This window comes from Neoarius graeffei, chromosome 10, assembly GCF_027579695.1.
Source record: "Neoarius graeffei isolate fNeoGra1 chromosome 10, fNeoGra1.pri, whole genome shotgun sequence".
NCBI lineage: Eukaryota > Metazoa > Chordata > Actinopteri > Siluriformes > Ariidae > Neoarius > Neoarius graeffei.
This window is the reverse complement of record NC_083578.1, coordinates 69,206,989-69,279,077: the sequence shown is the minus strand read 5'-3', so window position 1 is coordinate 69,279,077 and position 72,089 is coordinate 69,206,989. Positions and strand designations below refer to the sequence as shown.

The 72,089-nt window shown below is 42.6% G+C and overlaps 1 protein-coding gene across 3 annotated transcripts; it reads left to right on the top strand.

The window, feature by feature from the left end:
• The first annotated feature begins 41,257 nt into the window (after positions 1–41,257).
• On the top strand, positions 41,258–70,777 carry xpc (xeroderma pigmentosum, complementation group C). Of its 3 annotated transcripts, none has more exons than XM_060932182.1 (14): positions 41,258–41,615; positions 45,060–45,332; positions 45,434–45,545; positions 47,094–47,178; positions 47,305–47,462; positions 50,217–50,337; positions 50,437–50,526; positions 50,658–51,512; positions 52,786–52,946; positions 53,288–53,369; positions 55,877–56,008; positions 60,625–60,794; positions 67,488–67,575; positions 67,853–67,941. In XM_060932182.1, exons 1-13 carry the CDS (start codon positions 41,504–41,506, stop codon positions 67,528–67,530), a joined length of 2,394 nt encoding a protein of 797 aa, XP_060788165.1. In that variant the 5' UTR covers positions 41,258–41,503; the 3' UTR covers positions 67,531–67,575; positions 67,853–67,941. The 3 variants fall into 3 exon arrangements, with proteins under 3 accessions (XP_060788165.1, XP_060788164.1, XP_060788163.1); XM_060932180.1 differs by lacking the exon at positions 67,488–67,575 and adding an exon at positions 68,490–70,777 and having other exon boundaries at positions 41,261–41,615; positions 67,853–67,946; XM_060932181.1 differs by having other exon boundaries at positions 67,488–67,940.
• The last annotated feature ends 1,312 nt before the right edge of the window (positions 70,778–72,089 follow it).

Here is a 72,089-nt window from a genome sequence, read left to right as displayed (position 1 = left end):
CAATTAACAAGTGCCTCGTCAAAAGTTCTCATCTCATCTCATCTCATTATCTCTAGCCGCTTTATCCTGTTCTACAGGGTCGCAGGCAAGCTGGAGCCTATCCCAGCTGACTACGGGCGAAAGGCAGGGTACACCCTGGACAAGTCGCCAGGTCATCACAGGGCTGACACATAGACACAGACAACCATTCACACTCACATTCACACCTACGGTCAATTTAGAGTCACCAGTTAACCTAACCTGCATGTCTTTGGACTGTGGGGGAAACCGGAGCACCCGGAGGAAACCCACGCGGACACGGGGAGAACATGCAAACTCCACACAGACAGGCCCCCGTCAGCTACTGGGCTCAAACCCAGGACCTTCTTGCTGTGAAGCAACAGTGCTAACCACTACACCACCGTGCCGCCTGGCGTAATTTCTTGCCTTCTTAATGCATTTCAGATCAAACAGTAAATAGTAAATAATAAACATACAGTAAACAGCCCTATTCCACAACTGTAGTAATCCATATTATATCAATAACTGCTCAGCTAAATAAAGAGAAACGACATCCATCATTACTTTAAGACATGAAGTGCCTTTTAATTAATAAAAAAAAATAAGGGAAAAAAAACATTGAATTAGAAGGTGTGCAAAACACCTTTTGACTGTTCAAACTTTTGACTGGGTTTAGATAGATAGATAGATAGATAGATAGATAGATAGATAGATAGATAGATAGATAGATAGATAGATAGATAGATAGACAGACACTCACTGGCCACCTTACTAGGAACTTGTTCTTGATTCTAACACTACGTTCAGACTGCAACCTGAAACGACCCATATTCGATTTGTTGTGAAATCCGATTTTTTTGTTAGGCCGTTCACATTACCAATTATATGAGACTTGTATGCGATCTCCAATATGAACGGAAAACGACCCAAAAGTGTCCCGCATGCGCAAATTGACACGTAATAAGCACATCTACGTAATACGTAAACAACAAAAAAAGCGCACTCTTCATGTTTAATGATTTCTTTTTTTTTGTTTGTTTGTTTGTTTGTTTGTTTGTTTAATTATCTGGTTAGTGTTAAAGTGTGAGGTCTCGTGTGTGTTTTTGTTTCTGAACTGAAATGAAAACGTGTAGCCTGGTAACGAGGGTTGACTCCTAAATGTCTCTCTAATTTCTATATAAGTGCACTACATGTTACTAGGAAGTAATGGATTTTTAAACTCTATATAGTGCACTCGGGGCGGCACGGTGGTGTAGTGGTTAGCGCTGTCGCCTCACAGCAAGAAGGTCCTGGGTTCGAGCCCCGGGGCCGGCGAGGGCCTTTCTGTGCGGAGTTTGCATGTTCTCCCCGTGTCCGCGTGGGTTTCCTCCGGGTGCTCCGGTTTCCCCCACAGTCCAAAGACATGCAGGTTAGGTTAACTGGTGACTCTAAATTGACCGTAGGTGTGAATGTGAGTGTGAATGGTTGTCTGTGTCTATGTGTCAGCCCTGTGATGACCTGGCGACTTGTCCAGGGTGTACCCCGCCTTTCGCCCATAGTCAGCTGGGATAGGCTCCAGCTTGCCTGCGACCCTGTAGAAGGATAAAGCGGCTAGAGATAATGTGATGTGTGATAGTGCACTCGAGCTTCAGTAGGCAGTCGTTTGGGATACGGCCGCTGTATTACCAAACTCTTAATTCAGGCTTAATAATTTGCACATATTTATTTCGTCATATTAATAAACTTTTTCTACATTTTTATAAATATTTATTTAGATTGTTTATAGCCAGCTGAATTCTGCAACTTCTCTCAGCGCTGGCTCAAGGTGCAGAAACACCAGTGCAGTTTGCGATGGAGATGAGGCGAGACCTGGCGATGTGGGTTTTGTGGCAGCGGCGGAACTCACACAAGAATCTGATTAATGTGGGCAGCAGACTAATGAGACCGAAGGTGTCAAATTACTGGAAATTTCCAGAATAATCTTATAATCTTGTAATACAGGATGGTTTAAGTTATAAATCAGTTATAGAAACTGTTTTATTTAATCAGGCTAACAGATCAACATCCAGGTCCCTACCAAATCCACCATTAGCTTGATCAATTCTATAAAAGTCTATTTAAATTCTGAAAACTGTACAAATGTTGTTGTTTTCCACCAAAGAGGCGGGATTAGCCAACGCAGAATAGTGACGTTTGTCTCTTGTTGATGATGTGTAGGTCGCATGAATGCGACCTGTCCGGTCAGACTGCAGTCGCATGTGAAAATATCGGATATGCATCGGAATTAGGACCACATATCCAAGCGGCCTGGGTCGCATGTGAAAAAATCAGATCTGTGTCGTTCAGGTTGTCAATAACAAATTGGATACAGGTCGCATATGGGCAAAAAAATTGGATATGGGTCGTTTAAGGGTGCAGTCTGAACGTAGATTCCTGTTCTTGATTGGCAGGAGTGGAACCCAATGTGGTCTTCTGCTGTTGCATGCTGAGATGCTTTTCTGCTCACCGCGGTGGTAAAGAGTGATTATATGAGTTATTATATCCTTCCTGGCATCTCAAACCAATCTGGCTATTTTCCTCTGACCTCTCTTATCAACAAGGCGTTTCCACCCACAGAACTGTCGCTCATTCTGTGTTTTTTGTTTTTCGCACCATTCTGTGTAAACTCTAGAGACTGTTGTGTGTGAAAACCCCAGGAGATCAGCAGTTTCTGAAATACTCAAACCAGTCCATCTGGCTCAAACCCATGCCACAGTGAAAGTCACACTTTGAGATCACAATTTTCCCGTTCTGATGTTTGAAGTGAACATTAACTGAAGCTCTTGATTTGTATCCGCATGATTTGATGCATTGTGCTGCTGTCAAGGGATCGGCTCATTAAAGAACTGCATAAAACAGCAGGTGGATGGGTGTTCCTAATAAAGTGGCCGGTGTGTGTGTGCGCGTGTGTGTGAAAGAGAGAGAGATTTGTGTACACATGCATGTAAGCAGTTTGTTTTTCATACCGTTAATGCACATAATTAAAGTGAAAATCAACCCACTGAAGCTTTTCTCTATATGTGTCTAAAAAGAAGACTTGTTTTGATGGTGAAGAACAGAAACCGCGACCAGAAGAACTGAAAACAGAAAAGAGTGGGAAGAACTGGAGACAGACAGAATGTCACACCATTTGTCTGTGTATCTCTGAAGAGCTACAGTTGTTGCTACAGTTACTGTAATCATACTTCTTAGAGGGGTGTGTGTGTGTGTGTGTGTGTGTGTGTGTGTGTGTGTGTGTGTGTGTGTGTGTGTAAGGGGCTCGTTTCTCGGTCAGAACCCTTCTTCCACAAGCGGTAATGATCAAAGCACTGCTGGACCCCCTACCACACCACCTCTCATCTACAGCAAATCCATCTCGAGAAAATCCATCTCCAGCCAAATCATCCATCCATACACACACACACACACACACACACACAAACACAGCCCTGTGAGCTAAAATCAGTTAGTTTGATGTTGGTTTGTGGATCATTTTCCACATAATGTCACATGCACCCAAGGTCATCAGCGTGTGCCATTAGTGTTTTTAAGCTCAGAATGTTCACCGTCAGCTACATTTCACTCAGGCTTCAGTGCTGAATAAGAGTGTGTGCTCAGCAGGAGGTATACACATTACCCGGCCACACAAACACACAGAACCATATACCTTAATTATACAGGCACAGCACAAAGGTAAGCGTGCATCACATCCAGATCATTTATTCAGAGGTGTCCATACAGACAAATAGAAAGAAAAAAAGACATGTATTTGAGATCGAAAAAAAAGATTTTGTAGTTCATATTTTATGATTGATATCGAAATACCATTTTTGTTCGGTATTTTTGTATTGTAAATTGATCCTAAGGTGATTTTGGTGCATTTTAGGCCTGATCCAAGGTTAAAAATTCCCTGCTGCACTAAAAGTCATATAAAAAAAAGAACAGTGCAGCAGTTTGGGCTGTTGAGATTAAAAAAAAAAAAAATTTTTTTTTTTTTGAGTCTGTGCCTAAGTGTCGGGAAACAATGAAGTTGATTCCATGGCTTGCCTGCTGAAAAACATTTAAATTATAGTCCATTCAGAAAATATCATGTCTTCCATCACATAAAAGTAATTGGCTTCATGGTTTCAACCAGATTCCTGAAAGTTTCCATGATGCATTTTCTGGTTACTTTTAAAGCTAGACGGCCTTTCGATTACATAAAATTGGTGAAATTTAGTTCCTTCTGAAATTTGGTCATTGTTATATATGTTTATTTCTGTAATATCTCACAAAGTACTGTATCAGACCATTCTGTGGCTGGGATGTTATTTAGTTTGAGGGGATTCGCTAGCAAATATTGTGCATGAAATCGCTCGCTTTGCTCAGTCAAGTAGACAGAGGAAGTCCGTGTGCGCATACGCAGGTTTACCTTCAGCTTCTTCTTCTTTTGGGTTTTACGGCAGCTGGCATCCACAGTGTTGCATTACTGCCATCTACAGGTTTACCTTGACTGTGCACTGACAGTTACATCATTCTGTCGCTAAACGAACAGCTGATCACACCGAGGTGCTCTCTGATCGCTGATATTTATTAGTTTGGTCCTGCGTTTCCTTTCCTTCGCAATATAATGTCTTTTCTTCTCACTTTCCATTACTGTAGTCGGTCTTTCAAGTTTCATTTACACACTCACGTCCTCCATTCTTCTCTCCTGTTTCAAATTTGTATCCCACAATGCCTTGCACGAACAGGGAAAGCCCACCACATGATGCATGACGTAGTAAAATAATTGGGTGTCAGGGAAAATTCTTTTTATGACCTACATTTGAAAAAGCTGAAAGGCAGTTCTACCTTTAAATATCAACAGAACCAGGAGAAAATATAATTCGACAGGTTACTGAGTGACACAACAGAAATGTATTTGCCTTATCACCAATAGATCATGAGCTTCAATCCCAATGTTGTCACAGCAATTCCAGTTCAAGCAAGTAAAATTAGCTGAGCTTTCTTCGGGATGATGTACTCTTTCGCCGGTCAATCACAGCAACAATAGCTAATCGTGGCAGTCTACATGTAAAAGAGGATATCTGGCACGTTCCTTTGTGTGTGTTAGCCTGCGATGTTTATGGTGTCTCAGAGGCAACACATGTTAGCCTTCACCCTCCTTGGTTGGTGGCTGACCTACCAACCAAGGAGAACTGGTTGGTGGGTGAGAATTACTCAAGACTAAATTATAAAAATAAACAATAACAAATAAATAATTGAATTGGACCATCTGAAACAGGCCACTCACTCCTTCACTCACTTTTAGTAAGTGCTTTATCCTGGTTAGGGTAGCAGTGGATCTGGACCCTGGCCTAGGAACACTGGGCATGAGGTAGGAATACATCTTGGATGGGACACCAGTCCATGACAGGGCACCATGCACACACACACACACACACACACACACACACACACACACACACACACACAATCACACTTATCTACACCTAGGGACAATTTATCATCACCAATCCATATATATATTTTAGGGAAACTGGAAAACCCGGAGGAAACTCATGCTGGCACTGGGAAAACGTGCACAGAAACTCCACACAGACAGCAACCCGAGCTCAGGAAGGAAAAGACCACCAGAAACAAATGAATACCCACTACAAACCACTTGAAATGGTTTCTAATTGTCAGCTGAGGTAGGTGGATGTAAACACAGAATTTCTTAATTAAACAAACATGAACAAAACCATCACCTAGAGAACAAGAAGCATGAACAAATAAATATCTCATCTCATCTCATTATCTCTAGCCGCTTTATCCTTCTACAGGGTCGCAGGCAAGCTGGAGCCTATCCCAGCTGACTACGGGTGAAAGGCGGGGTACACCCTGGACAAGTCACCAGGTCATCACAGGGCTGACACATAGACACAGACAACCATTCACACTCACATTCACACCTACGGTCAATTTAGAGTCACCAGTTAACCTAACCTGCATGTCTTTGGACTGTGGGGGAAACCGGAGCACCCGGAGGAAACCCACGCGGACACGAGGAGAACATGCAAACTCCACACAGAAAGGCCCTTGCCGGCCACGGGGCTCGAACCCAGGACCTTCTTGCTGTGAGGCGACAGCGCTAACCACTACACCACCGTGCCGCCACAAATAAATATAAATAAAACAAAACATGGCATACATTCAGCAGAAGCTTGATAAGGAAACAAACACAAAAGGGAACTTAAACTGTGTGACCAAGAACATGAACCAAAGTCAAAGTCCCTCCCATGCCAGAATCTGGTCTTCCCAAGCAGATTCCTGTCCCAGTACTACCCAGCTCTTTAAGGCACAGCACCAGTCTCCGTTTCGATAGCCCTCGGCCTCTCGCCTATACAGCTAGAGTTAGAGTAGGGAGCCAGTCCTCTGGTAACCGCGAGAGTTTGACTCCCTACTCACCTCTGTATTGTAGCGTGACTTGCCAGATGGCAGTAGGTACTATTTTTATGATGATCTTTGGTATGACCCGACTGTGAGTAGAACTCATGATCTCCCAGTCAAGAGGCAGACACGCTAACCACTAGGCCAGTTCACGGTCAATAATGTAAACCAGGTGTGCATAATCATGAGTCCTGTGACAGGGAACATGACCAAGGTGCATGTTGGGCAGCGCCGGCGATTGCTATAGGCGACCTAGGCAATTGCCTAGAGTGCAAAGTGTGCCCAGGGGCGCCAAGGGCAACCAAAACCCCACCAAAAAGGAGGGATGGAGTTATTGAATGGAGATGTTACCAAGTGCATCAGTGGTGTACAGTGTTTTCAACCACTGTGCTGCCGAACTCTAGTACCGCGGAACACTAGTGTGCCGTGAGAGATCACCAAGTGTACCGAGGAAAATTATAGAATGACTGTATATTGTAAATATTGGCAACAGCGTTTTAGTTTCAGTCAACATTTTCTATTGGTGATTTGCCTTGAGATTTTTTCATTGAAAAAAGTGTGCCCTGGCTCATGAAAGGTTGAAAACCTTTTTTACAACACCTCTGATGCGGCTGGGGATGTAGAAATACGCGCTCCTTACTTCTGCTGTGATGATATTATCAAGGAATTTGCCATTAGGAAGACCAGACGAGTCCCATTGTAATGTTACTTCAATAACAAAGTACCCATAATAGCACTTTTGTTTGAAAATACAGCCCATTGATGTCCTAACAGGGTGCTTAAGTTTGCACAATTTAGAATTGTAGAATTTTTTATTCATTTAATTTGTTAATTCTTCAGAGATGACAACTTTTAATAGCAAAAAAGAAACTAAAAATAATTTCTTGTTTATTGTCCATGCACTACACTTTGAACAGGGTGCGGAAGAGTTTTTGCCGATTATATGGAGATATGTATTGAATTTGTGTGGTCATTTTACTTTGTGACACTTTATGTTAATAATGATAACAATGATAACAATAATGAAAAAGATAAAAATGACTTATTGCTTATTGTCCATGCACCGTACATTGTTTAATAGTAATAGAATAGAGTGATTAGATTAAAGTGTTATTTAGATGTTATTAGAGGGTTTTTCCTTGGGGGGGGCGGCGCCAAAACTCAATCTCGCCTAGGGCAGCCAAAGACCTAGAGCCGGCCCTGATGTTGGGGAATGTAGTCCAGAAAAGTAGTTCTGTGCCATATTCGGCACTGACCTGACAGATCCCCACCTTAACGCATGGTGATCCCAACACACGATACAGTCAACTGGAGGATGTGGACCACATAGCAAGGCTAGCTTCAGCTGACATGGACCGACAGGGCTCCCCAGAAGTGACACCCCCCAGCACAACCATACTTGCCAACCCCCTGAGAATGAAAAATGTTAGAACAGATTGTGCATGGCAGTCTTGCCCTTCTAGCAGGGTCCATGGGCATGTCCCCCTTCAAAGTCAAAGCCCTTCCTGCTCCATACATGGCACGTTTGGCGGTGCCGATCTCCATTTTGTAGCCCTCACCCCTATATTACACAGCTAGGGTTACAGTGGGGGGCTGGTCCTCTGGTAACCACAAGAGTTTGACTCCCCAGTCACATCTTTATTGCAGCATACCTTACCAGATGGCAGTAGACACCATTTTTATGATAGTCTTTGGTATGACCCGACCATGAGTAGAACTCACAATCTCCCGATCAAGAGGCGGATATGCTAACCACTAGGCCACTCGACAGTCCCTCCGACAGTCCCAAAATTTGGGGGGAAAAAAAACCATGTAAAATGGTGCATTCTCCTGTATTCCAAGTGCCATATTTGGAGAAAATTAATCAGGAAATCAGACCAATGTACTTCACAAAATGCATGCTTCTCACCTTGCCTTGATGATTTGATCCTATGACCAAGTTGCCTGGAACTCGTTGTCATCGCAAATCTTTTTTTTTCTTCAGTGTTTTCATTGTTCTTGATCACCAGAGTATGTTTGGTTTTTACAAATACTGGTTCGATTTCTTGTAACATGTAACCTCATTGCCGATTGGCTAGAACCATAACAAGAGCCAATGGAATGGTGCAACAGAGAGATACAAGTTAGATTCAACATCATCATTGCGCCGTTCCATTGGCTCTTGGCTTCACTTAATATGACTATTTGACGCTATATACTTGTATGCCCTGTGCCAAAAATAGCTGCAGCAAGATCAGAAGAGCAAATCCAGCAGTGTTTGCTGATTATTTTGTAATGCTGTAATTTTTAGAACTAAAATCATTAGGCAGTATTCACCTGTCAAAATCAGTAGACTGCTGCATGAATCAGTAGAGCTGGCAAGTATGCACAACCGGCAGGAGACACAACATTCTGCATGGTGCAGTGGGGAGAGCGATCATCTCCACATAGCTGGGGGGTGGGGGGTGGAGCTCCGATGCTAGATAAATTAACTTACTGGCTAAGTAGAGATAAACTTATATCTGAAGGAATGTAAAAAAATAATAATAAATCCATTAGTTAGTCATTAGTCACACACAAGTTAAAGCTCCAGTGTGCTGCCTAGCCTCATGTACAGCTATGAAAACAGGAGTCATCAGGAGATGACATACACCCCCCCCCCCCCCCCCCCCCGGCCCCCACATGAAACCCCATTCCAAATTTTCCTAAGTTGAATTGATTGCCATGGAAATACGGAAAAAATAAAAACCACAGGAATCCCAAAATGTCAAAAGGCACAACTCCTCCAATCACTTAATATGCTGTAACTGTCAGGTTTCATGAAAAACAATTCCTAATAGTTTTTGAGTTATGCTACGGAAACTAAAATGTTTACAGACAGACAGACAGACAAAATCGGACAGACGGACAGAGCGATAGCTATATCCCCCTGCATTATATGCCAGGGGGACAACAAATGGTGGTCACCATTAAAAGTGGTCTCTTAATTTTTTCCATAGCTGTATATGTATTTATATATTACTTGAGATTACCACTGATTTCCACTCACTATATCTTAAAACGTTACATCACTAATGGAATAAGGTGAATTTTTTCGGGTATAATCTAAATTCCTGACAAATCTAAACTTTAATTGATATGCCAGTGAAAATTAGCCATAATTACCCTAATTATCACTGTAATCTATCTGCTGCTCCATACACTTAGTATTTTTCTCTAGATAGTATTATCATGCTAGCTCAGATTTGAGAGATTAGCAATACAGCTGTTGTTAGCTAGCCTTAGCAAATGTCAGCTCCTTGGTAAAAGGCGTGCTAATTTATTTACTGAAATTACTGTGTGATTTCAGACTTTTTCTTTCGTAAAGCTTTCTTGTACTTTTACTTTCATACTTTCAGTAAACTTATAGTTTATAAAATGCATACTTTTCTACTTTAACATGAAGCTATACTTCAACTTCTACTGTTTATGTATTTCGATAAATAACTGCACTTTGACTTTAGTTTAGTTTAATAGAGTTCATCATAAATCCATACAAAGCTGATTGACAGGCGAAAATTACAGTACGGATAGTCCCAATTGACAATTTTCCCTTACGCAAATGCAAAAACGTAAAAATATTGTTGCTGATAAACTATGAAAATATATCAGCAAATTATGTATACAATGCTTAAACAATGATGAAAGAAAAAAACAGTTTCTAATGTCCTATTATTAAAGGACCCATGGCATGGTGGTTTGTTGATGCTTTAAACGGGCTCGTGGAGGTTTCCGGATGTTATATCCGCAGCCTTTCTCGAAATGAACCCTCGGCACGTAGATATAGCCTCCTGGGAGAAAGCCCCATTTCAGCGCTTTTCCCAGTGCGTCGTTTTGCTAATGAGAAGCAGGAGGCAGGGAAGGGTAGAGGGTGGGGGCGGGTCTTATCATTAATATTCATGACATGTAAACGTGTTACCTCTGATTGGCTAACAGCACTGTGACGCTACCTCCAGTGGGTCAGAACAAGCGGATGTGGGTGTCTTACTATGGCGAGAGAGAAGGAACAAACCACGAAGGGAAAAATACCGCGCGCTGACATCATTAAGGTGCGACGCGAGGAAATAAAATAAATTCAACAAATGTTTGGGTTTTTACTGAACAAACAAACAAATAAAATGAACGAGTGACTTAAAAAAAGAATGTGGGTGTCTTTGTAAAAACTGTCTTGATTGGCTATTATAACAGAGCATGCTGCATGCTTTTTGGTTTTGTAGCGCAGAGTACCTGGCTAACTGCAGGAAGTGGTTAGCTGCACAGCTAATGTAGCCATTGCAAGGCTAACGTGGCACCGATTTTAAAACACGGCAAAACGACCAGTTATACACTTACTTGTTCGGTGTTTGAGGCTGATGCGGCAGGGATGCTTGGCACAGACCCAGGCTTCAGTAACAGTTGATGTGCAAAACCTGCCCTGTACTGTCCCAAGTTGTGGAAACATTCATCAGGAAAATGCTTCCGACAAACATACACCGTCTTAGGTAGACTCGACGGCGTATTATTGAAGTAAATAAAATTAAGCCACTGCGTCTTCAGGGGCTCTCCCGTTGGCAGTAAAAACAGACTCCTTTCTGTGTTGTCACATCCATGTACAGCGCAACTTCCATGTTTCGCTCGCTTAGGTGATGCCATGTTGTTGTGTCCTCTATGGTCTCCTCACTACAACTGGGCGGGCAATCCATACGGTGGGTGGGAATCCAGAGGGGGGGGCGTGGGGATCATCTCCCTTGCTGACGTCGGCAAGGGAAGAGCTTCTCAACGCGCCGTTTTGACGCGCCATTCTCAAATATTGGGCATAGTTTGGTTTACACATTATGAAATTTCTAGCCACTGGGGTGACTTAAGAAGGTCAGAGGAACTCATTTTAACGTTAAAAAACCTCAGAAAGTGAAAATTTAATGCCATGGGACCTTTAATAAAATAGATAACTGATTATGGTGGCCGGTACGTCGGTAGCTTTTCAAAGTATAAAATATGAAGTCGACTCTTAAATACAGTTAGACTGGTTGCGTTCTTAATATTTGAAGAAAGGCTGTTCCATAGTTTAACAATTCTTGGGAAATAGGATTCCCGAAAGTAGTTCTATTTATGACTGGAAAGAGGACGGTAGTTAGCAGCATCAAAATTCCGGGTGGAATAGCAAGATGTAGCAGGAATTAGTAAGCTGAAAAATTTGCAATAATAGTGCTAGACCGAATCTTGTAAAACGGTATCAATCTCACGCCTGTGTTCTAACGGTAAAAGTTTCAGAGATTTAAGTCTTTCTGCGTAGCAGACATCAGAGGGAGGGTAATTTAGAATAAACTTAGTTGCACGTCTCTGAATGTTCTCTATTCGAGCTTTGTGGTTTACTGTGTATGGTGACCATAAATTACATGCATATTCAAGGCAGGGCCTCACTAAGGTAAAAGAATTTGAGTACTTTTACTACCGCTGTTGTAGTAACAGGATGTTAAGCTTTTGGTGAAGAAATGAACAGTAAGTTAACCTTTGTGGCACAGTCAATCTTTGACTGACTGACCCTTCACAATTTAATGCAGACCATCAGTATGGTTTCTAACATTCGTGTTAGCATTGAATATCCTCTGGAATGCTATTGCTAGCTTTATCAACTGAAGTGCTATCACATCCTTCATGTAAAACAGAATGTGTATTTTTAAAATACAAAACACAGTATTTTAGGGCGGCACGGTGGTGTAGACCCTTAATAAAATCTACCATGGTTTACTATGGTTTTATCATGGTTTTTATGTAGTAACCATGGATCTACTATGGTATTTCATGGTGATTCTAAGTACTATGAACCAACCATAGCATTACTGTGGTTTATCCAGATGGAAGCATGAAGTCATTTAAGTGGGTTTTTTACGTTTGTGGATACAATTAGGCTATTTATTATTGTTTCCTGTGTGAATTATTGTAGCCTACTTTTGAAACTTGAATAAGAAAACCATGGTTTAAAAAGCATGGTTTGGTTGAAAAAAAAAAAACATGGTTTATGGCAAAGATTATACCATCGTGAAACCATGGTTAAATCATGGTTAAACCATAGTCATGAACCATGGTTTTCATGGTTACCCAAAAAACCATGAAAACCATGCATAACTATAAACCATGGTAAAACCATGGTTAGTTTTCATAGTAAAACCATGGTTAATTTTCGTAAGGGGTGGTTAGCTCTGTCGCCTCACAGCAAGAAGGTCCTGGGTTCGAGCCCCATGGCCGGCGAGGGCCTTTCTGTGTGGAGTTTGCATGTTCTCCCCGTGTCTGCGTGGGTTTCCTCCGGGTGCTCCGGTTTCCCCCACAGTCCAAAGACATGCAGGTTAGGTTAACTGGTGACTCTAAATTGACCGTAGGTGTGAATGTGAGTGTGAATGGTTGTCTGTGTCTATGTGTCAGCCCTGTGATGACCTGGCGACTTGTCCAGGGTGTACCCCGCCTTTCGCCCGTAGTCAGCTGGGATAGGTTCCAGCTCGCCTGCGACCCTGTAGAAGGATAAAGCGGCTAGAGATAACGAGAACGAACGAACACAGTATTTTATATTAATAGCGTTTTAGTAACAGTTGTCGTGTTTTGTATGTGTAAGCGTATATTTCGAAGTATTTTTTGCTCATCCCTGGTTAATGATTATGTGAACTTCATATCTATGTCCCTGCCCCATGAAAGCTCTTCTAGGCCAAAGAAGGAGCAGCTAAGGCTGAGATTAGAAACTGTAATCTCTCAGTAAAATTCTTACGTGCAAATTTCACATGGCAACAGGTGAGACCAAAAAAAAAAAGTACCCATATTAGCGAACCTTTCAAGTAAATTAAGTGCTTTGTGGTGTTCAGCCATGCTGCAGGAATATATCTGTGTGTGTGTGTGTGTGTGTGAATTGAACGTTGGACAGCATGTCTTATTTAATCTTATTATGCAGTTATTTATGATGGTGTGCTTATTCTTTGTATGTGTGTTTGTATATATAATACTGGTGTGTATGCCTTTTCACCAGAAATGTTTCAGTTGCTGAATCAGTAACTCTGGAATGTGTTTGTCTAAGTGTGTGCATGTATTTCACTACCTGTGTGTGTGCGTGTGTGAGAAAGAGAGCAGCAGGGTGGCTGTACGCTTTTTGTTGTCTAAATCCTGGTTGATTCCACGTCTCTTTGTGGTCCTATGCTGAAGCGCCAGATAGAGAGCTGAGTGCAAAATTCTGCCACGGTGTCCCGCTTTAGACCAGATGACGTTCACGTTTTTCTCCTCACTCTTTTTGTTGTGGATGTTGGATCGGCACAGTGCTCATTCCTCCGCCTCGTTTTCCTCACACACACACACACACACACACACACACACACACACACACACACACACAGGTACATCAACTCGCAGTCATCAAAGAGGTGCTGAGTCTAAACCTACCTTCCATACCGTGTCTGACTCAGATCAGTCAGGGGGCTTCTTTTCTCTGTCTCGGACTATGTTTAGGGTTTGTAGTAACACTTTACTACTGTACAAGGTCCTCAGATAAGCAAACACATAGCTAATATGTTCATAATGATGAACTAATGAATTACATGCATGCATCAGGAAATAAGGATGCATTTACATTACCAGGCTCTGAGTCAAATATAAACAGCCACGATGATATAAAATTAGAGAAGTGTCATTAGCATTGTGTTAACATGCTCTGTCAAGTAATACTATGACTTGCAATATTAATACACATAATTTACACTCACTGGCCACTTTATTAGGAATACCCATCCACCTGTGGTTTTAAGCAGTTAATCAGTCGATCCCTCGACAGCAGCACAATGCATCAAATCATGCGGATACAAACCAAGAGCTTCAATTAATGTTCACTTCAAACATCAGAGCGGGAAAAATCGTGATCTCAAAGTGTGACTTTCACTGTGGAATGGGTGTTGGTTCCAGATAGACTAGAGTTGACACAGAATGGTGCGAAAAACAAAAAACACTGAGTGAGCGACAGTTCTGTGGGTGGAAACGTCTTGTTGATAAGAGAGATCAGAGGAAAATGGCCAGATTGGTTTGAGATGTCAGGAAGGATATAGTAACTCATAGCAACTCTTTACAACTGTGGTGAGCAGAAAAGCATCCCAGCATGCAACAGCAAAAGATCACATTGGGTTCTACTCCTGCCAACCAAGAACAAGAATCTTAGAATCAAGAACAAGTTACTATTAAAGTGGCCAGTGAGTGTATATTATTAATGGTCTTTTTGTATAGAATTTGGAATAACCCAAATATTAAGCTTTTCAAGTTGGGGCAATTTGCATTTATTTTTACTTTGAGACAACATAATCAAATACAAATCTGTGATGATCTCACATGAGCCACTGAAGCACATGCTAAAGACCATAGTAGCCTTTCTCAACCGGGGTGCCGCGGCACCCTGGGGTGCCGTCTGGCTTCGTTAGGGGTGCCATCAAAAAATTATATATTCTAACATTGAAATAAATAAAATGAATTAAAATTCCAAAAAACGATAGGTACACTAATGCAGATCATCGCCGCCTCATGCATCATCAAAATTTGTCTCATGGCCCCCTTTCCTATGTCACAACATCACTGCCAGGGTCAGCGTGTGGTCAGCGTGACTGCGTATATTTTATATGGGGGTGCCTTGAGAATTTGCATACTTCTGAAGGGTGCCGTGACTGAAAAACGCTGGACTATAGCATATCCTTATGAGAGTAGCTGTTAAAGCCAAACGCAGAGTTGTGTGTAGTGGCGATTTTAGAACACTGTACGTATATAAGCAAATGATTCATTACACAGATTCATGAAATATTTTAACAATACGTTTATTTCATTTGTGGTCAACATGTTGGTTCATGGGGCGGCATGGTGGTGTAGTGGTTAGCACGGTCGCCTCACAGCAAGAAGGTCCTGGGTTCAAGCCCAGCGGCCGACGAGGGCCTTTCTGTGTAGAGTTTGCATGTTCTCATTGATGGTACCCCACCTCTTGCCCATAGTCAGCTGGGATAGGCTCCAGCTTGCCTGTGACCCTGTAGAACAGGATAGGCTAATTGGTGGCTCTAAATTGACCGTAGGTGTGAATCTCATTTCATCTCATTATTTCTAGTCGCTTTATCCTGTTCTACAGGGTCGCAGGCAAGCTGGAGCCTATCCCAGCTGACTACGGGCGAAAGGCGGGGTACACCCTGGACAAGTCGCCAGGTCATCACAGGGCTGACACATAGACACAGACAACCATTCACACTCACATTCACACCTACGGTCAATTTAGAGTCACCAATTAGCCTAACCTGCATGTCTTTGGACTGTGGGGGAAACCGGAGCACCCGGAGGAAACCCACGCGGACACGGGGAGAACATGCAAACTCCGCACAGAAAGGCCCTCGCCGGCCACGGGGCTCAAACCTGGACCTTCTTGCTGTGAGGCGACAGTGCTAACCACTACACCACCGTGCCGCCCCTGTAGGTGTGAATGTGAGTGTGAATGGTTGTTTGTCTCTGTGTGTCAGCCCTGTGATGACCTGCCGACTTGTCCAGGGTGTACCCCACCTCTCGCCCATAGTCAGCTGGGATAGGCTCCAGCTTGCCTGTGACCCTGTAGAACAGGATAAGCGGCTACAGATAATGGATGGAAGGATGTTGGTTCATCCAGTAATGTTGCCACCACATGGACATTGGTTCTGACCAAGGATCCAGAGCTCAGGTACTGTTTATGTGGATTTTCACACGTTCTCGTTTCCTCCCACCTCCTAAAACCATGCTGGTTGGTGGACTGTCTACATTTAATTTCTCCTAGGTGTGAATAAGTACTGTATGTGAATATATATGAAGAAGAAGACGTGAAAAAGCCTTTATTTGTACACTCACATACACTCAAGCACACAGTGAAATTTAACCTCTGCATTTAACCCATCTGAAGCAGTGAACACACACAGGCACACACAAGTGAGCAATGAGCACACACACATACCCAGAGCAGTGGGCAGCTATGCTACAGCGCCCCGGGGAGCAGTTGGGGGTTAGGTGCTTTACTCAAGGGCACTTCAGCCCAACCTCAACCCAAGGCCGCCCCGTGTTAACCTAACTGCATGTCTTTGGACTGTGGGGGAAACCGGAGCACCCAGAGGAACCCCACGCAGACACGGGGAGAACATGCAAACTCCACACAGAAAGGCCCCGTCAGCCACTGGGCTCGAACCAAAAACCTTCTTGCTGTGAGACAACAGTTCTAACCACTACACCACCGTGCCGCCCACTATATGTGCATAGTGCCAAGCAGTGGACTGGCATCCCATCTAGGGTGTATTTCACCTTATGCCCAGTGTTCCTGGCATAGGCTCCAGGTATAACGCAACCCTGACCAGAAATTGGAAATGCAAGAAAAGACAAATACAAAATGGTCTGAACTTGACAAAACTTACAGTCTATAACAGTCTCCACACTCTTCGTAATTCAAAAGGGTGATTCAAAATAACGTCCTTACTTACTGATAACATATTTCACATATACTGTGGTCATTTGTGAATTTTTTTAGTACCATTTCTGAAGTTTACCTAACCTCCTTGTGATTTTTTTTTATCACCCTGTATAAATGATCTTTATTAATACTTCATATCAGTGTATTAATTACAGAATGTGTTCACAAGATGTTAATATTTCATTATTACCGTTATTAATGTCAGTTTATATCTGATTCAGAAGCTGTTACACTTCGTATACACTTCATTATTTCCTGATTACTGCACGCATTAGTTCATCCTTATGAAAGCATTATTTATTTCTGGTACTTATTGCAAAATATAGTTAAGGGTATGGTTAAATAAGGTTTGTTAAGGACTAGATTGAAATCATGATACATGGTAATGTTTTATCTGGATTTTTCCATTCAGCTTCCTTCTCTAACATCACCTTCTTCCATTTCTATTTGGGCCTTAAACCATTCCCTTGCTATTTTCTCAGTTCTTCCAACATGCCATGGTTTCATTCGAGGATCCGGTTACTTTGGCTATTTCAGACAGACGGTAAGGATGACACTTCCTGGTTTCACTCTCACTGCCATCTCACACCACTGAATATTAACATATTGTATATTACAAATTACATTACGAAGATATTGTAAAAGAAAGCACTACAATTCAAATCACAAATTTGATTAAGCTCACACACACATTACATCTGCTCTTGTGTTTTGATTTTGTTGAATATGAGCACAGTTTTAGTGTGCCAGACATTCATACATTATTGGAATTTTTTTTTTTTTTTTTTACTTTTTCCACTTTTTTTTTCACTTCAGCTCTGTGGAGAATTTCATTCAGTTCACTGTATGTCTAAGGATTAGGTGGGTCATGCAACATCCCAAATAAAGCTACATGGGATTGACTGAGATATTCTGACGTATGGAAGCACACAGGTATAATTTCATAACACACATCAGAGTGAACAGATCCGAGACATTGCTATATTCCATCCATCCATCCATTATCCGTAACCGCTTATCCTGTGCAGGGTTGCAGGCAAGCTGGAGCCTATCCCAGCTGACTACGGGCGAAAGGCGGGGTACACCCTGGACAAGTCGCCAAGTCATCACAGGGTTGACACATGGAGACAAACAACCATTCACACTCACATTCACACCTACGGTCAATTTAGAGTCACCAGTTAACCTAACCTGCATGTCTTTGGACTGTGGAGGAAACCGGAGCACCCGGAGGAAACCCACACACAGGGAGAACATGCAAACTCCGCACAGAAAGGCCCTCATCAGACACTGAGCTTGAACACAGAACTTTCTTGCTGTGAGGCAACAGTGCTAACCACTACACCACCGTGCCGCCCCATTGCTATATTTCACTCTTAAATTCTTACTACCTGGGCATATAATTTTAATTAGTGACCACAAATGATGTGACTGAGTGACTAGAAACACTAAAATATTAAATGCTAACAAAACTGATTGGCTGATCAAATCTTTACATTTGATCTTGGTCATAAAATGGCATGAGATTGATGATTTTTTTGTCATTCCAAATTAATCGCTAATAAAAGAATTACTGTAATATAATAAAGGCAGGCGGCACGGTGGTGTAGTGGTTAGCGCTGTCGCCTCACAGCAAGAAGGTCCGGGTTCGAGCCCCGTGGCCGGCGAGGGCCTTTCTGTGTGGAGTTTGCATGTTCTCCCCGTGTCCGCGTGGGTTTCCTCCGGGTGCTCCGGTTTCCCCCACAGTCCAAAGACATGCAGGTTAGGTTAACTGGTGACTCTAAATTGACCGTAGGTGTGAATGTGAGTGTGAATGGTTGCCTGTGTCTATGTGTCAGCCCTGTGATGACCTGGCGACTTGTCCAGGGTGTACCCCGCCTTTCGCCCGTAGTCAGCTGGGATAGACTCCAGCTTGCCTGCGACCCTGTAGAAGGATAAAGCGGCTAGAGATAATGAGATGAGATAATAAAGGCATACTTTTGCTTGGGGAAAAATGCTTTCAATTCTAAATGTCAATTATATTACCAATATAATGGATTAGCTGGGTTTATATTACAGTATATGCATTCATTATTAAAAGAATAATTGAATTTAAACTTCTTTTTTTTTCACTTAGCCCAAATGTACAGTCCTGTGCAAATAAGCCAAGGATTAGTTACAATGCTACAATGAGTTGCAAGGGTAACATAGCAAACAAGAAAGCAAAGTTTATAATATCTAAAATCTTTTAAATAAAGTAAATCCAAGCCCAAATCTTGCTATATTAAATTACATGGTTAAACTGTGCACTTTCATTCTTCAAGAAATAATTTTTAAAAAATTTCAGATAGGGCGGCACGGTGGTGTAGTGGTTAGTGCTGTCGCCTCACAGCAAGAAGGTCCGGGTTCGAGCCCTGTGGCCGACGAAGGCCTTTCTGTGCGGAGTTTGCATGTTCTCCCTGTGTCCACATGGGTTTCCTCCGGGTGCTCCGGTTTCCCCCACAGTCCAAAGACATGCAGGTTAGGTTAACTGGTGACTCTAAATTGAGCGTAGGTGTGAATGTGAGTGTGAATGGTTGTCTGTGTCTATGTGTCAGCCCTGTGATGACCTGGCGACTTGTCCAGGGTGTACCCCGCCTTTCACCCGTAGTCAGCTGGGATAGGCTCCAGCTTGCCTGCGACCCTGTAGAAGGATAAAGCGGCTAGAGATAATGAGATGCGAATGAGAAATTTCAGATATAATACAAACAATATGTACAAATTAAAGTGCAATGTAGAACTCTCTTTTAATCCATATAATGTCCAACTTTCAGGAAGTTCTGCCTTCAAACACTGGGCTGTCAAGATGACTGCAACCAATAACACTCCAGGCTTCAGCTTCATGGTGAAGTTTTGTCATGTTTATAGATTACACTAAGTCACATTGCTTCCTAAACCACGTCAGTGAGTCTGTGTGTCATCTCTGAAGAACTGCAGGACTATGGCAGATATTTATAGAAAAGATTTAGAGTGAGAGAGACTTTGATTACATATTGACTAACCCCCCTGCTGAAAAATCCAGCTTGGTCTTACTAACTAACAAACTGGTAGACCATCTTGGGCAGCTGGTAAATTGTATTCCAATTTTATTTTTATCTGACTAAATTGTTGAATTTTTTTTTTAGATTTTGTTCAGTAATTGCTTTACTGTTGTGTTATTTTCTTGAAAAATTGCCTTCAGTGTAGCGTAAGTGGATGGTGATGTCAGATGTTTGTTGGATTTTTGAATTTTCAGCAGAGACGTTGGCCAACATATGTTTCTTGACTGTAATTAAGGTTACTAAGAACTAGGGGTGTAAACGTCAGGCTTCCATAAGATATTTAAAGGTAGACTGCCTTTCAGATTTTTCAAGTGTAGGTCATAAAAAGAATTTTCCCTGACACCCAGTTATTTTTGTTTAGTGAACCGAAAGCTACTGAATTCAAATCACAGACTTCCAATTTTATGAGGTTCTTTTTTCTAACAGAACAATTAATGAATTTAGGGCCACGTGCCCCTAAATTCTTTGCTATTTTTTCCTGCTTCACCATGAACCAATTCAAGATACTATGTCATGCATTACATGGTGGGTTTTCCCTGTTTGCGCAAGGCATTGTGGGATACAAATTTGAAACAGGAGAGAAAAATGGAGGACGTGAGTGTGCGAATGAAACGTAAAAGACCGACTACAGTAACGGAAAGCAAGAAGAAAAGGCGTTATGTTGCGAAGGAAAGGAAACGCAGGCCCAAACTAATAAATATCGGCGGTCAGCGAGCACCTCAGTGTGATCAGCTGTTCATTTAGCGACAGAATGATGTAACTGTCAGTGCACAGTCAAGGTAAACCTGCGCATGTGCGCACAGCCTTCTTCTGTCTGCTTGACTGCTTGAAGCGAGCGATTTCATGCACATTATCTGCTCGTGAATCCCCTCAAATTAAATAACATCCCAGCCACAGAATGGCCTGATATTTTGTGAGATATTACACTTATACGTATATCACAATGACCAAATTTCAGAGGGAATTAAATTTCACTGATTTTATGAAATCGAAAGGTTGTCTAGCTTTAAATAATATTGGCTGGTGTTGAGTGGTATATCAGATATATTCCATTCAGCTAGCATGATATCGAACGAGTCAAAGACAATATCATGCTAGCTGAATGAAATATATCTGATATACCATGAAAAAAGCCAGTCATTATTATTATTATTATTATTATTATTATTATTATTATTATACATTCCTTTCGGGTGTTCAGTGCATCTTTCTCTTTCAAAATTCTCTCAAAATCTTCCGTATTTAATGAAGCAAACCTGGTGGCCATGTTTGTTTACAAATTGTCACAGTTACTCACTAGCGTGGAAGTTTTACATCTCCGACATGTGACGTCATGTTGTCTTGAAAACCACGCAATATCGTAAACACTATTCAATGCTCATTCTCCATTGGGTAGGGTGACGTAATACGCATAGGATAAACAATATGCTAACAATATTGCATGCAATCAAACCAAATGAATGGAACCCGCTAGAAGGGAATAGAATACATGTTTTTATTCCATTGAATTTCCATCATACCTGCTAACTCTCTTGCTCTGCCAGTCAATGTTCCCACATTTGGTGTTCCTACCCTCAATTCTATGCTCCTTCCCTTCCATCTTTCATGCTCTCTCCGAACATGCCTCCCCCTCTCTTTTTCCTTCTCCGTTTTGGCGCAACAGTAGCATACTTTCCACCAGCACCCTGTTGACCAACAGTACCGGAGGCTGCCGTTGTTAACCCGGGCCCCGACCGATCCAGTATGGTATTTTCAATCTGCTTGTTAGATTTGGCACAGTTTTACGCCGGATGCTCTTCTTGACGCAACCCTCTCCAATTTATCTGGGCTTGGAACCAGCACCAAGAGTACGCTTATGCACCCTCAGTGGCTGGATTTAAAATCAGAATGGGATGAGAGTGTAGTGAAGATGCAAGGAATAGACGTAAAGAAAGTTGGTGAATTCAAGTACCTGGGGTCAACTGTGCAGGAAAATGGGGGCTGCGATAGTGAGGTGAGAAAGAGAGTGCAGGCAGGGTGGAGCAGCTGGAGAAGGATTTCAGGAGTCATTTGTGATAGGAAAGTCCCAGCAAAAGTGAAAGGTAAGATGTATAAGACCAGCTGTGATGTATGGATTGGAGACCGTACCCTTAATGAAGAGGCAGGAGGCAAAGTTGGAGGTGGCGGAGTTGAGGATGTTAAGGTTTGCGATGGGAGGTTGGACAGGATAAGGAACGAGCACATCAGAGGGACAGCACATGTGGAGAGCTTGGGAATTAAGCTAAGAGAGATGAGACGGACATGGTACGGGCACATCCTGAGAAGAGATGCAGAGCATGTTGGAAGGAGAATGTTGAGGATGGAGCTGCCAGGCACACGAAAACGAGGAAGGCCAAAGAGGAGATACATGGATGTGGTGAGAGAGGACATGAAAGTGGCAGGTGTGGTAGAGAAGGATTCGGAAGACAGGGAGCAATGGAGACGAAAGATCAGCTGTGGCGACCCCTAATCGGGAGCAGCCAAAAAAAGAAGAAGATTCCACTGAAAAAGTGTCCTATATGTATAATAATATACGATATGATACAATACGATATTTCAGTTTCAATTCATCAGAAAACACTTCACTGAATCTACCGTGCTATGATTTAAGTTAATCATCTGGGATTTATATGTGACCATCTTTGTAGGCCTACTGTTAATTATTATGACTTACAGAAATAACATATTAACGGGGGTGTCGTGGCTCAGGTGGATAAGGCGCCATACCATAAATCCGGGGACCCAGGTTCGATTCCGGCCCGAGGTCATTTCCCGATCCCTCCCCGTCTCTCTCTCCCGCTCATTTCCTGTCTCTACACTGTCCTATCCAATAAAGGTGCAAAAAGCCCAAAAAAATATCTTTAAAGAAATAATATATTAAGTGGGCGGCACGGTGGTGTAGTGGTTAGCGCTGTCGCCTCACAGCAAGAAGGTCCTGGGTTCGAGCCCCAGGGCCGGCAAGGGCCTTTCTGTGCGGAGTTTGCATGTTCTCCCCGTGTCCGCGTGGGTTTCCTCCGGGTGCTCCGGTTTCCCCCACAGTCCAAAGACATGCAGGTTAGGTTAACTGGTGACTCTAAATTGACCGTAGGTGTGAATGTGAGTGTGAATGGTTGTCTGTGTCTATGTGTCAGCCCTGTGTTGGCCTGGCGACTTGTCCAGGGTGTACCCCGCCTTTCGCCCGTAGTCAGCTGGGATAGACTCCAGCTTGCCTGCGACCCTGTAGAAGGATAAAGCGGCTAGAGATAATGAGATGAGATGAGATGAATATATTAAGTATCAGAGTTACAGGTAAATCAACTGGCTAACCGTGGGTGGTAAAAGAGAGCAACTGAAGAAGCCTTTCGGATGAGAGGTGAAACGTCTTCAAGAATCTTCAAGCAAGTCCAGTTGCTCTCTTTTACCACCCAGTTTACTATGACCTGGATGACTGAGAATCTTCACAGACAACTGGCTAACCTATTTACACATCAGTTTCAAAAATATGAATTATTTTTACACACCAGATCTCTGTTTTTCTTTTTTGACACTCATCTTTTAATAATCAAATACATTCATCATAGATTTATAATTAATTATGATTATTCATTTCAATCATTGCTTTTAAATTGATTCACTGATTCAGTTCGTCCGGTCCTTTCACACTCCTAGTGGGAACTTGTACAAATTGGATTTTTCCTTGAAGTGTAATGCCCTTTAGTGTGCTTCTATTTGCTCTATAAGCTGGTTTTCATCCAGTGCTATGTGTGTGAGGTTAAATCGCCAGACATTTCCCTCAGCGTTCTGCAGTAGTTCCTTTTCATGGTCAGGAAGAGCAGGCGACATCATTTCCAATGCAATGAATGGTCAAGTCTGAGTTGCCAAGGGCCCCCAGAGACATCCTTAGTGTGTGTGTGTGTGTGTGTGTGTGTGTGTGTGTGTGTGTGTGTGTGTGTGAGAGAGAGAGAGAGAGATGCTGTTATATTTACATACACAAACACACTCCAACTCAGTCTTCCAGCCTCAGGGCAGCCCACTGGTCCTAACTGAGTCCTAATGATGCTCCTCACCTGAAGCAGACCTGAGTACAAAACTGAACAGCGGATATTTTTCTCCTCGTCAACAGGATGTGAAATTACTAAATGACTGACCCCTGTGATTATGCTGACAGAATCCTTGTGCAGACTCATTGAGAAAATTTTCTTTCTGTAAAACTGACTAATAAAGCCAACATGGCCTCCTCCACGATTCCCTTTATGAGTCCAAACAATTACTTTGAGCTGGCATGAGACCAGAACTACCAGACAGGAGGAGGCAGATAGAAGGGTGACATCATTTGACATTTGCTTCAAATGTCTGGAGAAAATAATTAAACCTCTCCATATGGACCTGCACCGCCTCTGCTTTTCCATACCGCCTTTCTTCAAAATGCTAATTATATCGATATTTAATCTATATAATTGCACAGTGAAAATGAACCCGTGAAAATACGTTCTTAGACCCTTCATGTGTTACGTTTCACACATTTGTCACATGTGAACATTTTGCTTGTGCTGCATGTGTTACATGTTTTTCGACAAATGATCAATTCTTTTCCACATGTTCATTTTACATGTTAGGTTTATTTGAATTCACCTTCACGTGTCTTTCATATGATCACTTATTACTAACATGTCAAATATAGATTATACTTTTCCATAAGGTTATTTAGGATTTAGAGTATTGAGTATATTTAGTGCGGCACCCATTTAGCGTTGTCCATCATCCACGCTAAAGTCGGAGATGATATTAGACGTATGAGAGCTTGAGCTGAACTTTTCAGCACCTAGCAACTCCGGGCACAGAGGGACACGGGGCGCAAGGAAACATTGTGGAATGTGCCAAGGAGGGGGAGGGGATCCATTCTGCCCTGCAGTGGGTTTTTTTCTTCTCAGTGGAGATATCTGTCTTTCTCTCAACCGCTCTAGCATATATTGGCTTCTTCATATTGATCTCCTATATTCACTCAGTTGCTACTTAATTAGGCACGTCTGTTTTATACCAACATTAATTGCCCCTTATATCACATAGACATAGCATATAGGTGCACTACTGTAGACCATCTGATGTTTTTGCACAATTTATCAGCCTGCCTTTGCCCTGTCTATCAAAGTAAAGGGACCGTCACTAACCAGATATTATTTGGAAATGCCATCTTGGCACCTGTGTGGATCTTTACATGTTTTCCTGGTGTTGATGTAGGTTTCCTCCAGGCTCTAAAACATGCTAGAAGGTAGACCAAAAGCTTGTCCCTAGTGTGTATGTGTGTGTGGTGCCCTGCAATAGACTGGCATCTCATCTTCCAGGGTGTATTTCTGCTTTGCACACAGTGTTCTCGAGATCCACCGTGACCGTGAACAGGATAAAGTGGATATGAAGATAGATGAATGAATGAATTCATCTTAGTGCATTTTTAAACACCTCAATGTCACTACTGGGTTGAAAATAGTCTACTAGCCAAGAATATCCGGCCAACAGTAATGTAGTCAGATTCAGATAATGATTTACACAGATTCCGCAAGGAATAAAATGTCTAAATGTACACAAGGACCTCGTAAAGACCCCGGCTTTATCATACTTGTGAGAGGGTTCAGAGTACGCTGGGTGCACTTTGTCACTTTCACAAGCTTCCAAGCTTGTACACTCTCTGCAGTTTTGTATTGGCGTTGACTAAAAATGCTCCAGTCACAGGCTTTGTCGTATAGAGTGTTCATTCGTGGAGTTTGCCAGCTGCTTTGTCAAACATGAGCGAGTAAAACCTCTATGTGATGTCTGATCACGCCACATTTATACCATATTGTCGATGCAGTTCAGTCGAACGTCGTCTCTGCATGAAGTCTGCTGAGGCCTTATGTGTTGAGTGTTAAAACAGAGCATACTTCTGCACCTGATACACTCATACGAGCACAGCACATACCGTATCAGGATTGCTGATTAAGAATGATCCACCCACCAGATCAGCTCAGGTCTATTTCCATTGATGGATGGGGTAGAAGGTGGCTGAAAAATTGTGCAGGTGGGTTAATTGTCTACCTACAATTATTCAGTTCATGGACAGATGTCCTGACATTTTTCTTTAGAATTCGCTGGTATAATTCAGAATTCATTGTTCCATCAATGATGGCAAGCCGTCCTGGCCCAGAGGCAGCAAAACAGGTCCAAACCATGATACTACCACCACCATGTTTCACAGATGGGATAAGGTTCTTATGCTGGAATGCAGTGTTTTCCTTTCTCCAAGCATAATGCTTCTCATTTAAAACAAAAAGTTCTATTTTGGTCTCATCCATCCACAAAACATTTTTCCAATAGCCTTCTGGCTTGTCCACATGATCTTTAGCAAACTGCAGACAAGCAGCAATGTTCTTTTTGGACAGCAGTGTCTTTTTCCTTGCAACCCTGCCATGCACACCATTGTTGTTCAGTGTTCTCCTGATGGTGGACTCATGAACATTAACATTAGCCAATGTAAGAGAGGCCTTCAGTTGCTTAGAAGTTACCCTGGGGTCCTTTGTGACCTCACCGACTATTACTGTTTAATACCTCGCCGACAGGATTACTGTTTAAGAATGATCCACCCACCAGATCATCTCAGGTCTATTTCCATTGATGGATGGGATAGAAAGAGGCTGAAAAATTGTGCAGATGGGTTAATTGTATACCTCCAAAGTGCACTTAATGTAGTAATGAACTTCTAAAAAAGTGGACAAGCAGCACAGTGGCGTAGTGGTTAGCACTGTCGCCTCACAGCAAAAAGGTCCTGGGTTTGAGCCTCATGGCCGACGGGAGGCCTTTCTGTGTGGAGTTTGTATGTTCTTCCCATGTCTGCATGGGTTTCCTACACAGTCCAAAGACATGTTGTTTGGCTACTCTAAATTACCCATAGGTGTGAATGGTTGAGAGGAGAAAACCTCTATAAATAATTCAGTAGAAGGCAACGGGAAACCACTTCTGTAATCCTTCCCTAGAAACAGGAAGAGCAGCCATGTCACTGTAGTGATATGCCAAATATATATTGAGAGAGAGAGAGAGAGAGAATAAAGTGCACTGAGTATCTACAAAATAGTGAGCTGAGTATGGAAAGGTGTAGCACGTGCTTTTCCTTCTGTGCACATGTGCACCAGATCATCTCAGGTCTATTTCCATTGATGGATGGGATAGAAAGTGGCTGAAAAATTGTGCAGGTGGGTTAATTGTATACCTCCAAAGTGCACTTAATGTAGTAATGAACTTCTAATAAAGTGGACAAGCAGCACGGTGGTGTCGTGATGCTTAGAAGTTAGAAGTTCATTACTACATTAAGTGCACTTTGGAGGTATACAATTAACCCACCTGCACAATTTTTCAGCCACTTTCTATCCCATCCATCAATGGAAATAGACCTGAGATGATCTGGTGGGTGGATCATTCTTGTCCTTTACCACTGTCGCCTCACAGCAAGAAGGTCTGGGTTCGAACCCAGCAGCCGACGAGAGCCTTTCTGTGTGGAGTTTGCATGTTCTCCCCGTGTCTGCGTGGGAGGTTTCCTCCGGGTGCTCCGGTTTCCCCCACAGTCCAAAGACAGGTTAATATGGGACGGCCTTGGGCTGAGGCGCCCTTGAGCGAGGCAACTAACTCCCATGGCTGCCCACTGCTCTGGGTATGTGTGCGTGCTCATTACTCACGTGAGGAATTTCACAAGTGTATGATGAATAAAAGTTGTGCTTTCTTTCACTGTGTGGACTTTTAAAGTGTGTGACAGGCTGCAAAAGCGCACTTTCAGAGTTAATAGGGGTGTTCACATGGCACATATTTGCATCGATGCTGCACCGATGTATTTTGTTGCGATATATCTTACATCGGTGTAAATTTTGTGGAGCGTTCACACGTCACAAACCTGCTTACTAGAGAGAAGCGTGTTAGCACCGGTGCAGCCCCACTTGCATTCACACGGCAGTTTTTGCGACCGTGCTATACGATAGTAATAATGCGGAAATGAAATATGCGCATGCGTGAAAATGTACTTCCTTTTCCCGCCTTGTTTGTGATTGATATATTGAAAAACCATGGTTTATACTTCTCCAGACAAACTTTCTACATTGTGGTCTATCAGACACCGTAAAAGGGTAAAAGAGAGAAAGGAAAGGTTGCGCAAGTACAAGAGAGCACAAAAACATCGCATTCTACAATTAATTCGGCAACAACTCGACGACTTCGTGTCGTTCATGGCCATGTGGACGGTTGTCGTGGCATCACCAAGCGCAGGGAAAACAACGTGGATGAAGACACGCAGTTCTGTTGTTGTTGATATTCACCATTTTGGAAGCGCAAAATACTAGGATGCAAATTATGCAATGCCCGTATGTAATCAACTCTCCTCATGCATAGCGAGTCTACCCCTGTAGCATTCAGACGTCCCATTTTTATCGGTGCTGCCCCGCAAACTAGCATTTACTCCAGAGTAAATTTCTTAAACCACCTCCCAAGCAGGGTTAGATTTGCACCGGTTTAAGCAGCTTTCAGGGGCTACACCGGTATAACTTCGTACCGTGTGAACACTCTACTGGGGCAGCCCCAGTGCTACACCCAGAGCATTTTTTAAGGATTTTCCACTAGGAGACCAACTGGTCTGGGCAATACAATCACAGGCTCCAGAGTCCATGCGGCTGCACCGCTGCGGCATATTCTGTGATGCAAAGTGGTTCACCAATCACCATACAGACAAACACACTACAGTGACTACACAGTTATCAAGAGCAATTACCAAGTACAAATGTTATGTCAAAGACACTCAAAGTTACACAGTAATGACATCGGATTCTGACATCAGCCATCTCAGTAACCAAATTTTAGTTTTGTTTTTCTTAACCAACATGATCTTGTGTGTACCGTATATCTTATAACATAGATCTTCGTTTTCCTTGTTAAATGTATACTTACATGGTACTTGGTTAATTAATTGCAACTGATTGAACCAAATGATAAGACATAACTTGGTTTAAAATTTGGTCTCCCAGTGAAGCTGGTTTGGCATTGACTAGTACCCCTTTTCCACCAAATCAGTTCCAGGGCTGGTTCGGGGTCAGTGCTGGTGCTGGTTCACAACTCGTTCAACTTGTGAGCCAGCTGAGAACCAGTTTGCTTTTCCATAGCTCGCGGTGCTAAGGGAAGCCATGTCATTACGTCGCTGTATACGTCAGTTACGTCGTTGTATACGTCAGTTACGTCGCTACGTTTGCATAAACCTTGGCGCGAATATCAAAGCAAAAACAACACGGAAGAAGCAGCAGCAACAACAACAACAACAACAATAATAATTAAAGCCGCAAGCGGCCTCGACGGGCCCTCGCGCCAGCGGCCAAGGGGGGCGGGGGCATGCGTCCCCGCGAAATACCTTCCACAGCTTCTTCGGCAAGAGACATTACTCCCACAATGGCGACAAAGCACAGAATCGGACACAGAGTACACGGTGCGCTGAGATGTTGTCATGGACAGAAAATTTTATGCCATGGCTTCCCAACCAAATTAATGTATTTACCTCATCAGTCACCAAGCTATAGCTACATAGGATTGTCTTCTGTTAGACATCCATTAGTCTGTATGTAACGCTACAACACTTGCTCCCGACTGCCTACCCATTCCCCACAAGTCATGTTTGTTGAAGGCAACCAAAACCGCATACTCCTGGTGCCTCATGATTGTAAACACCTCTCCTGCAACTGATACAGCGCAATGAGCGCCCCCAGTGGTGAAAGTTCACCAAATTTGGTATACATGTCAAGGGACCTATGAAGAGTTGTTGTGTCAAGTTTGATCAAGTTTGACCAATCAGAAGCCGAGATATAAAATGTTGCCTGAAAACAGCGCCCCCAGTGGCAAAAGTTTACAAAATTTGGGAGATATGTCAGGTGACCTGTTAAGAGTGTGCGTGTCAAGTTTGATCAAGATTGAGTAAGTAGAAGATGAGATACTGATTTTTGAAGAAAAAATGTTTTGGTTTTTCCCATGTCAGTAGGTGGCGCTATGCTGTACATGAGCGATTATGAGTTGGAAAAATAAGTGTCTACAACAGCAACGTACTATCACAAGGTAGTGGTGTGAAGGAAAAGCATTATGGAATTATTTACCAAAAACCCGTTTTGGAGCAATTGCGTCGGCCAAAAACAGCGCCCCCCATGGACGAAAATTCCCAAAATGGGGTATACATGACATGGGAGGTAGTAAGAGGGTGGCCGTGAAGTTTGACCAAATTTGAGGAAAGATTGGATTTTTTGCCCAAAAATAGCGCCCCCAGTGGCGAAATATCACAGAATTTGGGTAGCATGTCAGAAGCCCAATGAGTGATTTGTGTGTGAAGTATGAGCAGTTTTGAGCAATTAGAAGAATTGTTATGAATTTTTAAGCATGTAAAATTTTGCATTGAAAATTGATTGACGTATAACTTCTGAACGGCTTATCCCACGTGAAACGCATTTAGGAAGTTTTGTCAGCCATGTCTGTAGATGATGTCTATCAATTTTGGTGACATTCCTATGAACGGCCTAGGAGGAGTTGCGCCGTCTTCGTGGCCATGCATTTCGCACAAAAGTGAAATTACCTCACTTCCTGTTGGGCGTGGCTAATGCATTGGCATTACATTTTTGTCCGGCTTAGTGAGATACATATGCGTACCAAATGGCATGCAACTACTACAAACGACATGGCAACCAGGCACCGTTATGCGGGAGGCCAAAATCACAACGACTTAGGGGGCGCTAAAGAGGCCCTGAGGCCCGCCTGGACCTGGGCTTCTGGTTCTCAGTAGCGGTGGCAGTGTAAGAAAAAGGAGCCAAATTTCGTGCGTTGTCGACCATGGCAAGCGCCCCAAAAAGGGTCTTGTAAAGAGTTTGCTTGCCAAGTTTGACAAATCAGAAGCTGCAATATCATTTTTGCCATAACCAGCACCCCCAGGGGCAAAAGTGCACAAAATTTGGCGTATATGTCAGGTGAGCTATGAAGAGTTTGCGTATGAAGTTTGATGACAATTGAGTAAATAGAAGATGAGATATAGATTTTTGAAGAATAAATTTTTAGGTTTTTCCCATGTCAGTAGGTGGCGCTATGCTGAACATGAGCGATTATGAGTTGGAAAAATAAGTGTCTACAACAGCAACGTACTATCACAAGGTAGTGGTGTGAAGGGAAAGCATTATGGAATAATTTACCAAAAACCCGTTTTGGAGCAATTGCGTCGGCCAAAAACAGCGCCCCCCATGGACGAAAATACCCAAAATGTGGTATACATGACATGGGAGGTAGTAAGAGGGTGGCCGTGAAGTTTGACCAAATTTGAGGAAAGATTGGATTTTTTGCCCAAAAATAGCGCCCCCAGTGGCGAAATATCACAGAAATTGGGTGACATGTCAGAAGCCCAATGAGTGATGTGCGTGTGAAGTATGAGCAGTTTTGAGCAACTAGAAGATTTGTTATGAATTTTTAAGCATGTAAAATTTTGCATCGAAAATTGATTGACGTATAAATTCTGAACGGTTTATGCTACGTGAAACGTATTTAGTAACTTTTGTCAGCCATGTCTCTAGATGATGTCTATCAATTTTGGTGACATTCCTATGAACGGTCTAGGAGGAGTTGCGCTGTCTTCGTGGCCATGCATTTTGCACAAAAGTGAAATTACCTCACTTCCTGTTGGGCGTGGCTAATGCATTGGCATTACATTTTTGTCCGGCTTAGTGAGATACATATGCGTACCAAATGGCATGCCACTACTACAAACGACATGGCAACCAGGCACCTTAATGCGGGAGACCAAAATCACAACGACTTAGGGGGCGCTATAGAGGCCCTGAGCCCCGGCCAAGTTTGGGCTTTTGGTTCTGAGTAGCGGTGGCAATTCTCGGAACTGGTGCCAAATTTCGTGCGTTTTCGCCCATGGCAAGTGCCCCGAAAATGGCCCAACAGCGGAGAAAAATAAAGAAGACGGAAGAATAATAATAGTGAACTCTTACAAGAACAATAGGGCCTTCGCCCATAGGGCTCGGGCCCTAATTAAAGCCGCAAGCGGCCTCGACGGGCCCTCGCGCCAGCGGCCAAGGGGGGCGGGGGCATGCGTCCCCACGAAAAACCTTCCACAGCTTCTTCGGCAAGAGACATTACACCCACAATGGCGACAAAGCACAGAATTGGACACATGGCAACAATAGGGTCTCGCACTGTACGGTGCTCGGGGCCTAATAATAATGGTTCTCAGTAGCGGTGGCAGTCCAAGAAAAAGGGGCAAAATTTCGAGCGTAGTCGACCATGGCAAGCGCCCCAATAAGGGTCTTGTAAAGAGTTTGCTTGCCAAGTTTGACAAATCAGAAGCTGCAATATCATTTCTGCCATAACCAGCACCCCCAGGGGTGAAAGTGCACAAAATTTGGCGTATATGTCAGGTGAGCTATGAAGAGTTTGCGTATGATGTTTGATGACAATTGAGAAAATAGAAGATGAGATATAGATTTTAGAAGAATAAATTTTTTGTTTTTTCCCATGTCAGAAGGTGGCGCTATGCTGTACATGAGCGATTATGAGATGGGAAAATAAGTGTCTACAACAGCAACGTACTATCACAAGGTAGTGGTGTGAAGGAGAAGCATTATGGAGTTATTTACCAAAAACCCGTTTTGGAGAAATTGCGTCGGCCAAAAACAGCGCCCCCCATGGACGAAAATTCCCAAAATGTGGTATACATGACATGGGAGGTAGTAAGAGGGTGGCCGTGAAGATTGATCAAATTTGAGGAAAGACTGGAATTTTTGCCCAAAAATGGCGCCCCCAGTGGCGAAATATCACAGAAATTGGGTAACATGTCAGAACCCCAGTGAGTGATTTGCATGTGAAGTATGAGCAGTTTTGAGCAATTAGAAGATTTGTTATGAATTTTTAAGCATGTAAAATTTTGAAGTGAAAATTGATAGACGTATAACTTCTGAACGGTTTGTCCTACGTGAAACGTATTTAGTAACTTTAGTCAGCCATGTCTGTAGATGATGTGTATCAATTTTGGTGACATTCCCATGAACGGTCTAGGAGGAGTTGCGCTGTGTTCGTGGCCATGCATTTCGCACAAAAGTGAAATTACCTCACTTCCTGTTGGGCGTGGCTAATGCATTGGCATTACATTTTTGTCCGGCCTAGTGAGAAACATATGTGTACCAAATGGCATGCCACTACTACAAACTAAATGGCAACCAGGCACCTTAATGCGGGAGGCCAAAATCACAATGACTTAGGGGGCGCTAGAGAGGCCCTGAGCCCCGGCCAAGTGTGGGCTTTTGGTTCTGAGTCGCGGTGGCAATTCTCGGAACTGGTGCCAAACTTCGCCCGTTTTCGCCCATGGCAAGCGCCCCGAAAATGGCCCAACAGCGGAGAAAAATAAAGAAGAAGAAGAAGAAGAAGAAGCAGACGGAAGAAGAAGAAGAAGAATAGTGAACTCTTACAAGAACAATAGGGCCTTCGCCCAGTAGGGCTCGGGCCCTAATAATGGATGACTTCGTGTTTGTACAGCTGCTGCTTCTCGGCGCTTAAAAATGGTGATCTTTCGCGGTCTTAATATCAAAATAATTAGTTTTCTTTTGTTTCAGACATGTAAAAGCTTTTTAATGAACGTAATATATTTATTTTTTTCGCGGTCTTGTTATTGTTGTTGGTCTTAACAACTCCGCCCTGCTGACGTAAGCGGTTCTTTCCTCTGGCCCAGCAGAGAGTTGGTGCTAGCCTGGAACCGGTTTTTCTGGCCCCAGAGCCAGTTCTTTGTCAGTGGAAACAAAAAACCTGGTTCCAAACTAAGCACTGGCCCCGAACCAGCCCTGGAGCTTTGGTGGAAAAGGGGCATAGGAGACCAAATCTGGCCACTGGGAGACCATTTGGTCTCCCAGTAACTATGTTAAAAAATGCTCTGGCTACACCGGAGTAAAAGTAGCCGTGTGAACACCCAATAACACGTGCATGTCGGGACCGAGTCCAAAACGAGTGCTGTGCCACAATGTCGAGGAAAAGAACATACGCCATACGGTATATATGACACGACTTTTTGTACGGTGGCGGTTTACGCTTTTGGAACGCAGCCCAGTGCTTGCCTGCTATTGGCTGTGCAGAAGAGGGGCGGGGAGGGGGTTGAGCCTTTGCCTTTCCCTTGGTCTCCCTCCTCTCTGCCCCTTTTCTGTCTGCGCGAACGAGCGGCCCGGAGGCGCGCGCAGCTGCAGCTCCTGCACCCCGACTCCATCCGGCCGCTGCACCCTGCTCCTGACCCTGCTCGCACCCGGACAAGAGAAACACCCACCCGCGGTACTCACTCTGTCCTGCCCGGTTTCGGACGGACCCAAGGACACTGTGGACAGCAGGAATCCTGCTGCTTGGCTCAACTTTTAACTTTTCCAGTTACGCGCCGCATCTCATCCCGCGGGTCCGGACCCGGTGACTCATCCGTCACTTTCCGTCATCAGTCCATCACGGACTGCTCAGCTGCATGCGCCATGTCTCCTTTCCGCCGGTCACTGCTCTAACCGGGACCGGGACATCCCCTTTGATCATCCTGTCCTCGCGCTTTCACACTCAAACTCGAGTCGTTAAGCAGTCGAGGTTCAGAATGCGCGGTTTGATTGTTGTCCCGGTACCCGGTGTTCCGCAGCCGGTACTCAACCAGCCGTGGAGCCGTAGACGAGTCTAGACTGTCGCGCGCGCGCCTCTTGTTGGTGGGGTTTTTTTTATCCTGTTCAGGTAGCCTGATTCACCTGCATGACAAAATGGTATAAGATCTCATTCCATCAGGTGCAGCTTTCTTTTTGAAACAAATTGTCCAACCTTTTGCGCATGGACTGCGAGACGCACAATACCGGTTCATCACTGCCTGTTTGTTTGTTTATTTGTTTCCTTTGATCTCATGATTAGCCTATAATATTTGAGATATTTTAGAATTTTAAGTTTGCAGCTAACGGTAGACAGACAGACAGACGGACGGACAGACAGACAGACAACAGGTGCTCACTCACTCATTCACTCACGCACGCGCTGCATGTGAATGAATGAATGAATGAGCTCCATCATGTCTTTATTACAAGAATGTCGTTTACGGCTGCGCATTAGACGCAATTTATCATCAACCTCATGCACACTCGTTGTATATACCTATGCATTGATATTCGTGTCTTCATTTCGAAGAGTCATTTACAGTGAGTAGGACTTGGGGGGGGGGGATCAAGTAAGGATCCTGACGTCTAAAACAGCACTCCTATACTATCATGAATATGAGATCATGTATTCTATGATATATATTTGGACATCCTGTTCAGTGTTAGCATGCTTTTTCAGACATGGCCTGTTTGTGTGTGAGTTGTCTCGTTCTCTGTCCATGTGGAGGCCAAGGAGACATTGTAATACCAAAGTCCACCGCTAGGGGGTCCTGCGGAGTACAGGATTTCCAGGTGACTTATCATCTCGATAGAAGTCGAAGCAGTGTTGTGCCCAGGTTTGTAGGCATGGGACAAGAGAACATGAAGGGGTGGAACAACTAATAATCTTGCTATATGTATTAAACAGAACCTTTTCTTGTACCAGTGGTTAAGGTTTGGGGCTACTGATTGGAAGGTTGTGAGTTTAAATCCCAGCATCACCGTTGGCCGCAGTTGGTTGCCTGAACAAGACTTTTAACAAGCATCACTTTCTTTAGTTGTGAGACTTGTAAGTCTCTTTGGATAAAAGTATTAGCTGTGTATGAGTGAGCTCTCAAATGTAAAGATTTATTATTTAAAAAATATGTACAGTTCGTTGAAATAATTTTAAAGATGCAGCATGTCCATGTTTTCAGGTGAAAGACAAATATTAAAAGTACATAACATGTACTCTTGAGAATCATCATCATCATCACCATCATCAGCCCAGCGACAGGGGAAAATATGGTTTAGGATAATTTTTTTCATAGTGTGTTGGTGCAACGAATGGCAACATACTGACTACTGTATTGGCTCCATAATATAGCTATAGTTCGTAATACGTGTCTAACGTGATTTGTGTAGGAGGTTTGACGTCACTGTTGGGGTGGTAACTGGCAACTGGTGTGGCAAAGCCTATTTCAGGGGTGACAGTGGGGCGCCACCATGTGCCACCAGTGTGACCACAAGGATAAAGCCACTGCAGGGGAATGAATGCTTTCAAGTCCTTTATTTATGTCTCATGCCTTCTTATGGTAAAACACACTCATTTTAGGGCTGTCGTCAAATTCGAACGAGAAGTCATAACAGGTTTTCCAAGGTTATACCAATAAAACATGTGGAGAGTTTGGATAAATTGTGCGTGTGCATAAATGTCTGACTGTGTGTGTTTCTCTCTCTCTCTCTCTCTCTCTCTCTCTCTCTCATGGTCTCACTTTTGCTGTCTGTCCTGTATGGCTTTTTATTCCTATCTGATAGTTTCGAGTTTCATATAGGGATGGAAGCCATGCAGGGCTGGGAGCCTACGTCGTCATGGAGACTGGGCAGAGTTGAGTGTAGTGGCTCTGGTGCCAAACAACTGTCTTCACCTGTCAACTAAAAGGCACACACACACACGCACGCACACATGCTTGTCCTGGCAAGAGCCTGTGTCCAGATGCCCACCGGCCGCTTCTTGCTGCAGGGAGACTGTGTGAAACTGTGCTGCCAGTCGAGTTTACAGACAGCTCTCTGAAGTAATCCTAACACATGCACACACTCTCAGGAGCCGGACATCTGCTGCAGAGCCGCACAAAGACAGATGTTCATTTGCATCAAGCAGCCCCAGGTACACACACACACACTCCAATTCTAATAGACCTCACTGGCTGTTGCAGAGATTTTAATGAGTAAAGGTGCAGCCTTGGGCTCAGTGATGCAGACCTGCAGGGAGCTGATTCATGTCACTGAGAGTTAGTTTAACAGACAGAGACATTGCTTTTAGCACCAAAGCCACAACTGGGGGTTTCAATTTATTTGCATATAATTTATGACACTCACCCACTCATCTGTTCCAGTGGATTATTTCAGAGGAACTGCTTTATGGCACCATGTGACGCTTCTTGACTCTTACATTTACACTTTACGACGTCTAACCAACACTGGAATATCTTTCAAAGAACACAGAAGTGTAAAATGTTCATTTATGCGACAGACTGGAAACCTGCTTCCAAATCCTTCCTGCTGTAGCCTAATTCACTCCCACTGCACTTCTGATACACTCGACTGGGGTTCGAGTGCATATTATTTATTTAACCATTAAGACTGAATGTTTTATTCTGCTTTGGACCATAGTGCTCTTGTATTCCCAAACCTGATTGATCAGAAGGTGTTAATAAATGTTCTATAATAGCAGCTCTGACAGTAGTTCCAGCTGTTAGACTAATCACAGTTTATATTTATATTAATACACTCATTGTAATGCATTATCATTTCTGTTAGAACAGTGTATTCACAGAGACTTCATCTCATCTCATCTCATTATCTCTAGCCGCTTTATCCTTCTACAGGGTCGCAGGCAAGCTGGAGCCTATCCCAGCTGACTACGGGCGAAAGGCGGGGTACACCCTGGACAAGTCGCCAGGTCATCACAGGGCTGACACATAGACACAGACAACCATTCACACTCACATTCACACCTACGGTCAATTTAGAGTCACCAGTTAACCTAACCTGCATGTCTTTGGACTGTGGGGGAAACCAGAGCACCCGGAGGAAACCCACGCGGACACGGGGAGAACATGCAAACTCCACACAGAAAGGCCCTCGCCGGCCCCGGGGCTCGAACCCAGGACCTTCTTGCTGTGAGGCGACAGCGCTAACCACTACACCACCGTGCCGCCCCTCACAGAGACTTGTAGAGCAGATTGTTCATTTGAAAAACGTGTGTAGTTGATGATTATGCATGTTTTTTTGGGGGGGGGATTGTTTTTTTTTTAAATATGAAGTTGTTTATTGAGCATTTTTGGAAGGAGTGTCCACTGTCAGACTTTTGTAACGGTCAGAGGTAAAGCTGTAACTTTACATTTTCCTCCACAGGAAAAACAAAGCAGAAAGCTTTTTGCTTTGCAGTGTCTCGGTAACGTTACACAATGCATTTGTTTTTAGTCTTATTAACCTCATGAGAGAGAAAAAAAGCAAGAAAATAGTTCGACTGTTTATAGCCACAATAATGTATGCGACAACAGGATCTTGTTTCATGGACGTTGCACATGTATTAAATAAATAAAAAATATTAACACTGGCAAATTGCTGTGGTCTAAGAAGAATAAAACACTTCAGGATGTGTTGGTACTGGAAAATATCCATATAATTGATAGTTATTCCACAAAATTGAGTCGTATATGAGCTGATCACCGACAAGGCTTGTAGTGCCGAGTCAGCTATAAGCCATGTATGACGAGATTGAGTGGGATAACTGTTTTATTCTATCCACATTCACTGGATTTTGAAAAACAGAGAATTTTTCTTTTTATTTTTTGCAAATTCGATAAATAAAAACTTTATACAAAACATCCGACAAAATCATTTCCGCTTACAATATAAACAAACCGGTGAAATGACAGGAGCAATTTGTGAAAAATGCTATAATAATAATTCTTGAAAAATAAAAAAGATACATTCTTACCATCAAATATTTTTACTCCATATTTTGGGTTGGTTTTTTTTTTTGGAGGGGGGGTTGTTTTCGAGTAGAGTTTTTATTTCATCCTCAGTTGGTTCAGCAACACGCTCCGCCATTTTGTTTTTCGCAACTCACGGTACGTATATGAACTGATAGCCTAGTAATAGAGTAGCCAATCAGAGCACGCAATTGCTCATATCCAGTGAATGTGGATAGAATAATATCCATTTAGTTTCTTGCCAGGCCTCATGACATCACCCCATCACTGATTATTTTCCTATAATGACACTCTCCATTGTGTTTCATTCCTTGTTCATTAAATTTTCTTAATTACATCAGAAAATTAAGTGAATGAGGTACAACTTGTTATGCGTATCAAATATTCATTCATCCATTTATTTACTGTCCATTACTGGTTAACCGTTCTGGGAAATATTAGGGACAAGATGGGAGTACTGTACATACTTGATGAGAATTTAGAGTCGATACTCTCAGTTTAAACTCTGCTGAATGGGAAATGATCACTGTGGATAAAATGTTTCAAGGTTGGACTTGTTCCCTATGCCCAAAAACACAAACTCATGTGCAATGCTAAAGGCGTGCAATATGTATGTATTGTTCATCTGAACATAATATTTCAAATATTTGCATATTTGTCTTGCTGAATTTTGTTTTCAATTTAGTCTGAGTTCAGGGAACAACTATATAAGGCCTTTCTGATCACTTCTTCATCATTGGTATATACACTCACCAGCCACTTTAATAGCAACTTGTTTTTCATTCTAAGGCTCCTGTTCTTGGTTGGCTTGAGTGGAACCCAATGTGGTCTTCTGCTGTTGCATGCTGGGATGCTTTTCTGCTCACCGCAGTTGTAAAGAGTTGCTCTGAGTTACTATATCCTTCCTGGCAGCTCAAACCAATCTGGCCATTTTCCTCTGACCTCTCTTATCAACAATGTGTTTCCACCCACAGAACTGTCACTCACTCAATGTTTTTTGTTTTTCGCACCATTCTGTGTAAACTCTAGAGACTGTTGTGTGTGAAAACCCCAGGAGATCATCAGTTTCTGAAATACTCAAACCAGTCCATCTGGCTCAAACCCATGCCACAGTGAAAGTCACACTTTGAGATCACAATTTTTCCCCATTCTGATGTTTGAAGTGAACATTAACTGAAGCTCTTGATTTGTATCCGCATGATTTGATGCATTGTGCTGCTGTCAAGGGATCGGCCGATTAGAGAACTGCATCAATATGGGATGGGTGTTCCTAATAAAGTGGCCAGTGAGTGTAATTCACAGGTAAATCTGCAGGTAAATAGACCTGACAAGATTAGCTGAAATAACAAGGCAATGCAACTCAAACACAACTGAAGCTGGGGATTAGTGTGTGCTTGATCCTGCATGTTCTTACATGATTTGAGTTGATTTTTTGAACTGGATTTCAATGTGGAGTTTTCGGTGAATATTAAAAAATAATGATGTGTTAACATGTTTGTGGTACAAAGATCTGATCTGCAACTTCCCAGCATCATATTCATTCATCTGCCCAAGAAGAAGAAAGAAGAAGAGAAAGAAAGAGGAGAAGAAAGAAAGGAAGAGGTGGAGAAGAAGAGAGGAGAAAGAAGAAAAGGAGGAGAAGAAAGGAGAAGAAGAAAAAGAAAGAAAGGGGAGGAGAAAGGAGGAGAAAGAAAGGAGAAGAAAAAGAAGAAAGGAGGAGGAGAAGAAGAAAAAGGAGGAGGAGAAGAAAGAAAGAAAGAAAGAAAGAAAGAAAGAAAGAAGAAGAAAGGAGGAGAAGAAGAAAGAAAGGAGGAGGAGAAGAAAGGAGGAGGAGAAGAAGAAAGAAGGAGAAGAAAGAAAGGAGAAGAAAGAAAGGAGGAAAAGAAGAACAAAGGAGGAGGAGAAGAAAGGAGGAGGAGAAGAAAGAAAGAAGGAGGAAAAGAAGAACAAAGGAGGAGGAGAAGAAAGGAGGAGAAGAAGAAGAAAGAAAGGAGGAGGAGAAGAAAGAAAGGGGTAAAAGAAGAAAGGAGGAGGAGAAGAAGAAAGGAGGATAAGAAGAAAGGAGGAGGAGAAGAAAGAAGGAGAAGAAGAAAGAAAGGAGAAGAAGAAGAAAGGAGAAGAAAGAAAGGAGGAAAAGAAGAAAGGAGGAGAAGAACGAAAGGAGGAGAAAGAAAGAAAGAAAGAAAGAAAGAAAGAAAGAAAGAAAGAAAGAAAGGAGGAGGAGAAGAAAGAAAGGAGGAGGAGAAGCAGGTGATGATGATGATGTAGTAATGTGGGTTTTCATACTTTCTTCTCTTGATTTATGAACAGTTTGTCTCTTGTCGCTTCACAGGAGTTCTGTCTCAGCCCAGTGTGGCAGCTTGTAGCCGGCGTGAACAGACTGAGTGAAACAGCGCTTGAATGGACAGACAACAATAAAAATGGGTTAAAAGTCAGCGTTAGCGTCATCATTTACATTCGGGGGGTCAAGAAATCCTCGATCATCATGGCTATCAGAATGCAAAACTCCTGACCTGCTCGACTTCCTCAAAAAAGGTTAATAACACAAAATCAAATAATGTACAACAGCGCACTCTAGTGGTCATAGCTCCTGAGTGCGATGAAGGCGCTTTTCTGGTTGTGTTATAAACGCCTCGCTTGTTCTGTAGAAGTGCACTACAGCGAGTGGGAAACTAATCACACACAGCCTTTGTAGTGCGCACGAGCTCCAACAGAGGACTGGCTCAACTTCAACCCGAACCGGAAATGACGTTTGGCGGCATGTTGAGTGTTATACAAGGTATTGTTGGATAACTGTGGTCAGTGAATGAAGTTACACAAGCGCGCGCACACGCAGCACTTTGAACCCGCCGCGCCGCGCCACGCTGTTTGATTCTGTAAGCTAGCTGATGTGAAGCGGAGAACGAGTGCAGAGCTAACATGGCTAAACATAAACACAGGGCTCATGCTGCTGCTGCAAAGGACAACACGAAGAAGAAGAGTCCAGCTGTGCAGGAGAGGAACTCTCATCCCAACACGCCGAGCAGCAAAGGTAGACAGGAAAAGTCAGCTGTGACCACATCCCTGTTTTTCACTCTGTCCTGTGGAAACCCGATTCTGTCCTTAAAACAACGAAATCACAGAGTATGGCATAATAATGAGAACATTATCTCATAGTTTGGACTTTGTATTTCATAATTATGAGATAACGTTATAATTGAGATACTATAACAGGTCATAATATTGAGATAACATCATAACTGAGATACTACACCAGAATAATGAGATTATAAAATATCTTAATATTTTGAGATAGTCATAATTATGAGATACTGGGTCATAATATTTTGAGATAATGTTATAATTATGAGATACTGGGTCATAATATTTTGAGGTAACGTTATAATTATGAGATACTGGGTCATAATATTTTGAGATAACATTATAATTATGAGATACTGGGTCATAATATTTTGAGATAACGTTATAATTATGAGATACTGGGTCATAATATTTTGAGATAACGTCATAATTATGAGATACTGGGTCATAATATTTTGAGAGAATGTCATAATTATGAGATACTGGGTCATAATATTTTGAGATAACGTTATAATTATGAGATACTGGGTCATAATATTTTGAGATAACGTTATAATTATGAGATACTGGGTCATAATATTTTGAGATAACGTCATAATTATGAGATACTGGGTCATAATATTTTGAGGTAACGTTATAATTATGAGATACTGGGTCATAATATTTTGAGATAACATTATAATTATGAGATACTGGGTCATAATATTTTGAGATAACGTTATAATTATGAGATACTGGGTCATAATATTTTGAGATAACGTCATAATTATGAGATACTGGGTCATAATATTTTGAGAGAATGTCATAATTATGAGATACTGGGTCATAATATTTTGAGATAACGTTATAATTATGAGATACTGGGTCATAATATTTTGAGATAACGTTATAATTATGAGATACTGGGTCATAATATTTTGAGATAACGTTATAATTATGAGATACTGGGTCATAATATTTTGAGATAACGTTATAATTATGAGATACTGGGTCATAATATTTTGAGATAACGTCATAATTATGAGATACTGGGTCATAATATTTTGAGAGAATGTCATAATTATGAGATACTGGGTCATAATATTTTGAGATAACGTTATAATTATGAGATACTGGGTCATAATATTTTGAGATAACGTTATAATTATGAGATACTGGGTCATAATATTTTGAGATAACGTTATAATTATGAGATACTGGGTCATAATATTTTGAGATAACGTTATAATTATGAGATACTGGGTCATAATATTTTGAGATAACGTTATAATTATGAGATACTGGGTCATAATATTTTGAGATAACGTTATAATTATGAGATACTGGGTCATAATATTTTGAGATAACGTTATAATTATGAGATACTAGGTCATAATATTTTGAGATAACGTTATAATTATGAGATACTGGGTCATAATATTTTGAGATAACGTTATAATTATGAGATACTATAACAGGTCATAATATTGAGATAACGTCATAACTGAGATACTACACCAGAATAATGAGATTATAAAATATCTTAATATTTTGAGAGTCATAATTATGAGATACTGTAAAAGATCTTAATATTTTGAGATAACGTCATAATTATGAGATACTAAGCCATTAAGTCAAGTCAAGTTTGTCTGTTTTAACAACAGACATTGTCCCAAAACAGCTTTACAGAATCTGAATGGCCCAAGACATGTCATCTCATCTCATTATCTCTAGCCGCTTTATCCTTCTACAGGGTCGCAGGCAAGCTGGAGCCTATCCCAGCTGACTACGGGCGAAAGGCGGGGTACACCCTGGACAAGTCGCCAGGTCATCACAGGGCTGACACATAGACACAGACAACCATTCACACTCACATTCACACCTACGGTCAATTTAGAGTCACCAGTTAACCTAACCTGCATGTCTTTGGACTGTGGGGGAAACCGGAGCACCCGGAGGAAACCCACGCGGACACGGGGAGAACATGCAAACTCCACACAGAAAGGCCCTCGCCGGCCCCGGGGCTCGAACCCAGGACCTTCTTGCTGTGAGGCGACAGCGCTAACCACTACACCACCGTGCCGCCGGCCCAAGACATGAGCCAGTTTTATCCCTAATCTATCCCCAATGAGCAAGCCCGTGGCGACTGCGGCAAGGAAAAACTCGCCCGGATGACACAAGGAAGAAATCTCAAGAGGAACCAGACTCAAAAGGGAACCCATCCTCACCTGAACAATAGACAACATGACTATAACATTAACAGTTTTAACATGAAGTCAGTTTCGTTGATGTTATAACTCTTCATTAATGGAAACCTGAGTGCAAAACTGTTCATGACAACTATAGTCCTAAGCCATAAAAGCATTACTGAACACGTCCACAGCATCTTCCAAGTGTGACTGTCCATACGGGGCCGTCCTCCACAGGAGCGATATGATGAGACTCCAACCAGACACGGGGCATCAGGATGGATCAGGCAGGTCCGAGGAGCAGAAGAGGCCATTATGAGATAGGATCCCATTATCATGAGATACAAAGACATAATGGTTGAAAAAAAATCTCATAAAAAGTCATAATTATGGTGGTGGAAACAAGCTTCCATACTATCCCAATGTAGAAAATTAGTTAAAAGTTTAATAAATGTTGGTTTCCAGATAGCTTAATGTTATAACTAGAGTTTACTTGCGACATGCTGTAGGATTGTGACTATAATCGACTTCATACTGCGCTTTGCCTGCTGTGCAGTTGTTTATTTGTTTCAACAGCTGTGCTGTGCAGATGTACACTTTTGCATGGCTGCCCTTGTGGATCTCTAGTGTAGTCAGTAGAGTAACTGGTGCACCATATGTGCACGTAAAATCATTTCCTCTCTCGAGGTAAAGTGCAATCCGAGCATGCAGTGAGGTGATTGAATAACACTACTCTTCCTCTCTTGAGGTTAAATAAGATCTGCTCAGGATACGCCTACTGTGGGAGTGGGTGTGTCCTAGTGAGAGCTTACTTAACATGGCGGGAGGGGTATTAACACAAAACTTAGAACACATGAAAGCAGAAACTTTGTTGATTCTGAAATGACTAAAATGGCATTTATTATCATTAAATATGACCAAGGGTGAAAACACACCACAGTGCAAGTTGGTTATTACCCCATTCCTGAGTCAACTTGCTGGGTTTTTTAAAAAAAAGAGTGTACAAATCACTTTTTTGAGTACTTTAACTTGTACATGTTATCGTGAGTTATAATGAAGTCTGTCAGTGTTCTAGAAGTACTGAACTGAAGACTTCACTATTACTACAGTACATTCGCCACAATGCTCAAAGATAAACAGATTGTAATGTTATATTATTTATTGTATCAGTAGCCTGCTATTAATAATACACTAACATTATTATTGCTGATGCATGTGTTCATCAGACAAGGGTACCAGAGCCAAAAATATTGCCAAGGCCACCAAGTCCAGAGGCCAAGCATCGAAAAAGGTGCAAAAGCCATCAGATGGAAAGAAGAGCAAATACTTCAGTGAGCCATTAAAAGAAGAGCCTGAGGACATCTTTGAGGATTCGAGCATGTCACTTCCAGAGAGCTGTGTGCTGAAGAGCAACGATTACAAAATGAAAGAAGAGAAAAAAGAAAATAATGATGAGAGTGAAGAAAGTGATGAAGATGAGGATTGGGAGGAAGTGGAAGGTGGGTGTGTTTCTGTGAAAGTGTGATTGAAAATGAATGTCACTGTTGTTTTGAGTTACTCAGTTCAAAATTGGTGTGTGTGCACGTGCGCTTTTTCTCAGAACTGGCAGGCCCATTAGGACCAGCAGAGACAGACCAAGAACCTGCAGTTCCTTCTCAGCCTGTGGAGATTGAGATCGAGACAGCCGAGGCCAGGCACAAGAGACAAAAAAAGTGTGTGTTTGGTAAATGAGGCCTCTCCTAATGCGGTTCCTTGAATATTATGAATTAAGTTTGGGTTGATTTAAAGTCAAATATTGAATAATAAATTACATGATGCAGCAGTTTACAGGAAACGTCATTAGAAAATATAAACATGCAAATTTGAACAGTTATTTTAATGGCTCGTTTTTACATATTGGAACATGATTGACTTTTATATATTACGACACAACAACTCTTGCTTGCCACATGTTTAATGCGAAGTATGGTTTTCGAGTCAGATTTTCATCTCTGTCGTATTTCTTCCAGAAACACAACACTTTGACCACTCAGATTAATTCCTGAAATAGATTTGATATTAAAGATAAACATATGTTTGACGCATTTCCTAAAATTATGGCATGACAACAGGTTTCACTCGAAAGCTAAGTGACACATTTTAGACAGTATACATTACCTGTCACGCTGTCTGCCAATAGACCCCTTTCAAAAACGTCACCGCGCCACGAGATTTTGTTAGGCGCCATATTGGAAGACCAAGTACATGCACTCACAATATAAAACAAAGTACGAGCGAGAGTAAAGTGACACGATGGATGATAATTCTGGTTATGCGAGTACATTACCAGCTGCAGAAAGGGCACGGTATGTGGAGAAACTGGCTGTGATTGATGGGTTTGACCCATATGATAAGACTCGCGGCAAGGGAGAATGGAAACATAAGGAGGACCGGACACCAATTCTGCCATCTGTTTGCTACCCAGACATTGTAAACTATTTGTTGTTTACACCCAGTGCCTACACTCAGTGTTCGAACTATGCCGATATTTTCGGGGGGTCCCTTTTTTTCCCTTGGGGGTGTGTGTGCTTGCGCTTGTCTCGGAGCGCGGATCTCCAAACACATGAGAAGCCTATCTTGCGCACATATCACGCGGACTCCACACCTCCACACACGCATCGCGTCTGAAGTCATAACTCATCAGGGGAAATCGTGTCCGCATTGGCATGTTCAAAAAACAACCTCGCGTCAACAATGATACCACACGCAAGAAAAAAAAAAACAGTCAGGCTACTCAACAACCAACCTGGCAGCAGCGAGCAAGCCCCAAACCATCCTAAATTATTATTAAATTGTAGAAGTCTGGGAGGCTTGCTCCTCATCCAGTTATCAACTTGGGGCCAATTTAGCATGTTTTAAATCTGAATTTCTTGCGTTTGCTTACCTCAAAGTGTCCGCAGATCATGCACAGACTTATCCATTATATCCACAGTTTTTTGCCAAGTCTCACAGGTTTCTTTCAAGTCTACTGTTGGGCCAATAAATCATAAATAAAACAGCTCAGATTTGTTTGTTTAAGTCGTTTGCCACTCCACTTTATTCTCGTGGGTTCACATACCGCTGCCGTTATTATCCCCTTATCACGAGTTTGTTGGTCTTCCAAAATGGCGCAGGGTCTGTTTACTTCCAGTTTCAGGTGACGTCAGTGAAAGGGGTCTATAGAATGAGCACATGCCACTGATTGACAGCTGAAAGACGTGTTACTATGGTGATGTTTCCAGGGAGAAGAAGCAAGCTGAGGTTAAGACTTACCTACGCAGAATAATGAAACGTTTCGACAAGGAGGTACAGGAGAATACACACAAGGTTCGTGTGTGCATATTTGTGCGTGGTTGGCATTACTTGTCTGGTATTTGCCTTTCACGTTATGAACATTTTGTTTACGTATTCATGAAAGAAGTTAGTGTGATGTTTCATTTCTCTGTCACTCAGGTTCATCTGTTATGTTTATTGGCTAGCGGACTGTTCCGGAACCGCCTGTGCTCTGAGCCTGACCTGTTGGCCATCACCTTGTCCTTAGTTCCCACCCACTTCACCATAATTATTAAAAAGCGTATCAACACTGTCTATCTGGAGGGTCTTCTGAAGTGGTGAGAACATAGAGGACTTTATTGTGGAAACATTAAAGGAGCAATATGTAATTTTCCACTGTTTGCAAGCTGAATCGCAATTGCTTTGAAACCACTCATTGGCTCCCAAATGGCACCAAAGAAAAGGGTTCATCTCATCATCTAGCGCAGGGGTTTTCAAAGTGTGGGAGAGTCAGCCCCCCCTCGGAGAGCAAATAAACAACAGCGCCCCCCCTTACAATTTTTGTTGTTGCTATACTTAATGTTCCATTCGTATTTTAAAAAAATGGTTGTTGTACACATTATTTTTTTCTTTTTCACATTTTAAACATCTGTGCTTTTTAAAACATCTTGTTTTACACATTTTAAACATCTCATAGTATCGTTAGCTAGCACCTCTTTGCAGACAACACACTGTGGCAGTGGAGCATCTTCAGATCCAGTCCATGAAAATCCAAACTTTAAATAATCGTGGTCATACTTCCTTCTTTTTCCAGTCCCCCAGGATTCCGCGGGCCTTTTTTGTGATTGTTGCGGGCTAAAATGTCTGATGTTGCGGGGGTTTCCAAAAAAATTGCGATGAAAGTTGCGGTGTTTTTTAGGTTTTTGTTGCGATTACATTGCGGGAGGAAGTGAAAGTTGCAAGAAATTGTTGCGATTTTCTCTTTTTGTGATTAAAATTGAGTGATATGTTAAATATTAAGTTATTACTGAAAAACTATTGATTAAAAAAACAAAGGCACTGAGAAATGGTCCTATAAACAACTTTACCAATATAAAAGATTACCAGGACTACAAAAATGCAGAAAAATAGGCTTTACTTATCCAAATGCACCTGTTGGTTCAAAAGTTAAAGTGCATAGAACCTCACAGCACAACATGAAGTTACCTTCAAATATAATATAAATGCCTCAGCTTTCATGTAAGAAAAAAAAAACTATTAATACTAGTGCTGTGTGCAGGCAGTCTCTCCTGAAGACTAAATTAAACAATAATTATAAACTAATAAAATAAATGGCTCAGGCTTCATAGAAGAAAAAAAAACAATTTGAACAGAATCTCACAGTATGATGCTGAAGCTGCCTGAACAATGGAAAATAAAATACCATTTTGGCAAAAATGTTGGCATCCATTAATTTCTTGTATTAAGTAAAAAAAAAAATAAAGTGCACACAGTCCTTCACTGTAAACATAACACACTTTCAGTAACAGAATTTAAGCCTACATAAACACTGACTCGCACATCATGCAATGTTGCCAGATACTGCTGACGTTTTCCAGTCCAAAATATATTCAAAACCCGCCAAAATGCACTTGAAACCGCCAATCTGGCAACACTGCGCGCATGCGGCTTCTCTTGAACATAGACATCTGGAAGTAAGGCGGAAGGTAGTTTGTCGATGTCACCTCAAGACGATGCCAACGGTTGGTCAAATTTGCGGGAAAGTTGCGGTGATTGGATATAATTGCAACACCGCCCTGAATTCGCGGGGATTGGTTGAATTTGCGCTGAAGTTGCAAATCGCAACATCCTGGAGGCTCTGTTTTTTTGCTTGGCCGTCTCCTCACTCCCTGTAGCTTTAGGTACTAAAAATCGATCCATTTTGTCTCTCACGTTGCACCCCCCCTGAAGAACTCTGGCGCCCCCCAGGGGGGGCACGCCCCACACTTTGAAAAGCCCTGATCTAGCGATCATGAGTTTGAATCCCAACAGTGCCACAGTCATCAGTGGCCGGGAGTCCAGGAGAGCAAATTTGCTGTCTCCTGTCAATCAGGGCAACAATAGTGAGTGTCTGTAAGCTCATTTGGAGTTGCGGTCAGAAGTTTACATACACTCATCATAGCCATGAATGTCATAGCGATATTGGGCATTCAGTGATTTCTTTGAACTGTTCTTTTTCTGGGGAAGAAGGATTGTACAATATACATCTTTAATAGAAAAAAAGAATTTGGTGCGCAAGGCAGCCTCCCATGCCCCTTTTCCACCAAAGCAGTTCCAGGGCTGGTTCGGTGCCAGTGCTTAGTTTGGAACCGGGTTTTCTGTTTCCACTGACAAAGAACTGGCTCTGGGGCCAGAAAAACTGGTTCCAGGCTAGCACCAGCTCTCTGCTGGGCCAGAGGAAAGAACCGCTTACATCAGCGGGGGGGCGGAGTTGTTAAGACCAACAACAATAACAAGACCGCGAAAGATCGCCATTTTTAAGCAACGAGAAGCAGCAGCTGTACAAACGCGAAGTCAGCCATTATTATTATTATTATTGTTGTTGCTGCTGCTGCTTCTTCCGTGTTGTTTTTGCTTCAATATTCGCGCCAAGGTTTATGCAAACGTAGCGACGTAACTGACGTATACAGCGACGTAACTGACGTATACAGTGATGTAATGACATGTCTTCCCTTAGCACTGCGAGCTATGGAAAAGCAAACTGGTTCTCAGCTGGCTCGCAAGTTGAACGAGTTGTGAACCAGCACCAGCACTGGCCCCGAACCAGCCCTGGAACTGATTTGGTGGAAAAGGGGTATCAGTCCATGGTGATGTAAAACTCGCATGACTCCACTGATGTCTGGGGGTGTGGCTAAATTCCAGGCCGAAAAAATGTAAACGGAGTTTAGGAAGCTAGCGTAAGCTTTTGTATGGCAGTGTTGGGAATCACTTTTTTTTTTTTAGAAGCAATATTAAAATTTTACAAACTGCACCTTTAAGCTCTGTTTCATTCTAACTGTTTTTAAATATTTGAATCTTAAAGCTAATATTTCATGTTTGTTTGCTGCTGCCAGGTTTAAGGAGACGTTCACACTTAACCCTGCTCTCCCTGAAGAGAAGGACGTGGGACTGCATGAGCTGTTGGAGAGACGTTTGGGAAGTCTGTCGGCACGTAATCATCAGGAGATGACCTACGTGAGACACCTTTCGTGTTTTGACATTTGGGCCTTGCTAAAAATATTTTGGTACATTTGTATTGTTCACACAAAAAGAATTGATGTGAATTTTTTCTAGCTGTTCCTGCTGGTGCTGAGGTCTCTGCACTTCCACTGTCGATTAGTGCTCTCGCTACAACCATTACCGCTCAAGCCACCAACAAAAAAGGTTTGTGTGTGTATCGATGATTTTTTTTTTTTTTTTTTTAATGACAGGGATGCGTCAGCTCAAATGCATTTCAGCACTGATGGACTAGTTGAGTGTTTTTTTTTTTTTTTTTTTTTTTTCTTCTTCTTCAGGCTGAGGCACACACCTCCAGGAGTCCTCCTTCTAAAGACAAATCTAATGACACTGATAAAAAGCCAGTGGAACCCAAAGTTTCCCCTGGGTCCAAACGCCCATCAGTTTCCAGGACTGAGGGGCAACCAAAGAGAGGAGGAAAGAAACAAAAAAGGAATTTTGAGGATGGAGAGAACAAAGAGAAAGAAGCGGTAGGGGGACAAAGGCCAAAAAACACCAAAAGAAGGAGTACCGCATCCAAAGTGTCCTATAAAGAGGATAGCAGTGATGAGGAGGAGGAGCTTAGTGATGGGGAGGAGTTTCAGCCGACCAGTGAGGATGGCAGCGATGACTCGGAGCGTGATACAAAAAGGTCAAACAAGAATTCAAAGACTAAAAGAAAGTTCAAAAATCTGACTCCAGCACGATCCAGCAAGATCAAGAAGAGAGCAAAGGAGGAGGAGGAGGAAGAAGAAGAAGAAGAGGAGGAAGAAGAAGAGGAGGAGGAAGAAGAAGAAGAAGACGACGACGAAGAAGAACAGCTAGAAGGGAAAAAGCAGCAAAGGAGAAGGAGGCATGGAAAAGGAAATGATGACTGGATAGAGGTGTACCTGAAAGGGGCAAAGAGATGGATATGTGTTGATGTTGATCAAGGGGTGGGGCAACCAGAGCTCTGCTCCAATCAGGCCACTCAGCCAGTTACATACGTAGTTGGTATAGATGAAGGCAGTTACCTGAAAGACGTGAGCAGCAGATACGACCCCACCTGGCTGACATCGTCACGGAGACGGCGTATCGACTCAGAGTGGTGGAAGGAGACGTTACACTTCTACGAGTGTCCCGATTCTAAACAAAAGCAGGAGGAAGACAAAGAGGTACAAGAAGACAACAAGAATGTGCACATATTCGCGCATTAATTGCTTAAAAGATTGATTTAGTGCATTCAAATAATATGCAAATTCAGAGAAGGTGAAATCTTTAACTTGAATTTATTTATTATTATTATTATTATTATTACAAGCACATCAACCCACATTCAGATTTGGGCAGAATCCCAGATGGCTTTCTATTAACTGTATATGCTCATGAGATAGGGGATGTTGTAGTCCCGATGTATCCCTAATCAAACTCCGTTTGAGCTTCAGCTACAGAAAAAGTGAAACTGATAAATCCTTGTTACAAATCATTTGTGGCTCATACATTATTAGTTTTTATACAGATAGGTAACAATTTAAAGGAAAAATCAAGTGTCTTAATAAGTCATTGGTTCTCCATGAGCCAAAACGTGAGCCTTTGCACAGATTCAACACGTCTGTGGAACCGTACGGGATAGATGAACACCATTCTTCCAAGATGTATTCCCTCAGCTAGAGTTTTTATCACGATGGTGGTTTGAGTTGCTCCAGAATGTCCCATAAGTGTTCGATTTGGTTGAGATCGGATGACAGAGAAGGGTTTAGTATATGGGTTACATCATTTTCCTCCACATTAAACCATTCAGTGAGCTTTTATGCTCTGTAGATGGGAGCAAAGTTATACTAGAAGAAACCATTCCCAACAGGATAGAAATAGTTCATAGTGGGGAAAAGACGGTCAGAATAACTGCACTAATTTGGATTGATTCATGACGTGAACACACTTTTATAAGTGGAGCCAAGCCACAGCAGCAAAATGCCGCCTATAACATACCAGAGCAAGCTTTTTTTTCTTTGATTTGTCACTTGTCAGTAAATTATAGTAGGCAATTGATATGTTAAAATATGAATAATAATAATAATAAAAGTTTAACCATAAATAAGCATTTATTCAGAGCTTTTTTCTACATGAAAGCAGCACAAGGGTCATTTGGGCAAAAAAGTTTAAATATATTTACTCTGTGTCTAAAAATAGAATATTCGATCTTAAAAAAAAGTTGTTGGTTTTTTTTTTTTTTGCCACTTTTAAATATCTGCATCCTGTGACAATTGGAATAGTTTGGGGACCGCAAATTTGTTTTGAGAGCCCTACTTTAAATCTAGTTTCTCTTAAACACAGTCTGTTTATGGACACGTTACACACGTGTTTCGTACATTGACATCTTTAATTATACCCCCCTTTTCTCCTCCCTCCCCCCTCTCTCTGTGTAAACTGCTTGCTTCTCCACCATAGCTGCAGGACAAGTTGATGGGTAAGCCATTACCCACAGCAATATCGGAGTACAAAAACCATCCTCTGTATGCACTGGAGAGGCACCTGCTAAAGTACGAGGCACTGTACCCTTCTACTGCTGCCATTTTGGGCTACTGTCGAGGAGAACCTGTCTATTCACGGTAAAAAATTTGTGTGTGTGTGGTCTGTTGGGCTTGTAGAATGGGACACAAGACTCCAGGAACTGCCTGATAAAGCCCTTCAGATGAGCACAGTCAAGGTTATAACACAGATCTCATCATCTTGACCTGGTACTAATACACAGTTCATAGACCTGGATACCTAAAAACCTTCAGAACCATTTGAGACCCTAATCAAGGTTTTGATTTGAGTAAAAGTTCGGTGTCGCATGGATGGTAATATTTCATTTGTGATGTGTATAATGGCGTAAGAAGAGTACACACTGCACATATATTTGAATATATGAGTCCGCTCTAACAATGTGTTTGTGTTGCATTTTCAGGGATTGTATCCACACACTGCATTCCAGAGATACCTGGTTAAAGCAAGCGCGCACTGTCCAACTCGGGGAGGAGCCTTACAAGGTGAGAAAACAAGCACTCCGTTCCCCCTCAGGCACAAAGGACATTTTACTGTCACAATGTAATGTCAGAGAAATTATAAGTGCAATTTAAAATGCATATTATTGTTAACGGAGAAGATAGCCTTTTCTTTTTGCATTTGTGTTATGAATGAATTAATGAATTTATTTATTTCAAATGTGTATAAAAATGTATGTAACTATTTGTACATACACACACACACACACATATATACACTCACCGGCCACTTTATTAGGTACACCTGTCCAACTGCTCGTTAACACTTAATTTCTAATCAGCCAATCACATGGCGGCAACTCAGTGCATTTAGGCATGTAGACATGGTCAAGACAATCTCCTGCAGTTCAAACCGAGCATCAGTATGGGGAAGAAAGGTGATTTGAGTGACTTTGAACGTGGCATGGTTGTTGGTGCCAGAAGGGCTGGTCTGAGTATTTCAGAAACTGCTGATCTACTGGGATTTTCACGCACAACCATCTCTAGGGTTTACAGAGAATGGTCCGAAAAAGAAAAAATATCCAGTGAGCGGCAGTTCTGTGGGCGGAAATGCCTTGTTGATGCCAGAGGTCAGAGGAGAATGCCCAGACTGGTTCGAGCTGATAGAAAGGCAACAGTGACTCAAATAACCACCCGTTACAACCAAGGTAGGCAGAAGAGCATCTCTGAACGCACAGTACGTCGAACTTTGAGGCAGATGGGCTACAGCAGCAGAAGACCACGCCGGGTGCCACTCCTTTCAGCTAAGAACAGGAAACTGAGGCTACAATTTGCACAAGCTCATCGAAATTGGACAATAGAAGATTGGAAAAACGTTGCCTGGTCTGATGAGTCTCGATTTCTGCTGCGACATTCGAATGGTAGGGTCAGAATTTGGCATAAACAACATGAAAGCATGGATCCATCCTGCCTTGTATCAACGGTTCAGGCTGGTGGTGGTGGTGTAATGGTGTGGGGAATATTTTCTTGGCACTCTTTGGGCCCCTTGGTACCAATTGAGCATCGTTGCAACGCCACAGCCTACCTGAGTATTGTTGCTGACCATGTCCATCCCTTTATGACCACAATGTACCCAACTTCTGATGGCTACTTTCAGCAGGATAATGCGCCATGTCATAAAGCTGGAATCATCTCAGACTGGTTTCTTGAACATGACAATGAGTTCACTGTACTCAAATGGCCTCCACAGTCACCAGATCTCAATCCAATAGAGCATCTTTGGGATGTGGTGGAACGGGAGATTCGCATCATGGATGTGCAGCCGACAAATCTGCGCCAACTGTGTGATGCCATCATGTCAATATGGACCAAACTCTCTGAGGAATGCTTCCAGCACCTTGTTGAATCTATGCCACGAAGAATTGAGGCAGTTCTGAAGGCAAAAGGGGGTCCAACCCATTACTAGCATGGTGTACCTAATAAAGTGGCCGGTGAGTGTATATATACACATACACTTCATAAATATCTATATAAATATTTAGTTACAAAATTAAATATATACTTCATTCCATATATACACTTCATAAATATCTATATAAATATATACGGTAATTACAAAAATATAGACTTTATACCATATATACACTTCATAAATATCTATATAAATATATAATTACAAAAATAAATATCTACTACATACCTATCCCTGTAAATATGAAGATATCTATCCCCATAAATAAATATATACCATATACTAAGTTAGTTCTAATATAACAATCAACCCTATTCTATTTATCCCTCATCATCCTCCATTAACATACTTCCTCTTCAATATACTTGTTTAAAAATATTTTTTGTACCTTTTTTTAAACAGATTTATATTTGCACTTTGTTTTATTTCTGTCTCCAGTCTGTTCCATAAAGTCACCCCACAGCTCGATACGCACATGCTTTTCATATTTGTTCTAACCTTTTGGTTTTTTAAAATTTAGGTCTCCCCTTAGATTATATCCCCCCTCTCTCTCACTAAACATTCCTTGTATATTTTTCGGCAATAGATTATTTCTTGCTTTGTACATTATTTGTGCTGTTCTGAATTTGACCAGATCCATAAATTTCAACATGTGTGATTTTATGAATAGTGAGTTTGTGTGTTCTCTGTATCCTGTTTTGTTTATTGTCCTTATTGCTCTTTTCTGTATTGTACATATCGGCTGCAGAGTGGTTTTGTAGGTGTTTCCCCAGACTTCGACACAATAAGTCAGATATGGCAAAAATAATGAGTAATATAGAGTATACAAAGATTTACAATCAAGAATATATTTTGTTTTCCACAGAATTGCCGAGCACTATAGTGTTCATTGTTAGTCACTGATCTACGAAGGAAAAGGAGCTTCATGCTCCTTCCAATGGAGAGCTATGTTTGTAGATTTGATTCAGATGTCAATCTGTATCATTAGATCCATGTATTCAGCCCTGCACTCAAATTTAACTTAATATAAGCAAGTCGAGTGCTACGGTTAAAATGGCATTTGTGCTTCCTGTTGGTCCAGATGGTAAAGGGCTTCTCAAACCGTTCTCGGAAAGCCAGGATGATGTCTGAGAGCAAGGATGACAAAGACCTGGCCCTGTTCGGCCACTGGCAAACCGAGGCGTACCAGCCTCCGGTAGCCATCAACGGCAAGGTGAGCATGTCAGAACGAGAGCGAATCTTATTGGCCAGGTAAGATTTCACCTCCAAGAAATTTGGTTTACTCCTTTAATTGGTAGCACAGCAGGTAAAATTGATGCCTCAGCGCTTCAGGGGTCCCCAGTTCAATCCTGAATTCGGGTTACTGTCTGTGTAGAGTTTTCTATGTTCTCCTTTATCCACCACAAACCTATCCTAATACAGCGATGACTGAAGAGTGAATGAATGAGTAGCTCCCTTTATACTGACTCAGTTTTAAAGGAACAGTCCACCGTACTTCCATAATGAAATATGCTCTTATCTGAATTGAGACGAGCTGCTCCGTACCTCTCCGAGCTTTGCGCGACCTCCCAGTCAGTCAGACGCAGTCAGACGCGCTGTCACTCCTGTTAGCAATGTAGCTAGGCTCAGTATGGCCAATGATATTTTTTGGGGCTGTAGTTAGATGCGACCAAACTCTTCCGCGTTTTTCCTGTTTACATAGGTTTATATGACCAGTGATATGAAACAAGTTCAGTTACACAAATTGAAACGTAGCGATTTTCTATGCTATGGAAAGTCCGCACTATAATGACAGGCGTACTAACACCTTCTGCGCGCTTCGACAGCGCACTGATACGGAGCTCAGATATCAATGCGCTGCCGAAGCGCGCAGAAGGTGTTAGTACGCCTGTCATTATAGTGCGGACTTTCCATAGCATAGAAAATCGCTACGTTTCAATTTGTGTAACTGAACTTGTTTCATATCACTGGTCATATAAACCTATGTAAACAGGAAAAACGCGGAAGAGTTTGGTCGCATCTAACTACAGCCCCAAAAAATACCGTTGGCCATACTGAGCCTAGCTACATTGCTAACAGGAGTGACAGCGCGTCTGACTGCGTCTGACTGACTGGGAGGTCGCGCAAAGCTCGGAGAGGTACGGAGCAGCTCTTCTCAATTCAGAGAAGAGCATATTTCATTATGGAAGTACGGTGGACTGTTCCTTTAAAGCAATGTTCAACACAGGGTAAGTAATTTTTAGAAGTATTTTTGTTATATTTATTGAAATTATCTTTACATCCTGACAGCAATGAATAAATTGAATGCTGTGATGATGATAAAAAAATCTTTCATCTGACAGTCACAAGGCTGTAAAAATGAAATGATTGGATGGCCTACCTGTCTATATGCCTACCTACCTGCTTACCTGTGCACACGCTACTCGTGCAATCATTGCGCATGACCGGCCTTTTCCACAAGGCTAGGCAGACATATTGTTAAAACTAGCCCAGCGCATTGTTGTCTACGCTCCTCCCCCTAACTCTGCCTCTTGTGGACTCGGCCTCCATCAGTAGTCAGGCAGTGCGCGTTCGTGTGTTTTGAAGGGAGCGCTAAAAGGAGGGGGTGGGATTTTTCAGTTGGATACTTTCAAGATCTAGCTTATTCTTGTTGGGTTCTCCAAAGTTACCTACCCTAGCTTTAAAGAGTTACTCGTACAAGTACAGGAAAAAAGTTATTTTAAAAAAATAAAGCAATCATTTGGCTATATTTATAAAGATAAATATGTCAAATAAAATGCCGGTGAGGGAATGATTGTTTATCATTGCTGTAATGTAAATGATAACAGGAACTAAGTTCTCTTCTCATGGATATTAAAGCGAGACGGCCTTTCGATTTCATAAAATTGGTGGAATTTAGTTCCCTCTGAAATTTGGTCATTGTTATATATGTTTATTTCTGTAATATCTCACAAAATATCAGGCCATTCTGTGGCTGGGGAGTTATTTAATTTGAGGGGATTCGCTAGCAAATAATGTGCATGAAATCGCTCACTTCGCGCAGTCAAGCAGACAGAGAAAGTCCGTGTGTGCATGCGCAGGTTTACTTTCTTCTTTTGGGTTTTACGGCAGCTGGCATCCACAGTGTTGCGCTACTGCCATCTACAGGTTTACCTTGACCGTGCACTGACAGTCACATCATTCTGTCGCTAAACGAACAGCTGATCTCACCAAGGTGCTCGCTGACCGCCGATATTTATTAGTTTGGTCCTGCGTTTCCTTTCCTTCACAACATAACCTCTTTTCTTCTCGCTTTCTGTTACTGTAGTCGGTCTTCCACATTTCTTTCACACACTCATGTCCTCCATTTTTCTCTCCTGTTTTAAATTTGTATCCCACAATGCCTTGCGCAAACAGGGAAAGCCCACCACATGATGCATGACGTAGTATCATGAATTGGGTCATGGTGAAGCAGGAAAAAATAGTGGAGAATTTAGGGTCATGTGGCCCTAAATTCATTAATTGTTTTATTTAAAAAAACAACGAATAAAATTAGAAGTCTGCAATTTGAATTCAGTAGCTTTCGGTCCACGAAACAAAAATAATTGGGTGTCAGGAAAAATTATTTTTATGACCTAAACTTGAAAAATCTGAAAGGCAGTATACCTAGCCTGGCAAGCCAGACTAAATGTGAATATTTAGTTTGGCCTCGATCCGTAGACATTTCCGAAGGGGGTGGGAGGAACAAACCGCTGTCTTTCAAACTGTCTCTGTGCGTATAGGCCAACGCTCTGACCAATCAGCGCAACAGTGACTGTGACGTAGTCAGAGCGACAGAAAGCAGTGGGGGAGGCCTTGAAATAAATAATTTTTCAAAATACGTATTAATTAATAAACAGGTTCTAGATATTAAGAAGTTTGGAGATAATGACCACAAGTCTGGAGTCTGTACCACATACACTCTTTTTTTTTTCCCCCCAAGTGTTTTTCAAGGGTTTGCTTAAACTGTTTTTGAGAGTTTTTATTTAGTGGTGTTTGGTGAAATAATTTCCCTTAAATTTAAAATAACGGGAAAATAAGAAACAATCAAAAAGTAATGTTTCAAAGCTGTTTATTAATTCTTCGTACTGCACAAACTAGCCCCATCCTTTTGGCTACGAGCGGAGCCAGCTGGTAGATCAGACTTTTGCCATAGCCGGTCGGCAAAACAGCGAAAACGTCCTTCTTGAAAAGGAATGAGCGGAGAGCCTCTTCCTGCTCATGTTTCAACGAAAACTCCAAGTCTAATTCTTCTAAAACTGATTCCAAAGCGGAGTCGAACGCGCACTGTTCACTAGCCGTAGCCATCTTTCCTGCTGCGCTTTCTCCAGCGTCGCGCAGCTTTGTCGTCACTCCTGCAGAAGCCCGCCCAAAGAATCCAAACAAAAACCTTGCGTTGTGATTGGCGGGCATGATTTGATGCCCGGGGTGTTTTTGTTTATATGGTGCGAGGCTAGACCCACTCGCTAGGCAAAAATATTTTTGGCCGCTATGCGGGTGGGTCTAGTTTACTAGGCTACAGTATACCTGTAAATATTAAAGTGTAAAAAGTGTGATGTGTCATATATTAATAAAATCAAACATTGTAATTGTTGGCAAACCACGGTGGGATAGTGGAATAACACATTTCAGACCATGCTGTTATACGAAAATAATACACTTTGGGGTGGTCAAAGCTCTCCACTTCACATCAGGCTATTTCACACTATTACAGTATTTTTGTATTAAAGGAGAACTAAAGTAATTTTTAAACTTGCTTTACTTCTTAATTAACGTGTTATTCAATTACGTTTTCAGTTTTAATAACCTTATATCGTGACTCGTATTGGCAACTACAATTGCAGTTAAATATTATACTTATCGGCCTGTTCGGTTTTTAGCCGTGTTGAATGTAGTTCGTTTGGTCCACGGCAGGCGTCGCTTATCCGCTCGATCTTCACAAGACTTGTGCGAGACTTCGAAACGTGAAGTGTCAGCCAGGTGTCAGTGCCGCCATTTTGAAAACTGTTTTCCAAACAATATTATTGCACAAAAACGAGTTTAATTGACGATTACCGCCTACTTTTTTCAAACTTTCCTGATTGCTATCAAAACAAACAAAACTTCCGGCTTGATTACGTCAGCATTCGAAAGAGGGCACGCGCGTCTTTTGACAACGTTGGCAGATGTCGGTCGCTTTGATTTCCGCTGTACGTTTTACTTCCGTCCTACGATGTCTCGCACAGGTCTCAACGAATCTCGTTTATGGCCATCGCTTTGACATATGGACTGATATATTACAGAGCATATTTCAAACACTCATAACTTGCTATAGCAGTGACAAAATAGCTATCAAAAATGCACTCCAATATTTAATAAAATGAGAAATAGAATTTTGATGATAAATTTGCCTTCAGTTCTCCTTTAACAAAATAGCTTGTCTTTTTTTTTATTCCTTATGTATCATGTTAATATATGCAGACATAACGATATGTACATGACTTATGAATACTATCATATACTGGCATGTACTTTGTGAGAGAATATTAGTTTGCTACACATTGTGGTAATTCAGCAGTCTGTGGGCTGGTATTAATGAAGTTTTTCCACACTGTTATTGAGCTTGGGGGAAGAAACGGTCTCTGTGTCTGGACGTTTTTTGTTTTTATAGTCCGATGTCTTGACACTGAAGGAGATGGATGTCAGGGCTGCTGGTCTGTGGTCATTAAGATTTGTAATTATTGGCTTTTTGTGGGCTGGAAAAATAACGATGCTTTTGAAGCAAGCAGGAACGATGCAAATGGCTAAAGTTTTGTGGTGTGTGTGTTGCAGATTCCACGTAATGAATTTGGAAATGTGTACATGTTTCAACCGTGCATGTTGCCGGTGGGGTGTGTGCACCTGCATCTTCCAGGTCTGAACAGAGTGGCTCGAAAACTCAACTTGGACTGTGCTGCTGCTGTAACAGGCTTCGATTTCCATGGAGGATACTCGCATGCTGTGTAAGTGTGCGTTTTCTTGTACAGCGGCAAAATCTCAAAGCATATTTATTGAAAAGACAAGACAATCCACATGCTGCAAATGTGTGGAAATTACAGCAACTCTAGTCACAACAGAAAAGAAAGACAATCATATTTATGACATACTTTCTGTGCAATTTGAGGTGCGTATCCACTCTACAAGAGCAGAGACTCGACTGCAGTGATTTCAAAACAGTTTCCTGTTACATTGACCTTACAGTTACAGCAGTTATCAGATGCTCTTATCCAAAGCAGTTTATTACAGTATTTAAGTGCTTGTGTAGTTGAATGATAAACATCTCCTTATGCTAAAGCACTTCAGCCAGCCAGACTCAATGGCATTTTATTTTTGTACTGCTTTTGACACTTACCTTGATATTTTTGACCCTGTATGTTTGGTTTTGGCTCTGTGTTTATTTCAGAAAACACAAACTAAATTAAAACTCTTGGGGTTTTTTTCCTATTAAAAGATGTTGTACAATCATAATTCCCAAGAAAAATAAATTATTGAAAGTCTAATATTGCCATGATAGTCATGTCCACGTTGGGTGTATGTAAACTTCTGACTGCACTTGTACATTCATATCGCAAAAAGACAAATAATGTTGAAAGAATGCAGTTTTATGTACACAATCATACTGTGAATAGGAATCCTGGGACGAACATAAGACAGTCCTTATAATAACAGGCAAAGGCACTTCTAGAAGAAGCTTTTAGAAATAAGACGGCTGGTCCACTCTTTCTCTCCGTACTGTGTATTCTGCCGTTACTGCTCGGCTCAGGCAATTCCTAAAACCCGGGACGGAACAGGATGTCACCGGTTTTAGCAACAACCATGGGGAGGTCACTGCCCAAGCGATATGTCCCGTTCCGTCCTGGGTTTTAGCAACAACCCTCGGTTCACTCCAGGAGGACTGATGCAACTGAATTCACTTGAAAAAAATAAAATACTTTTTCTCGTTTGATTTTTCTTTAATTGTTGGTACTGCACCCTCTTTCAATACGGGCTTATAGCCAACACTCCAACAGATCAGAGGTTTCGTACGAGTCTTCAGTAAAGTGTGCAGAGCAGAGGAGAGACCACTTCATAGCCGCCCAATGTGTCCGTGAATTTCTCGCAAAACGCGTCCAAATCTTTGCAGTTTGAACATTCTTGCGCCATGAATGCAACATAAAGCCACCTTCTGTCATGTTGCTGCACCGGCCAAAAACACATCTACGTGGCATGGCGATAAATTAGCTCAAAATGGAGGATCGGAGTTGCAGTCAGCTCTGTGTTTTAGTACAGCGGAAATGGTGATGAGACCGATAGACTTCCTGTTGTGACGTTACGGATATCAGCGTCATTCATTCAGACCGCTACCTATATAAATCACTTTATTCGTAAAAATTACTATATTAGATTTATTGTTCACGCTTAAAACTATTCCTGTGCCATTCTTGAGGTCTCAAGGCATTTATAAATGAAAGTGAGGCCTTGGTTCTGCATATATGTTTTAAGCACAATGAAATTCCTCCTGAAGCAGTGAGCACACACATACCCAGAGCAGTAGGCAGCTATGCTAAATACTGTATGTATGCAGAATGAGTTGTTCTTAAGAGGTGTAAATGTTATAGTTAAGTGAGGTTAGGTGCCTTGCTCAAGGGCACTTCAGCCATGATACAGAGGGAGAGGAAAAGTGCTGTTCATTCACTCAACTTCCCTCATGTTTTTCCTGCCAGTCCCGGGAATCAAACCAGCAACCCTTTGGATGCAAGACTGCTTCTCTAACCTTCAGGCCATGGCTGCCCCCATGCTGCGAGCAATACAAGTCAATGCTGATGCATATGTATGCAAAAGAAGTTGTTCTAAACATTGTGTATAATTAGTCTTCAGTTAAGTGCTAATTATTAAAAATGTCGATGTAACCGTTCCTGATGTGGGTGGAGCACAGAAGCACGGCAGGCGAGAGATGATGTTTACACACAAACACTTTATTGAGCTTTTCAGCTTACTTGCTTTCACTCACACATGCGTTGTGGTCTGGGAGAGAGGCCCCTTTTCTCTGCTCTCTCTCTCCTTTTATGCTCCATCCCTGTAAAAAACACACACTAATTGACAGCAGGTGGAATGACAGCCACTTACCTTCCCCGACCCCACCTTCCATTCACAGACTGCTGCTTGGCCATGCCCCCGCTGCCACATACCCCCACCACCCGACTCAGGCCGGGGAGCCGTCTGGCCTGAAGCTGACTCCCCCCCCCCCCGACGGGACAGGAAGTCCACCACCACCATCTGTGCCCCCAGCCTGTGGATCACCTCGAACTTAAATGGCTGGAGGGCGAGATACCAACGGGTGATCCGTGCATTGGCATCCTTCATGCCGTGGAGCCACTGAAGGGGCATGTGGTCCGAACAGAGAGTGAAAGGGCGCCCCAGCAGGTAGTATCGGAGGGCAAGGACCACCCACTTGATGGTAAGACACTCCTTCTCAATTGTGCTGTACTTGCTTTTGTGCATCGACGGTTTCCGGCTGATGTACAGCACCGGGCACGCCTCGCCCTCCACCTCCTGGGACAAAATGGCCCCCAGCCCTCTGTCTGATTCATCAGTCTGCAAAATAAAGGGGAGAGAGAAGTCAGGAGACTGTAAAAGTGGTCCCCCACACAGTGCAGCTTTTACCTCAGAGAAGGCCTGTTGGCACTGCTCTGTCCACTGGACCGGATCTGGACCCCCCTTTTTAGTGAGGTCGGTTAGCGGGCTGGTGACGTCTGAATAATTAGGTAGAAACCTACGATAATAGCCAGCCAGCCAGCCCCAAGAACCGTCTCACCTCCTTTTTGGTCTTGGGCCTCGGGTAGGCTGCAATCGCTGCAGTCTTGCTAATTTGGGGATGCACCTGCCCATGGCCCAAGTGGAACCCCAGATACCATACTTCCAATTGCGCACACTTTCGGGTTAGCTGTGAGGCCCGCTCACCTCAGTGACTTTAGAACGGCCCTCAGGTGTTCCAAGTAACGCAGCCAATCATGACTGTAGATTATTACGTCGTCTAGATAGGCGGCAGCGTGAGGGCGGAGGACCCTGTCCATAAGCCGCTGAAGCATAGCAGGCGCCCCAAACAACCCAAAAGGGAACGTGACAAATTGATGTAAACCAAATGGTGTGGAAAAGTCCGTTTTCTCTCAGGATAGAGGAGTCAAAGGGATCTGCCAATATCCCTTTTGTTAGATCCAGCGTCGAATAAAAGCAAACAGCGCCTAACCAGTCAAGCAACTCCTCAATGCAAGGCGTTGGGTATGCATCAAATTTAGACACTGCGTTGACCTTTCTATAGTCCACACAGAACTGGACCAACCCATCAGTCTTGGGAACCAGGACCACTGGGCTGCTCCAGTCACTGTGGGACTCCTTGATTATGCCCATTTCGAGCATGGCCTTGAGTTCGTCCCGAACCACCTTTTTCTTGCGTTCGGGCAAGCGGTAAGGGCGGCTACGCACTACCATCCCCGGGGGCGTTTCGATGTGGTGTTCTAGGAGGTGGGTACGACCAAGAAGGGGTGAGAACACATCAGAAAATTCCTTTTGCAACTTGGCTACCTCTGTGAGTTGGGCCGGTGAGAGGTGGTCTCCACAAGGGATCGGAGTGGTCAGAAATGTTCTCTTTTTCACCTCCAGCCCCAGCTCCGCCTTCTCCAGGACTACCAATGCCACGGGGACCCCCTCATTCCAACGTTTTAAAAGGTTGAGGTGGTAGATGTGCAGTGCCCCGCCCCTGTCCGTTTGCCTCACCTCATAGTCGACGTCCCTGACTCATCGTGTGACCTTGAAGGGCCCTTGCCACTTGGGGACTAACTTAGAGCTTGACGTGGGCAATAATACAAGCACTTTGTCTCCCAGCATGAACTCTCTAAGGCACGTGCCCGTCATACAGCCGGCTTTGAAGTTCTTGTGCCTGCCGCAAATTCTCCGGGTGTGGAGTTTTGCGCGGAGGTCAAGAACATACTGGATTTCGTTTTTACTAGGTGAAGGTCCCTCCTCCCAATTTTCCCGTAGCACGTCCAGAATGCCACGCGGCTTACGCCCATATAATAATTCAAAGGGAGAAAGCCACATGGGGGCTTGCGGGACCTCTCGTACTGCGAATAACAGGGGGTCGAGCCACTTATCCCAATTACGCGCATCTTCGCTTACAAATTTCCGGATTATGTCCTTGAGTGTTTTGGTTAAATCGCTCTACTAAGCCATCCGTTTGTGGGTGATAGACACTGGTGCGGATAGACTTAATTCCCAGTAACCCATACAGTTCGCGCAGTATGCGTGACATAGTGCCTTGGTCTGTCAGGATTTCTTTCGGAATCCCGACCCAGGAGATGAAGCGGAAGAGCGCTTCTGCAATACTGCGTGCTGAGATATTGCGGAGAGGCACTGCTTCCGGATATCACATTGCATAGTCCACCAGAGCTAAAATAAAGCGATATCCCCGTGCTGACCGATCTAATGGCCCGACGAGATCCATCCCGATTCGCTCAAACGGGGTCTCAATTAGAGGAGGAGGGCACAATGGCGCTTTTGGAGTGGCTGCGGGATTTACTAATTGGCATTCACGGCATGCTGCACACCACCGACGGACATCCCCACGAATCCCTGGCCAATAGAACCAGGCCATTATTCGGGCTAGTGTTTTATCTTGCCCTAAGTGTCCAGCCATGGGATTAAAGTGAGCCGCATGAAATACGAGTTCCCTATGGCTCTTTGGGATTAACAACTGGGTTATTCGTTCATTAGTTTGAGTGTCCTGCGTCACTCGGTACAATCTATCTTTAATAATAGCAAAATAAGGGAAGGTCGGTGCCGCGGTTGGCTGAAGAGTTTGACCATTGATTACTCTCACTTGGTCAAACACGTGCCACAGAGTCTCGTCTTGTGACTGCTCTAATGGGAAATCCCCAAGGGAATCCCCAAGAGAGGGAGGAGGAATGGGCTGCTCCTTACTCTGACGCGGTGTTGATGTAGACGGCTCTGTGACAGCTTCTCCAGTCAATGCCACACCGGGATCTTCCCGGGACCTAATAGTGCAGGACCCACTATGTGTTAAATATTCCATCAGTTTTTTTAAACCCTGGCCAATCAGTACCCAAAATCAACGAGTGGGTGAGACGACGGTGATGCCTTTACTCTGCATTTGGCCCCAGAATAGAATACAGACAGACACTAAGGGATAATTGTGAACATCCCCGTGCACACACAACACTTTCACTGCTTGTGCTCTCCCCAATACCTCACCTTGCACCAGACGTTGGTGAATTGAGGTCTGATTACAACTGGAGTCCACCAAAGCGTGATATGTATCCCCTTGAATACTTACCGATATGCGATACGTTCCGGCCCGATCGGGGGTGGTTTCTGGCACATCAGGGATCCGGATTACAGTTCCTACCTCCCTTCCGGAGCTCTGATTCTGGAGATGCTCTGATTCCCCGTGGCCCCAGCGCACCAGCCCAGGCTTTCCCTCTGCACTGGTGTTATGGGTGTCACTCACCTGAGGGGGAGACAACACAGACACGGAAGAGGGAGATGAGAGGACACCATGGGTGCGACGGGCCGGCTGGGGAGGAGCCAGCCGCCGCCTCCGTGGTAGGGGTACGGGGTGGGGAGGGGGATGAGAGACTGGGGAAAAAAGGAGAGAGAGAAGAGAAGCGAGGGAAGACACCTCGTCTGCCTGCCGTCAGAGCCGCCTCCAGATGGTCCTCTGCCAGCTCGATGGCTCATTCCAGCGATGCCGGGCAATGACACTGGACCCATTCCTTCCGGAAGTCGAGAGATAAACTGTTCCAGTGCCATCAGATCAATGATCTCGTCGGCGTCACGGTCTTCTGCCCTCAGCCACCACCGGCAGGCATCCCGGAGTTGCTGGCCGAATGCAAACGGCCGGTCGACCTCCTCCAACGCCAGCGTCCAGAAACGCCAGCGATGTTGCTCCAGGGAGCGGCCGAACTGCTGCAGGATGGCTTTCCTCAGGTCAGCGTACATCAGTCGGCTGTCAGCAGGGAGCCGCGCCTTGCCAGTCAGGAGCAGGAGGAGGCGTGCTGCTCCAGCAGCCACCCCCACGCCTCGGCTGCTCGCTCGAAGAGGGCGAGGAACGCTTCTGGATCGTCCTGCGGTCCCATCTTCGCGAGGGTGCCGGCAGCAGTGGTCGACGCCCCTGCTGACGCGAGCAGGTGCCGGAACGCCTGGCGATCTTCCTGCTGGGCCAGCATCAAGGCTTCGAAGCGTTGCTCCTGTTCCTTTCGGAGGGTGATCAGCACTTGATGCTGGTTCTGCTGGGCAGCAGCGAGGACAAGGATGAGCTCTTTGAATGGGGAGGACTCCATGGGGTGGTTCCCTTCTGTGCTCCCCGGTTTCAGCACCACTGTAACAGTTCCTGATATGGGTGGAGCATAGAAGCAAGGCAGGTGAGAGTTGATGTTTAAACACAAACACTTTATTGAGCTTTTCAGCTAGCTAGCTTGCTTGTTTGCTTTCTTTCTCTTTTTTTCTTTCTTTCGCTCTCTCGTTGTGGTTGGGGAGAGAGGTCCCTTTTCTCTGCTCTCTCTCCTTTTATGCTCCATCACTGTAACAGACACACACACTAATTGACAGCAGGTGGAATGACTTAGCCACTTACCTTCCCCGACCCCGCCCTCCATTCACAGACTGCTGCTTGGCCACACCCCTGCTGCCACAGTCGATTTATGACTGAAGACAGCATGAGACCCGGCTAGACGTAGATGGAGCTCAGCAGTTAAGTTTTGTTTTAAAAACAGCATAACTTTAACATAAAGTAAGCACTTAAGGCGCTGTTTTAAAATGTGCATGAACTGTTTCTTCCCATTTGAGTGTTCTCCAACCAGAGTGTTGCATGTAAATGCTGTACATGTAAATGTTGTGACTGCATTCACAGCAAATTTGCATTTATTTCCATCAGTCCATTTGTATTTGTGTGCATTTGTAGAATGTCGGCGAAACGTTTTGGGGTTTTGTAGTCGCATGACTTCTAATCAGTTTCCTTGTGCTGCAGAACTGATGGCTACATTGTATGTGAGGAACACGAAGAAATTCTGAAAGCTGCCTGGGAAAATGAGCAAGAGATTCTAAAGAAGAAGGAGCAAGAGGTGTGTGTGCGTGCGCGTGCGTCTGCGCATTCATCTTTGTGTGCGTGTGTGGTATCAATGAGTTGTGATATAAGATCAGTTTTGCTCCAGTCTGTGATGTATTGTGGCTGCAGAGAGTTTGACTGACTCATCCTTTTTGAAAGTTCATTATTAAATTGAGAAGCATATGGATTATTTTGTCACACACAGTAATATGGATTACTTTGAGACTCCCTGATTTTCCTGTCTGGCTTTGATGAATGTAGTTTTGTCCACCAGAGCCTTGTGATCTATTTTAATGTCTACACAATGGAATCTATAAGCAGTGCGCTGTTTAAGAGATTAATGGTGTTTAACTAAAGAATGGGCGCAATTATTTCATCTTTTATTTAATGCTCACAACTAATATGTACGATGTGTTTTTTTTATCATTATTATTATTTATTTTATTTTTTTTTATTTTGATAAATCCAGACTGATCCATAAATTTTAAAATGACTTTTTGGGTGTGTTAGTGTATACATGTTGTTTATTGGGCTGTTTGTGTTTTTTCTGTTTGAACAGAAGCGTGAGAAGCGAGCACTGGCTAACTGGACGCTGCTGGTGAAAGGTCTGCTGATTAAAGAGCGGCTGCAGCGGCGTTACGGACAGCAGGGCGTGGCCAAGGACACAGGCATTGCACAAGGGGAAGGAGGAGAAGCGGAAGGATTCTCATCTGGAGAGGAGGACGAAAGTGGAGCTCGCACAGCTCCACCATCTCTGGCTGTTTCATGGCCACAGAACAGGCAGGAGGAGCAGAAAGAAGGAGGAGCTAAAAAGTCTGTCAGTAAGAGGGAGAGGCGTGGCCAGCAGAAACATCTCTTCCCTTTTGAAAAAAGTGCGTGATGATGTTCTTGCTCGCTTTCTATTTCTCTGTCTCGGCTTTCTTTGTCATCTCTGTTTACACGGCTAAGGTTTCATGACACGGATGCCGTTCCACTGCAATATGCGTAACAAGTGCGTCTTTTGTTTCTTTGTCTCTTTTCTTGCCACTTAGCCTGATTATTTACAGGGAAACGAACCAAACAATTATGATATACAAGAAATGAACGGAAAATCCGTTTACCCAAAATTCACTTACAGTGGAGGTCTAAGGGCAGCTGTTGCATTTCGTTAATGAAACTTCAGAGCCACAATTGTTATATTCGAACATTAAAGATCTCTGAATGAGATAGACATAAGAATTTTTATCATGCTGTTTGTAAGGCAGTTTTATTCGTTTTTCTAAAACTGGATAAATACAGTAAAAGCACTTCTCATTTACTTAATGTTTCTGAAATGGTTTTACAATCCACGTGAACGAAGGTAGAACTGAAACACTTCCATGTTCGCTTTAAAATAAAGGGTGTTTCAAAAAATGAGATATTATTTGAGATGTAAATATCCCAGAAACTACATAGTCTAGGCAAATGAAACTGAACAGGCTTAATTTTGAGCAAAATAAGATTTATTCCTCAAAATTTGAATGAGAAATTCAAAGGTATGTGAACTCCATGAACGATTTCACAAATTTTCAATATGTGCGCCGCCTGAGACACGGCACACGTCAAGTCGGTAGTCCGGCTCCTGCCCAACACGCTGTAGCATGTCTTTGGTAACAATCTTTTCTGGGAACAGTGCAGCTTTTGAGAATTCTCTCATAAATGCACGCTGCACAGTCTTGTTCGAGCGTACTCTAACACACACGACGCCTTTTCTTTTCCACTGAATGGCATTTCTATACCTAAAAAGATTTTTTTTTTTTTATAAAATTTAAACATCAAATTTTGACCTGTTTCCACACATGCTGTTAAAATTTGACGTCAGTTGAATGAGAATTGGCAAAGTTATTAGATTGTGAAACGATATCAAATTGTTTGAAACACCCTGTACATTGACAACTTTGGTCATTTCATCTGAAAGAATGAATGATACGGAATTAGGCGTTCACTTGCAAATATTTTTAACTGAAGAATTTATGAAAGGTTTCAACAACAACAACAAAAACTGTTGCATCACTACCCCAGCAATTGCGCTTGCACTTACAAGTGAGCTTCAACTAACAGTTTTGTTTTTTTTTTTCTTAGTATGCGGAAACCTTAGATACTGTATGGGTAGATAAAGGCTATGTTAAAAACACTGGAGTATTTCTGTAAAGATAAATTAAGGGCCTTGTAATCCAATGCTGCTTGTTCGCTGCTCGTGTTTCTGGACCTTGAAGGCTATTGTGTCGAGTCTGGCTAATTTCAGTGCTTCTAGTCCATATTTTCAGTGAGGACAGGATGTCTGATTGGCTGTGCACAATATCCAACATTCAACTTCCTGCAATGTGCCAGCGACTGGAGGCCAGTAATGTCTCTCTATTTCTCATAAGCCCAAATTATTCAGTGGCTACTGCCATTAAGTACCTTGAATCACTTTTCTTGTTTCATCACTCTCTCTGCATGGTTTCCATGGGTTTTTTTTTCTCTTTATCATCATACTTTTGTCTTTTAAGAAACCTTATGGATCAGTCTTCCACCAAATGCACCGTATAAATGTTTAGTCTTTGACATACTGTACTGAGTTTTTATTATCAATATCCCAAAGAAATCTCAGAGCTATTGTACAGTTGAATGTTAACTTCAGTCTTCATCTACACCCTGTACCTGTACAATCGGCTTTACAATCCATAATCATTAAGACATGTTCGAATCTTACTGTAATAATCTTGTTATTGACTGATATTGATTTTTCACTCGTACAGAAATGTTTTTATAGAGGAATTTTTTTTCTGGAAAACATTTGTATAAAAAACAAAAACCTGAATAAATAATAAAGAGTTTGGTATGTAAGTGGCCTGAGTCCAAATCCATGAACCTTTTCTTTCTCCATCCACAGTCTGATGAGTGAAAAGTGTCAGGAAGTTCAATGCCCCAGAGTTCCTGAATTATAATTAGCTTACCCCATAATAATCTAACTACTGTACATACAACCATCACAAGGAATATTGACACCCTGAATTACAGCTCGAAGAAGAATCATTCTCCTGAGAACCTGATTATTTATTTGAACAAGAGTTGTTTGATATTTTATCCTCAGAAATATACAGTACTGTGTAAAAGTCTTAGGTACATGTAAAAAAAAATGCTGTAGACCAAAAATAATGGAATGAAATGTTTCAACATTTAAAAAAAAAAAAGTACTATAAACAGCAGTAAGCCATAATAAATGAAAGAAAGTCAATACTTGGTGTGAGACAACCCTTTGCTTTAAAAAAAAATAGTAGTCTCTGGTACAATGAGTACAGTTTTATAAGGAAATGAGCTGTAGGTTTTACGGAGCATCTTGTAGAACCAGCCACAGTTTGGAACTCTAACATGTTTTTGTACTGACTCAATAATGTAGAAGTCATAAAATAGAAACGTATAACAAAGTTTGTATGAAAAAATAGGGTGCCTAAGACTTTTACATAGTACTGTAGTATGTGGCAAAATGACTGACAACAAGGCGCATGGGTATTGACCTGCTCAAGTCAGATCATGGATATAAAACGTACCATTAAGCACAGCTGTAGCCATGATAAAAAAAAAAAGTTTGAAATATTAAAAATGAACTGAACCAGTGAATTTATGGTAATGATGTGGGTGTTGTAATCATCAGCATGCTTGGAGAAATATTGGAGACTGTATACAAGAAAACCCCTGGTACATGCTGTAAAATGTGGAGGAAGTTCAGGGGATGAAGATTAAGGGCATCATGAATTCCGCTAAACACCAAGATTATTTAGCTCAGAATCTGGTTGCTTTTGCCAGGAGGTTAGGCTGCATGTGGAAAACCGGAAACATGTCCATATCAATATGGAAATGGAAAGCGCTTTGCAATTGTGTTTAAATATTTTAATCTTTACCCGTATCCCCAATAATTAATTGAATTGATTGTGCTCATTGTCATGAGTGATCATAATTCTAGAGTTAACTGTCCTTGGTAAGTGACTGCCCTAGGCAGAGTTATCTGGGTTTTTCCTGAAGGATCTGTTTCTAAATCAGACCCAGACTTAAAATATAGGCAAGTTGTTAAATTACAACCCCAATTCCAAAAAAGTTGGGATGCTGTGTAAACTGTAAATAAAAACAGAATGCGATAATTCGCAAATCATGGAAACCC

Coding starts and splice junctions, on each gene's coding strand:
- xpc (XM_060932180.1), top strand. CDS start 41,504: ATGGCTAAACATAAACACAGGGCTCATGCTGCTGCTGCAAAGGACAAC. Junction 47,179..47,304: donor TACAGGAGAATACACACAAG/GTTCGTGTGTGC, acceptor TCTGTCACTCAG/GTTCATCTGTTATGTTTATT. Junction 51,513..52,785: donor AGCAGGAGGAAGACAAAGAG/GTACAAGAAGAC, acceptor TCTCCACCATAG/CTGCAGGACAAGTTGATGGG.